The 56,748-nt window shown below is 45.8% G+C and overlaps 1 protein-coding gene across 2 annotated transcripts; it reads right to left on the bottom strand.

Moving 5' to 3' along the window:
• Positions 1–282: 282 nt before the first annotated feature.
• col1a1b (collagen, type I, alpha 1b) lies at positions 283–22,379 on the bottom strand. Of its 2 annotated transcripts, XM_072667716.1 has the most exons (51): positions 19,436–19,658; positions 17,839–18,027; positions 17,270–17,286; positions 17,095–17,133; positions 16,315–16,407; positions 15,602–15,667; positions 15,075–15,119; positions 14,768–14,821; positions 14,496–14,549; positions 14,337–14,390; positions 13,362–13,415; positions 13,211–13,264; positions 13,062–13,106; positions 12,878–12,931; positions 12,656–12,700; positions 12,484–12,537; positions 12,296–12,394; positions 12,086–12,130; positions 11,889–11,987; positions 11,728–11,781; positions 11,509–11,616; positions 11,108–11,161; positions 10,860–10,958; positions 10,707–10,760; positions 10,168–10,266; positions 9,402–9,455; positions 9,229–9,282; positions 9,078–9,131; positions 8,935–8,988; positions 8,691–8,735; positions 8,477–8,575; positions 8,267–8,374; positions 7,190–7,297; positions 7,043–7,096; positions 6,366–6,419; positions 6,167–6,274; positions 5,999–6,052; positions 5,716–5,769; positions 5,466–5,627; positions 5,270–5,377; positions 5,065–5,172; positions 4,302–4,355; positions 4,095–4,202; positions 3,945–3,998; positions 3,742–3,849; positions 3,583–3,636; positions 3,380–3,487; positions 3,013–3,286; positions 2,704–2,894; positions 2,328–2,570; positions 283–1,847 (listed from the first exon to the last, which is right to left on the bottom strand). In XM_072667716.1, the coding sequence occupies exons 1-51, from the start codon at positions 19,515–19,517 to the stop codon at positions 1,701–1,703; spliced, it is 4,329 nt and encodes a 1,442-aa protein (XP_072523817.1). In that variant the 5' UTR covers positions 19,518–19,658; the 3' UTR covers positions 283–1,700. The 2 variants fall into 2 exon arrangements, with proteins under 2 accessions (XP_072523817.1, XP_072523818.1); XM_072667717.1 differs by lacking the exons at positions 15,602–15,667; positions 16,315–16,407; positions 17,095–17,133; ... (1 more) ...; positions 17,839–18,027; positions 19,436–19,658 and adding an exon at positions 22,376–22,379.
• Between the last annotated feature and the right edge of the window lie 34,369 nt (positions 22,380–56,748).

The raw sequence follows: 56,748 nt of genomic DNA, 5'->3' as shown, positions 1-56,748 counted from the left end.
AGCTATTACTGGTGTGGTGGACTCGCCACCCCAAAACTCCCCACTGAAACTGACCACTGACGACGTTCCCATGGGTCAGCTATCGCCCTGCGGGTGGGGCACGTCGGTTCCAGTGCTGATTAGACTGCTGAATGAACACATTCACGCAAGCACGCAAACAAATGTCCACCAGTCGCAACAGTCCTTCAAATAAAGTAGCAGTTAGGATAGCTGAGTGAAAGCAGAACAGATCGTTTAATTTAAAGAAGGGGGGGCGAGAAGATAACATGCCGAACATTCAGGTGACCACTTAAAACATGCTTTATTTCAGCATCCAAAATAATTAAAAACATCTCGAAATATTATACATGTACAAAATAAGTACAGATCCTCTCGTTGGAACCATTAAAGTGTCTCGTTTGTGGGTTTTTGTTTTTCGGTGTGTTTTGTTTTTTTCCTCTTGTGCCGCCTCATTTCATTTTTTTTTTCTTAGAAAATAAACAAACTAAAAAGCAAACAAAAAAAAAAAAGGTGAAAAAATGAAAGGAGGTGCATTGCAGTTTGAGTGAGTGGAAGGAATGAAGGCGGATAGCCGCTGGGTGGGGGGGTAGTAGGGGTGCGCGCAGGGGTGTGGAGTAAAGCCCTGGATAAGAAACTGGCAGTCTGTCCACTTACTTATCTCACATCAGATTAAGCGCAAATCTTAAGTGACCGTCACATTCAGCTTTCCGCTCCCCTCAGCCGACACTTTAATGGGAATCACAGTGACAACAAGACATCGTGTTGACAGTTAGCACCAAACAGGTCCCGAAAGCACGAGTGACAGTAAACAAAGACAGAAAATCAGGAAGAGGAGTGTCAAACACAATATACACCACAGTCAGGACCTGCAGAGGAAATAGCACCTTTTCTTTCTGACTGTTACTTGCTAGCAAGCTGGTTGGCTAGGCTTGCTCAAGTCGGGCTAGTACATGCGGCACGGTATGTGCCCGCCCCCCCCCCCCCCCCGACAAACCCCACAGGTAAGCTGGGTGATTGTTGTTGTTGTTGTTGTTGTTGTTGTTTTTTGGGGGTTGTTCTGAGGTAGCCAGTTACGAGTTTTTCCTTTGGTTTTCTGTCATGTTTTTTTTTCCCCTTTTCTTGGCTAGAAGAACAAGACACTTGACGGTCATTTTTCAGATTTATTCAACACCAGAGAACGGTACATTAGCACGTAGCGTAGTTGTTTTCATTGTCCTTCTGCAGTGGTAAAAAAAAACAAACAAAAAGGTAAAAAACTCACCAGTATTTTCATTACCGTTTGGGTTCTTCTCAGGTTTGCTTTGAGAAGTCGGGGAGGCGTGTGATCTTTACACTCACTTTACAAGTGCAGGTATATATTATTTTCTTGTTGCCAGGTGACCCAAAAAATCATTCTCCCTAAGTGTCCGTGATGTTGACGCTGGTTGGTAGATAGTGGTCCTCAAAAAAAAGAAACGTTTCCAAAAACAAGGAGGAGGGGAAAAAAAAGCAGAATGTCTCTCAAGATCACGAACGAGCACCATCCTCTCGGATGCAAGCGTAAGAAGTGGACCGATTGCAGCCGAATGAGTTGTTTTGGGAGGGTGGGGTGGGTGGATGGATGGATGGGGGATGGGGAGGGATTTTAATGCATAGAAAAAGACTCGGAGATGACCGTTAGAAATAAAACAACATATTTTTTAATGTCCAGATTTTTGTTTTTACAAGAAGCAGACCGAGCCGACTTCTACACCGAATTCCTGATCGGGAGCACCAATGTCCATAGGAGCGATGTCAATGATGGGGAGACGAGTAGTTTTCGTTGTCTGATACTCGATGACTGTCTTGCCCCAAGTGCCAGTGTGTGACTGTGTGGAGACGAAAGAGACAGGGAGAGAGGGAAGTCAGTAACGTAATGTAATGTACATACACCATAATCAAACACAGTGCACCGTTATATATCTCATTCCGGTGCCCTGCAGAACCCTTCGCTCACTAGTCCAGAGAACCAGCTAAGCATCAACAATGGTTCTTATTTCTCCAAGCGCAGAAACCACTACGAATTACGTGGGAACAGTTAAGCATGTGTTGTGGAGTCCCGCAGGGCTCTATTTTAGGGTCTATGAAATTGCTAAGTACGACTGCAGTAATGCAGTTATGAGGGGTTCCCTACACAACCGTACTACAGCCTTTACTAAAGAACCCCTCCTGTGAGAAGTTTAGGTCCCGAACCTCTAAAAGGTTCCCTCCCAGAAAGCTCTTCCACTTAAATGTCCGACACCTGAGACACTGGCCTTTAGGCCAAAGGGCTGAGATTCAGATAAAGGTAGGGATGTAATGAGGCTCACCGTGCAGCCATCCTCGCTGACTGTGTACGTGGAGCGGCTGTTGCCCTCGGCCCTGATCTCCACATCGTTGGAGCCCTGCAGGAGCAGAGCCTTCTTCAGGTTGCCAGAGGCCTGGTCCATGTAGGCAATGCTGTTCTTGCAGTGGTAGGTGATGTTCTGAGAAGCCTTGTTGGACATCAGGCGCATGAAGGTCATCTGGATGTTCACGTCCTCGGGGTCAGCGCCCTCACTGCCATACTGGAACTGCGTGGAGAGAGAAGGACATGGAGGACTATGTTAGAACCGATCGAGGAACTGTGAGGTACTGGTACTGGTACTGGTACTTTTTCCGCACTCAACATCAAGCATCGACCTGAATGCCTTCTCCTGATCGTACCTGGAAGCCCTCGGGCATGGTCTCTCCGAACCAGACGTGCTTCTTCTCCCTGATGTTCTTGCTGAGGTACCAGTTCTTCAGAGGAGTGCTGCCACGGGTTGGGCTCACGCATGTCTCACCAGTCTCCATGTTGCAGAAGACCTTGATGGCGTCCAGAGGAGAGCCCTGGTTGGGGTCCACCCAGTAGGAGCCTTTAGGAACAGGACAGGGGGACAAAGAGTGAGTTTGCTAAGCTCCTGCGCTACAGTCCAGTCAGTTGGTCTGGTCTTTTGTCTGTGATGGGGATGATGATAACCGCTCAGAACTCACCGCTCTTCCACTCGGGGTGGCACATCCTCAGGTCGCGGCACATGCGGGCTGGGTTCTTCTGGGTTCCCTCGGGGCTGCGGATGTTCTCGATCTTCTGGCTCAGGGACTTGAGGGTGGTGTCCACCTCGGCGTCACGGTCACGCACGCTGGCGTCATCAGCCCGGTAGCTGCGCAGGGGATCATGGGCCTTCTCCTGCTGAGGGATGATGGGGAAGGGCTCGCCAACGCCAGGAGGTCCGGGAGGGCCTGGAGGTCCGGGAAGACCAGGAGCACCCTGGAGAAAACGGAAGAGAGGTCGGTCAGGGGAGTCCGGACAAGAACGGAGCACAAGTCAAAGGGTCAATTGCAAAGGTTATCTGGCACTTACAGCAGATCCCATCTCTCCAGCACGTCCACGAGGTCCAGGGGGTCCAACAGGTCCAGGCAGGCCGCTAATACCATCCTTACCAGGGGGGCCGCTGGAGCCAGAGGGTCCCTATAAGAACAGGCAGAAGCGTTCAGCACTGAACATCAAGGATATACGTTTGGCGGCACAGGATTGTAGTACTGCCCTGGACTGAAGTTACTTACGCGAGGTCCAGCGGGGCCGTTGGGTCCAGCAGGTCCGTGCTCACCAGGGGGGCCCTACAGGTCCAAAGAAACGTATTGGTGAGCTCAGCCACACAGAACAAGTCAATCAAGTCAGGTCAGTTCACACTCCAATAGTGCTATGACTGTGGGGGCACTCACAGGGGGTCCGGGCAGTCCAGCCATGCCACTGAGGCCACGGTGTCCCTTCATGCCTCTCTCTCCAGTCTCTCCAGCCTCACCTCTGTCTCCACGAGCACCAGCAGGGCCCTACACAAACAGGAGTTGGGGTTCAGCATCATGGCTACACTGAAAGCGTTATTCTTTGACTCAAAATATGAATACACAAATTAAACGACACGTACAGCAGCACCACGAGCACCAGCAGGACCAGCAGGGCCGGCGGGACCAGCAGGACCCTAGAGAAAGAAGTCAGGACACAAAGAAGTCAGTGGATGCACGTCAGGGCTGGAAGACGTTTGCAGGAAAACCTCAAAAGGTTTTTAGGAACTCACAGCCTCTCCGCGATCACCAGTCTTTCCAGATGGACCCAAGGCGCCGGGAGGTCCAGGGGGTCCAGGAGCTCCAGGAGAACCAGCATGTCCAGCCTCACCACGGTCTCCCTTTTGGAAGACAGAGAGTTGTGAGAACATTCAGATTTCGATCTCCACCATTGCAATGTAAAGCAAAGGCTAGACGTATGAAGAGACAGTGTAGATCACCTTGGGTCCGGGAGCGCCATCGCGACCAGGGGCACCATCGTGACCAGCGCTACCCTGTGGAGACACACGGGAGGAATGGAAATGTCCATTAGATAAATGGAACCCCTTTGAGGACCTGTATGTTGGCTCACTTAACTTCTATCCATAAACCATGAGGGTTCTAAATAATATGCCTGCAGTGTGACGGGAGATTGACATACACTATACGAACAAAAGTATTGGGACAGCTGCATGATTCTTCTGAAATCAAGGGTATTAAAAAGAGCTGATCCTGCTTTTGTGGGAGTAACTGTCTCTACTGTCCAGGGATAAAGGCGTTCTACTAGATTTTGGAGCTGGGGCATTGCTGTGAATTTGAGGATTTGATTGCATTCAGTGATGAGAGCATTAGTGAGGTCAGGATGTTGGATGGTCATGGCTCCAGCTCATCACCAACTAAACAGTACTGGATGGAGGGGGGAAACAGTTCCTCCACTGCTCTGCAACTCAATACTCTACTAGCCCACACCTGGCATCAGGCAGCATGGTGCCAACAGGTTCATGTTTATTTATCTGCTCCAGAGAGTCCTATTCTACTGGCAGTACTGTAGTGTGTGTGTGTGCATTTGCACATCTGTGTCAGCAGTGGATGCAACTTAAAGGAATGCATTTGTTTGTGGGGTGGGGTGTCCACAAACATTTGGACATACAGTGTACATATTAGCTGGTACTGATGATACAGAAACGAATACCGAGTAAGAACGCATTCGAGTGATTTCCTCACCTCACGGCCAGCCTCACCAGGAGCTCCACTCAGACCAGGGGGTCCCATTGGGCCGGGAGGTCCACGCTCACCAACGAGGCCGGAAGGTCCCTGCTTTCCTGGCTCTCCCTGAGCAGAAAGTGAAGAAGAGGGCACGGATATGAGCAGCAATTCGAGGCAGTCCATAATCACGACATGGGAGTTCTGTCCAAATCCTGCAACTTACGCCTGGTCCTTGAAGACCTGGGAAGCCTCTCTCTCCTCTTTGTCCGGGCAGACCCACAAGACCATTAGCTCCAGTCATACCAGCAGGTCCAGCAAGACCAGCGGGGCCCTATCGAAGTATAAAAACAAAAAGGCACGTCAGTATCGCGTACAGGCTGAAGCCGCAAACAGGTTCCAACTAAGAAGCAGCTGCTTACAGGAGAACCATCTGCACCAGGGGAACCCTTGTCTCCAGGGGGTCCTGGAGGTCCAGAACCTCCGATCTCACCGGGACGGCCAGGGGCACCCTTCTCACCGCGAGCTCCTCTTGGTCCTTCTTTGCCAGCAGGGCCAGTGGGTCCAGGGGGTCCAGAAACGCCCTGAGAAGCAGAGAGAGAGGTACTGTCAATGAAAGGACTACATTGGTGGTATCCATGGTGATGAAGACGATGGTGTGAAGTGACTCACAGAAGGGCCAGGGGGTCCAACTCTACCAGCAGCACCAGGGAAACCAGCAGCACCCTATGGGGAAATAAAGATACACACCGTAAACAATCATTTGGATACAGCCTGTGCTGTTCCTAATGTTTTAGCTAGCACCTGTAACCATGGCGACCACTGAAACTGTTGGATTATGAACCTACTTGGCTTAAAAAAAGCTTAAAAAAATGCTTATAAATGTACATTTGTTTCCTTTAGGTTCATAATGCACCAAGATTACAAGGAGAAGTCAAAAGGAGAAGGTTCTTACAGGAGGTCCAGCACCACCACGGGCACCCTTGGGTCCGGTAGCACCGGAAGGTCCCTGGGTAAAACAAGTAAAACATCAATTTCAATGTTTTCAGTTTCACAAGATTCGTATGTATGTACGTATTTACATGTCTATTCATTCTTAGACACCAGAAACCGGGTCCAGTACCTGAGGTCCGGAAGCTCCGACGGGTCCAGGAGGTCCAGGAGGTCCGGCATCACCCTTAGGTCCACTGTCACCAGTCTCACCCTTACCTCCGGGCTGACCAGCTGCACCCTTTATCAGAACGACACACACTTTACTTTACCTCAGTTCCCCATAAACTGAATATATCCACATACAGGTGACAGAAGACTACGGTACTTACAGGAGGTCCAGCGAATCCAGCAGGTCCAGGAGGACCAACCTCACCACGCTCGCCCTGGGTGGGTCAGAGAATCGTCACATTGTCACAAGAACGCTATGCAGAGCCGAATCGCCATTCGCAGTTCACAGTTACATCAGTTTCATAGGCCCTAAAATAGAGCCCTGTGGGACTCCACACAATATGCTAAGTCTAATATTCATAGCAGTTTCTGCCTTATGAGCAGTAGCGGAGTAATAAGCCCAGGGTTCAAAGGGTTTAAAGGGCCCGTATCCTCCATGTGTCTGCATCTCCCCTGAGGTCTGCTTTTGACTTCTGTGTGACTTTATGTCCTAAAACAGTCGCAGCCTGTTTCTATTGCTGTGCCTTCAAAACAACTATATGTAAATGAGCTTTGTTTTGATTGGAAGCCTTGTTTAGTAGCAGACCAGGCTGAAACACTTCTTTTAGGTCAACAGTGGATTAGCATTTGGGGTTCAGTTTATTGAAAATACACCAAACTGTTTTATTATTTTTTTTTTTTTTACATATGGACCCTTTCATCTCCTTTAAAGAGAGGTCCCCTCAATTCTGGCCCATTCTATTAGCTTCTGTTCGTGTATTGTGTGTCCAGTGCTATATACCGCCTCACTGGATCAGATCTGGAGGTTAACTAGTGTACTGCTGTATGTTTTACTCACAGAGGAACCACGAGGTCCAGTTATTCCTGCAGGTCCAGCGGCACCGGGCTCTCCCTGTGGAGGACAGAGCAGACAGAGTTAAACACTGCAGTGTAGTTCCTCATGTGTTTTTTTTTACTATAAACAATGATATGTTTTTAATCTGACCTTTTCACCAGGGGCACCAGAGGGTCCAGCAGATCCGATGGGGCCAGCAGGACCACGGACACCATCCTTACCAGGACCACCATCAGGGCCCTTGGGTCCACCATCACCCTGTTGAATAAAAGGCAGCGATAGTAAACACAGCGTGCTCGGCACTGAGCAGGTAAACCTCAACGATTATCTTATCTTCATGTAGACTGAAGTGAAGACTGAGCTGGAGACTGAGCTGGAGACAGAGAAAGAGACTAGGCTGAAGACTGAGAAAGAGACAGAGAAAGAGACTAGGCTGAAGACTGAGCTGGAGACTGGGCTGGAGACTGAGCTGAAGACTGAGAAAGAGACTGAGCTGAAGACTTACAAAGACACTGAGCTGGAGACTGAGAAAGAGACTGAGCTGAAGACTGAGATGGAGACTGACAAAGAGACTGAGCTGAAGACTGACAAAGAGACTGAGCTGGAGACTGAGAAAGAGACTAAGCTGAAGACTGAGCTGGAGATTGAGAAAGAGACTGAGCTGAAGACTGAGCTGGAGATTGAGAAAGAGACTGAGCTGAAGACTGAGCTGGAGACTGAGAAAGAGACTGAGCTGAAGACTGAGAAAGAGACCGAGCTGAAGACTGAGCTGGAGACTGAGAAAGAGACTGATCTGAAGACTGAGATTATGACTGTTCCTAAGACTAGGCTAAAGACTGAGCTGAAGACCGAGCTGAAGACTGAGCTAGAGACTGAGCTGAAGACTAAACTAAAGGATAAGTTGGAGACTTACATGAAGACTGGAGATTGTAATGAAGACTGAACTGGAGACTGAGATTAAGACTGAACTGGAGACTGAGCTAAAGACTGAGTTGGAGACTGAGATTAAGACTTGGCTGGAGACTGAGATTTAGACTGAATTGGAGACTGAGATTTAGACTGAATTGGAGACTGAGATTAAGACAGGGCTGGAGACTGAGATTAAGACTGGACTGGAGACTGAGATTAAGACTGGACTGGAGACTGAGATTAAGACTGGGCTGGAGACGAATCCTAATGGTCATCTCAGATGGGATTTTTTAGGGTGTGTCTGGTTTGGTCACTCACTCTGTCTCCTCTGGCTCCAGGCAAACCAGCAGCACCACGCTCTCCGGGCATTCCCTGCATACCAGCGGGACCCACACCACCGGGAGCTCCGGCAACACCAGGCTCTCCCTAAACACACAAACGATTTTCAATATGAAATAATAATGATGACATGATTGATGTTATAGGAAATCAGTCCTTGATTATTACTGGTGATCATCTGAAACTCACTCTAGCACCGTCGTTACCAGCAGGACCAGCAGAACCACGAGGGCCAGTGGGGCCAACAGGGCCGGGGGCACCGCGCTCACCGGGGAGGCCTCTGTCACCCTGTAGGGAACAATGTGTCGATCATTAAAGGTGCGTATTTTACATCCTGTCACATCCGTTCGTTCAGACGGGTTCTTCTCATGTTCTCATATGCAGGAACCAGCAGGATACTCACTCTGGGTCCAGAAGGTCCAAAAATACCAGCTTCACCAGGCAGACCCTGTTCAGAAAAACAGACGACAGCGGTCAGCTCCAAGGTTCCTGATAGGTTTCTGACGTTTACTTAATACCACAGGTGAGGAAAAGCATGTGTGGAACCTCAGGAGGTTATTAACCAATCGTGGGCTAACTGGCTGGGCAATATGAACGTTCTAGATATTTCATTTCTGTGGCTGACGTGATGCTGCGGGAGCACCCACCTGTTCACCAGGCTTGCCAGCCTCACCAGTAGCACCTTGAGGTCCAGGCAGACCCTGTGAAAGAAATAAAGGCATTGATTGACAGCTCCTAAAGGTATGGTAGATGAAACTGTCCTCATTCGGGTGCACAGGTGAAAGTGTACCTGGAATCCAGAAGGTCCAGCAGGTCCCTGCTCACCCTTATCTCCAGCAGGTCCCTGTTGATGAAGAACACCAGAGGACATCAGAACACAGGAGTGCTTTACCTATAATAAGGGCATGCTTTGGTGTTTAGGAGCAGTGGACTGAACGTACAGCAGGTCCAGGAGCACCGGGGGCACCAACATCACCGTCTTTGCCGGGGGCACCCTTAAAGTTTAGAAACACAGTCAGGGATCACTGAGGGTTCCTCAGGCCTTCAGAATAATGCAGCTTTACGCATCAAATGACAGCAAGGACTGTTTTTTAAGGGAAGACAGGATACGTACAACAGCACCAGTGGGTCCAGTGACGCCTCTCTCACCGGGCTTACCGCTCTCGCCCTACAGGAGAGAGAATGCAGAACAGATGAGTACGGTGTTTGGCTGCAGATGACTCTGTAGGCTGAATGGGTGGGGCTAAACTGCTGTAGGTTGAATGGGTGGGGCTTAATTACAGTGGGCTGAATGGGTCAGGCTAAACTGATGTATACTAATGGGGTGGTGCTAAACTGCTATACACTGAATGGATGGAGCTAAAGTGCTACAACCTCAATGGGTGGGGCTAAAATGCAGTAAACTGAAGGGGGGAGACTTAAACTGCTGTAGGCTAAAGGAGTGGGGCTAAACTGCTGTAGGCTGAATGGGTGGGGCTAAACTGTTGTAGGCTAAATGGGTGGGGCTAGACTGATGTATGCTGAATAGGTGGGGCTAGACTGATGTAGGCTGATTGGATGGGGCTAAAGTGCTATAACCTCAATGGGCGGGGCTAAAATGCAGTAAACTAAAGGGGTGGGGCCCAAACTGCTGTAGGCTGAATGAATGGGGCTAAACTGCTGTAGGCTGTAGGTGTGGGGCTTAATAGCTGTGGGCTGAATGGGTGGGGCTTAAGGGCTGTAGCCTGAATGGGTGGGGCTAAATTGCTGCAACCTCAATGTTTGGGGCCATTGAACGGGTATAGGTCTATGTGTCGACCATGTTTACGGGTTTTTACAGGTGGATGTGTATGTATGTATGACGTATGTAGCTTGAACGTTAATGGACAAGCATTACTTACATCAGCTCCCTTAGGTCCGGGGAATCCCATCACTCCGGGGGCACCACGAGATCCAGAAGATCCTGGGGGTCCACTAGCACCATCCTGACCAGGAGCACCCTGTAGAGGAGCGCCGAAGCAGACCACTGAATTCCATGCCAACATCATTCATTATTTTTCATAAGTGTATTGTATGTTTGAGACCCATGGCCACACATTATGTGGCCAAAAGTTTGTGGACCTGGATTCGATTGTATTCAATCCAGAGAGCGAGAGCATAAGTGAGCATAAGTGATCTCACTGTAGATGCCGGATGATTCGTTTCCGACACTCCTGCTCATCCCTGAGATATTACACGGGGCTCCACTGCTCTACCCAAAGCTACCCAAGGCTTTACACCCCTCTGGCCTATACTTTGGATACTGCATTGGGCGCAGTATCCACAGGCTCATGTGGGTGTCCACAAACTTTTGGACACATAGTGTAGTGCTAAATCCTCGGCCAATGTTGAAATACGTTGTAGAATCTGCACTGATGGCTTTGTGTGTGTGGTTACTTACAGTAGGTCCGGCTTTGCCGTCAGGTCCGGGAGCACCAGGGGCACCGGTCATTCCCTAGAGGGGAGCCATGAAAGAACAGGTAAGGCTGGAAACGAAGAAAGGGCCACATGGACCAAGCTGATCAAAGTGAGGTTAAACAGACAGCTATCGAACCTTAGATCCAGGCAGTCCAGGCTCGCCAGGGCGGCCGGGCTCTCCGGTGGCTCCCTGAGATCCAGCAGGTCCGTTGGCTCCGCGCTCACCAGGGGAACCCTATAATCCGAGCACAGACAGCAGGTTTAGACGGATGACTATCTCAAGCTCTGTGGATCTGTCCAGCTGCTGCCGGTCCCCAGCACCACGGACAGCTCCGCAGAGCAAGGGCTACCTGCTGAGAGCAATAGAGAGACTGACGGACTTGCCTTGGGGCCTGGAGCACCATCGCTACCGGGGAAACCACGGTTACCGGGGGCACCCTGCATGGAGAGAAGAATACACATCATTCCTTCATTGCTGTACGAGCAAAAGATATTAACTTTAATAACTGCAATGTTTAGATATGTAAATTTAAATAACTGCAAAATCTAAAAAAAAAAAAAAAAGTGCAATTAATGGATTTAAGGATATTTGGACTTAAATAATAAAAGCAATGTATGATATTATATATTATTATATTATGATATCATGTGCAATTTATAAATAATTAAATTTTAATAAGTGCCTATTTAAACTCCAGATCATCTGCCTGTTGTGTTTTTTTATTATTATATTTTTCTAATTATACTCGTTGGACAGAGGTCTCAAATGTGGGTGTTCAACCTACACGGGCTCCGGGAGGTCCAACAGGTCCAGCACCACCAGGCTCACCACGGGCACCTCTCTTGCCCTCCTCACCAGAAGGTCCAGCAAGACCCTGAGGTCCAGCGGGGCCCTATACAGAAGAGAGAGATGGAGAGAGGCAGTCAGTGACATGTACTGCGGTAAACATCAACATGGTGTGTGTTCTTGCTGAGAAAAATAAACAAAAAAAGCAAAAACTCACAGGCTCTCCCTTGGGACCGGGCTCTCCTTTGGGTCCTTGGGGTCCAGCATCACCCTGTGATCGGCAAATTGAAAGGGACGATGAGGGACGATGAGGACGATTTCGAGTCGCTACAGAAGTGTGTGTGCACGTATTATTATTATTATTATTATTATACTTACAGTGTTACCCTTAGGTCCGGGGGCACCTGCAGGTCCAGAACCTCCAGCGGGTCCACGAGCACCAGGGAAACCAGGAGCACCAGCGATACCAGCGGCACCCTGTGTATTAAAACAACAACAACGGTCATCTTTATTAATGCGCCACTTTATTAATGCACGAAAGAACAGAAGTGTGCTCAGACAATGAGAATACTTACAGGAGATCCCTTAGCACCAGGAGAACCATCAGCACCAGGGGGGCCCTGAGAATGGAGCGAATAAGAGAGCGGTAAGCCCAAACTGCTTAAACAGTCTAATGACTTTTAATAACTATCAATTAAAAATTAGCCCCGCCCCCTTTAGATTGATCACTGATCACTAATCACTTCTGATCTGTTCTAGATGCAAATCAACGACAATTGACTCACAGCAACACCACCAGCTCCAGCAGGTCCGGGGTTACCGGGCTCTCCGCGGGCTCCCTGGGGTCCCTCTGAGCCACGGCCTCCAGCAGGGCCAGTCTCTCCCTAAAGGGGCAGAAAAGCTCTTCGTTGGAAACACGCTGGGAATGGAGGTCAATGGGCAGCGAGCCTGTAAGAAGTGCTGAGATACTGACCTTAGCTCCAGCACCACCAGGGAATCCGGGGGGACCAGCAGGGCCGGTGGGTCCCTAAGGCAGGCGGAAACGAGAGAGGGGAGGGTCAGAGTGGCGTGAGTGATTTTGGCGAGATACGTCGAGATACGGATTTAAGGTTTTAATAAGGATGGGCCGTGCGGGTTATACTCACAGGGGATCCAGCAGGTCCAGAGTTTCCATCGTTACCACGAGCGCCCTGCAGCAGAAGAGAGGTAGGTTCACTGATGGCAATATTTAAAGGCTAAAATATTTCACTATATGACATATAATTAAGAATCAGCAGCACTGTATTGCATTGTTGCTTATCAGTGTTCAGGACTCAGGACTCAGGACAGGTTTCTGGAATGACTGCAGCTGCAGTGAGGTCACTTACAGCAGGGCCGGGAGGTCCGGGGCGGCCTCTCTCACCGGGCAGACCACGAGGGCCCTGAAGGATGGAGAAAAGAGAGCTGATGTCTAAATGCTCTTACGGTATATCCGTAATGGTATGCTATAGCAACAGAAATGGGTCATCAATTATGGGTCATTTTAGGCTTTTTGAGAGCAGAGAGACTCACCATAGCACCAGCAACGCCGTTCTCACCAGGTGAACCACCCTCTCCCTGCACACCAACAACACACAACACAGTTCACCTCCATTCACAGCTCAGATATTGCAACATGTGACAGCATCTTGACTCTAATCTCATCAGACAGAGACTCGTACCTTGGGTCCAGCAGGGCCGCTGTCACCCTTGGCTCCATCTAGACCGGAGAAACCCTAAGAGAGAGAGAGCGAGAGAGAGAGCGAGGGGTTAAGAAGGATGCCGAAGGTCAGGAATAAGGAGGTAAGGACTTCTCACGCTGAGGATACTCACTCTGTGTCCCTTGATGCCGGGCAGTCCAGGGGTTCCAGGGAATCCACGAGCTCCCTGTGAGAGGGAGAGAGAGAGAGAGGTCAGCACGGGTTATTCCCTGACTCCATCACGTCGCCGGGGGTTGAGCTGACCGCCAGTGAGTGTATGTCTTCAGAGCAGTGTGTGAGCTGCAGGTCCATGCTGGTCAGTAATGGGTCAGTATGTGGTAGCTAGAGCTGTATTATGTGAGCTGCAGTGTTTCTACGGCTATGGAAGAAGCTCTGCGCTTCCTTTACTGGACTGACCGCTGACTCTATTGACTGTACTGACTCTATTGACTGCACTGACTGTAGTCAGTGTATTCTGTGTATTAACGCTACTGACTCTACTGACTCTATAGGCTATACTGACTCTATTGACTTTGACTGTACTGATTCAATAGGCTGTATTGACTCTACTGACTGCACTGACTGTAGTCACTGTATTCTGTGTACTAACTCTACTGACTCTACAGGCTGCATTGACTCTATTGACTTTGACTGTACTGACTTTATAGGCTGTATTGACTCTTACTGTATTGACTTTATTGACTGCACTGACTACATTGCCTGTATTGACTATATGGACTGTGGTCACTGTATTCTGTGTATTAATGCTACTGACTCTACAGGCTGCATTGACTCTATTGACTTTGACTGTACTGATTCAATAGGCTGTATTAACTATTGACTGTACTGACTCTACTGACTGCATTGCCTGTATTGACTACACTGACTGTAGTCACTATATTCTGTGTATTAACTCCACTGACTCTACAGACTGTACTGACCACTGCCTTTACTGACTGTGTTCACTGTATTGACTTTGTTGATCGGGTCAAAGGCGGGTCAGAGGCCTAATTCCATCTGTGTCCATCACAAACGGGGAATTCGGGTTGTCTGTGACTGGACTGATGCCGCAGGGAGGGTGAAGTGCAACTCAGGCCTGGCGACTCACCTGAGGGCCAGCGGCTCCGCGCTCACCAGGGCGACCAGCTTTACCAGCCTCACCCTGTGGAAGAGGAAGAGGAGGAGGAGGAGAGACAGAGGTCAGAAAAAGAAAACTCCACTGTTACATTAAACTGCACCATTAAATAGCACGGCAGTCTGGACTTACATCATCTCCGTTCTTTCCATGAGGACCATCGGGGCCACGAGGACCCATGGGACCCTGCAGATGACAAGATCAGGGAAGCAACTGTGAGTGATGTGATATTTGTTTTTGTATATTATTACATATAGAATACATATGGGCCACTGTGATTACATACAGGGGTTATTATTTAATATAATGTTATTATTACATATATAAAATACATATTATTACATAAAGGCCCGGTTATAAACCACAGGAAATCAGATGTGGAAAAGAAGTGAAGTTCTACTCACAGGGGCACCAGGCTCACCAGGCTCACCGGCAGGACCAGTGAATCCTTGAGGACCCTGTGAGAGGACAGAACAGACAGAAGGGTCACTAACTTCGCTCTGGTGGGTTAAATCCGCTCTTTGAGTCCTAGTTGTGTGGTTGGCCACATATAAACAGATACACGATCATCTGTTGATGATAATTGACCACTAGGGGGAGACCTAGACTGCAGGTGGCCCCAGCAGGAGACGATAACAGGTTCAACATTTTAGTCCCATATAAGGTCACATATAATCATAGGAATGCTTTACAGACTGTGTGAACACTTACAGGAGAACCTGCAGATCCAGGAGGTCCGCGGGGACCCATTGGGCCCTATGGGAGAGAAGGAAAGAGATACAATTAGCCCTAGTTGTTCACTCAGCGTGAGGAGTAATGCTGGAGATGACAGAAGCGAAAGGAAGGTAGATGTGTCCTGGTGTTGTATTTTAGCATTAGAGAGATTCTGAGAAGAGTCTGGATGTTGAGATGTTTTAAAGAGAGTCTGGATGTTAAGATTATTTGAGAAGAGTCTGGATGTTGAGATTATTTGAGAAGAGTCTGAATGTTGAGATGTTTTAAGGAGAGTCTGGATGTTGAGATGTTTTAAGGAGAGTCTGAATGTTGAGATATTTTGAGAAAAGCCTGGATGTTGAGATGTTTTGAGAAGAGTCTGAATGTTGAGATGGTTTAAGGAGAGTCTGAATGTTGAGATGGTTTAAGGAGAGTCTGAATGTTGAGATGAGGTGTTTTAAGGAGAGTCTGAAAGGGTGGCATTTTTTTGGGGTAAAAAAGGGTGAATGTGAAAGTTGACATACGGGTGGTCCGGGGACAGGTGGGCCGCTGGACTTCTCACTGCCATAAGAGATCTGGGGCAAGTAACCCTGCAAAGGAATAAAGAAGACGATGATGCAAAGTGAGTGTGACCGTACAAGCCCATTCAGCCCAGTCAGAAATGCTGAGGATGACTCCCCACATTCAACAACTCCTTTCCTGGCTGGTGAGATGATTCACTGATCTCAGGTAGGAATAAACTAATAGATTCTCACACATCCTGCTCACACACTGTTTACTAACCATCTAACTCAGAATCAGCCCTTCGGCTCTAAAAAGAAGAGGAGGAGAGTCCCTGGTGCTGTCCACCTCACTAGTGCTGATTTTACAGGGACATTTGGGCCCTTTTTTATTCGCCTTTAGCTGATTCTCTAAGAATAATGCCCTAATGTTCATCCCTAAAATCAAGATGATTCTGCTCAGACAGCCCCTCAGGAGACCAATTCGATTCCTAATAAGCATTAAACTAATATAGCATCACTGGGTTCAGGCCAGATCTTTAATAATCCACTGGCATTCAAAACAACCTTAAATACACACTGGGGATCTGGACTGGGTCTGATTCCCAAAAGCCTATTCAGTGGCTCCCCAGGTTACATAGGTCATATGCAGGTCATATAGGTCAATAGGCCTTGGTGCCTTTAGGCTTCAACGTGGCAAATGTGACTGTGACTGTGCTGTCGGTTCATTTACTCACTCCACCAAGGCCAGGGGGTCCAGGAGGGCCGGGAGGTCCGGGAAGTCCAGGCTGTCCGGGGATGCCGTCGTTACCAGGAGGACCTTCAGGACCCTGCCAGAGCAACCACAGATGGTTATGAGATGCAAACGCCTTGCCAAAACCAGACACGGGGTAAGTCGGGGTGGGGGGAGGGGGTCTTTAACAAAGAAGTTTTGGAAATGATGATTATTATTATTGAAGATTATAACCGAGCAGTAATCTTTAATAATAATAATAATAATAATAATAATAATAGAACAGCCTATGTCAAACATACCAGATGTCAAAGGTCAGTTGGGTCACAAGGTCAATAGGTTACAAAATTAAGACCTCTGAAGCCATAACAACCGTATGACATCACTGTCCAAGTGATAATAACTGACATTTGATGCAGTTAGGTTGTCTATATGTATCATACTGTATATTTTTTTTATTTTGTCACAAAGTCAGAACCCACCAACAGTCCCACTTTGTGCTCAAATTTCATGACGAATGGACCAATAAAAAAGCTCCGTAATGCTCCGTAAAAACATCTTGTGTAAAGCTGCTGTTTTGGAGATGCGATACATTCTGATATATATATATATATATATACACACTCATATAAACTTATAAAAACACAGAGCAGCACAACATCAAAGCCTTGAGGAGCTTAAAGTGAAGGTAAATGAAGACGCTGTAAACAAACAGACCGGATTAGGCCCAGGCCAGCTAACGGCAGGCGAGCGCAGACGTAAAGGTTTGGGAGAGAACACTCACCCGGTCGCCGTTAGGTCCTGTAGGTCCTACGGGTCCAACCTAAAAAAACAGAAACACGGGTTCAAACCGTCATGCTTTAGACGCTGGGCCTTGCTATAGACCCATTATCCAAAAACACACAGACTGATTGGACAGAAGCTAGATGTGATGGATGTGAGCTGGTGGTCTTACTAACCGGAATCTGGCGGTCTTCTGTGTAAAACCAAAACAAACAAAAAAAGGGGAGTGTTAGAGCTTTGCTGGGGTCGTTTACAGAGAAACAAAAGCAAGGCAAGCTAAACAATCTGGCATGTTGTGACTGCTTAGGATATCAGACGACACACTCGACACTCACACACACACACACTTACAAAACACAGGAGCTATGAAGGGTTCTTTGAAAGTTCTGTATAGAACCAAAAGTGCTCTCGCTAAGAACCATTTATTTTTGTAAGAGTGAATCAGCACCCCCCCTCCCCTTATTGGTGATTGGCTGAAGACAGAAAAATAAGCTGTCGTCTGATTGGTCAAAACCTTGACCATTCCAAAACTGAATCTCGATCCAAAGCAAGATCCCAATACATCCACCGCGCAACAGCGCCCTCCCACACCACGACGGGCCGGGATGGGACGATCGGCAGCGGTCGGTCTGATATTTCCTAGGCGGGCCCAGTGGCAGGGGCAGCTAGAGGGCGACATTAAAGGCTAGGGCTGCCACAAGGAGGCGAGTATGAGTGGTGGTGGTGGTGATGGTGCTGAGAGTACCGTCGGGGCAGATAGGGCAGCATTCTCCTTCAGGGATCTCTGGATTGGCACAGTCGGATATGTCCTCGCAGATCACCTCGTCGCACATGACCGTCCCGCTGTCACAGACGCAAATCCGGCAGGGCTCGGGTTTCCATACATCCTTGTCATTGTACGACGTGCCATCTAGCGTACAGCTGCTGAACAGGCCTGGAAGAGGGGAGGGAGGGAGGCAGGGGGGAGGTAAGAGTTGTAGGGTTAACAGCTATGATGATGGGGTTCTCCAGCAGGGCCAACCTGGTGGACCCAAGTCTTAACTGTCAAAACGTCAGAATGCCAGCATGGAGCATTGGAACACTGGAAGACCACCTCACCAGGTGTGTGTAAGTACCACCCCCCTTATTATTATTATTATTTTATTTTTATATTTTTATCAATTTTTATTTTATATTATTAGCCACACATCAAAGCAGCAACCCTACACTGGGGTGCTAAAGCCATTATTTTCATTATTGGAAGTGCACTATTCTACTGTGCGTCATAGTAATCCACCTTAATCCTTAAGCATTTCTAGAGCCATAACTCTACAAATGACATTTTTAGGCATTAAAAAGTTCAACAAATGGTGAAATTGTGGAGAACAAAAAAATGGGCGTGGTTTAATGTGAGGGTTGGCCTTCCAGCACCCCTCAGGATTGAAGTAAAACGTCTTGCAATGCAGCGCCCGGCCACTAGATGCCACTAGTGGACCATGAACGCCACACCAAGCTCACGCCCTGGCAACATCACTGAACATTGTTTCTTAATTAGTGACTTTTACGTTTAAAAACAATTTGAAACATTAATTTTACCTCTAATTTAAGTGTTTACTAATAAAAAAAAATACAAATAAAGTTAAACCTTCAACGCTAACATTCTCTCCAGATGTTTTACGCATCTGGCTAACTGCTCCTCACCGTCGAACCCTCGTAAAGTTTTGTTGTGGTGCTCTTTCTTTTATGATTTCTTTTATATTATTATTAAATTAACGCTCAATTTAGTCTATTTAGGCCAATTTTCTTTTCAAGAACCCCGTGCGTAAAAACGCAGCTGCGCCTTGAGTCCAAGGATGAAAGAAAGTGGGTTGCCAAGTTTGTTCCGGAACTTTTAACAGGGGTTTAAGATGAAAGGGTTGCTTTTCTAAGATGATCTTATAAGCTAAGTTGTCTTTCTTGGAGTGAGAGGGTCGTTAACGGTGCCAGAAGCCGTGCGTAAAAACGCAGCTGCGCCTTCAGTCCAGGGATGGAGGTGGGTTGCCAGGTTTTCGCCACAGGTCTTGTTAGAGGTTGTGAGGCTTGCAAAGGGCTGGGAAGGTGCAAAGGATTTGATGGAGGCTATGAAAAACGTCTAACAACGTTTGCTGTTTTTGGAACTCTCCGTTCCACCTTAAATGGTGCAGCAGTTACATTCAGGCGCCTGAGGCGCCTGAATGTAACTGCTGCACCATTTAAGGTGGAACGGAGAGTTCCAAAAACAAGCCAAGTTCTGCTGCATTTTCGCACGTGCATCTTCTCAGAAGTGCACCAGAGACCCCAAAACACCACACACACACCCCACCACACACACCAGTGATACTCACCATCCTCCTCGCCTTGTCCTCTGACCAGGAGGGCTGTAGCTGCGAGCAGCAGCCCTAACCGAATATCCACAAAGCTGAACATGTCTAAACGTTAGACATGTAGACTCTTTGAGGCAAGGGGGCAGCCCGGGTTAGCTCCACTCATGCACGCTGGGTCCGGCCTGTGTGTGTGTGTGTGTGCGGCAAAATCCAGACCCGAGCGGATACGTCCCTACTGCCTAAACGCACGGCTCGCCCTGGCTTTTATATAGCAGCCAGTTTTTTTGGGGAGGCGCCGAGAGCCCTAAATAACACATCTGCATGTTCGAGGCTCTCGGACCCTCCTTCGGCTCCGCCCATCGCAGCATCTGCCTCCTCATTACAGCCTTACGACGTGGACGGTTTTCAAACATGTCAGCAGGCCTTGCAGCATCTCTGAGAACTGGGGAGGGCCTCGCGAGCATTTTCTGAATGGTTTTAATGGTTAGAGTGGTTATATACCCTCAGAAATGCAGCATGCACGTGGGGTATATAGTGTATGTGCATATGTAACATTATGTATTCTAATAAATATTGAATTGTTAGTTAAGTACATTAAACACTAGTTTAAGTAATTTTTTTTGCTTAAATATATATATATATATATATATATATATATATAAGCATGTATATATATAATACAATATATATGCTTAAATACTAAAAGAAAAACATAGTAAAAGTAAGCAAACCTGGCTTCGGAACAGGCTAAACTAATCATAAGCAAATATGAATACATAGAAATATTAGTTTACGTACTACTTAATTTAAATCATTATTTCAAAGAATTTGTTAATTTACTTGGTAAAAGTAAGCAAACCTGGCTTAAAATATATAAAAAAATTCATCATATTAAATATTTGGGGATTTTTTTATATTTACTTAGTAAAAGTAAGCAAACCTGGCTTAAAATATATTTAAAAAATTCATCATATTAAATATTTTTGGATTATATTTTTTATTTACTTAGTAAAAGTAAGCAAACCTGGCTTAAAATATATTTAAAAAATTCATCATATAAAATTTATTTGGATTTTTTTATATTTACTTAGTAAAAGTAAGCAAACCTGGCTTAAAATATATTTTTAAAATTAATTATATAAAATAAGTGGTAATTTTTTTTTTTTATTTACTTAGTACAAATAAGCAAACCCGGCTTCGGAAAATGCTAAACTAATAATAAGCAAATATTCATACATAGAAATATAAGTTTATTTACTAATTTATTTAAATCATTATTTCAAAACATTTGATTTATATAAAAATATATTTAAAAAATAATTATATAAAATATTTTGGATTCATTTGTTAATTTACTTAGTAAAAGTAAGCAAACCTGTTTTAAAATATATTTTAAAAAATCATTAGATAAAATATTTTTGGATTATTTGTTTAATTTACTTAAATTTTATTAGAAGCAAATATTACATAAATATAAAAACTAAAAAAAAAACACTTAAAGTACATTAAGTACAATTTATGTATTTATTTAATTCCATCTAAACTTTAAATTAACTTTTTAAATTAGTGAGCTGGTTCTTATATTATTAAGTAAATATTACTTAAATTACTTAATTACTTGTGTGAACTTTTCTGTACTTAGAGTACTTTTAGTACAATTTAAAGACTGATTTATTTACCTAAAAGCTTTTACATCTTTTTAAATCAGTTTGTACATTTACTTATCAAAGAAAACTAGTTTTGGAAGAGAAATGTAACCTTAATCATGTAATCATAAGCAAATGTTACTTAAATCTCAGAAATAGTAACTTTCATTCAGTATGAATTGTAAGTACAATTTTACATACATTATAGCTTTGTCAAATAAAATAATGATTTTTATATCTTTTCATATAAGTACTACTTTAAATACTTAAGTATTGTAATAACAAAATTTTATGATGTTTTACTTATTTTATGTACACCCTAAATAAGTAATTTAACAAATAAATCAACAAATATTTTATATAATTAATTGTATTATTTTATTACAATTTACTACTATGTATGTAATAGCTTATGTCTTATGAATTCATTAACGTGGTGTTTATATACATTATGAATGTAAGTTATGAAAAGGTAGTGAATGCAGTGGGTGTTTCTGATATAAATAAGTGAAGTACTTGTGTTTTGTATAAATGTTATTGATATAAATGTTATTAATATAAATGTTATTAATGACACACTCATTTTAAAAAGGTGTAGGAGTGCTGGGGGGTGGGGGTGTATTTCAGGTTTCAGGTTGAACCTTTTTATTCTGATTATTATTTGTAGGTAAAACTCTCGGACCGTTTCTACATCGAGGGCTGGTGGTATTGCTGGTTGAGCCAGGTGAGCTGCTCAGCGCTGACCGGGACATCCAGGAGAACCCTGACTCTGGACCAAACTGTCCTCATCAAACCAGCTGACGAGGTATCGCCACTTTTTCTTCTGAAACCAACAGCATTAACAGCATTCTCACAAAGGATTGCTGTGAGAATTTGATTGCATTCAGCAAAAATAGTGTTAGTGAGTTGAGGAACTCCCCATAATGCATAGTAGTACTGCTCCACAGCTCCAAGCTGGGGGGCTTTATACCCCTCCTCTAGCCCACGCCTGGCATTAGGCTGCATGGAGCCCATAGCTTCATGATGATGATCTGCTCTAGAGGGTCCTATTCTTTTGGCAGTACTTTTTCTCTACAAAGACCAGACAAGCTGTGTGTGTGTGCATTTGCACATCAGCGTCAGCAGCAATGGGTGCAACGTAAAGTAGCTGAATGCACTCATTAAAAGGGGTGTCCACAAGTATTTGGACATGTGGTGTACTGCAGAGCGTTAGGGTGGGTGTTTGATGTGAATCCGGGCCGTTGGCACTCTGTTATTTTGCTGAAGACGGCTGCTGAACCCTCTATTTGCTCGCTAATGAGTGTTTTCACTGAAGGGGTGGTCCAGCTAACGCGAGAGCGGTGGGTGATGCAGGCAGTGGGCCGTTCGTTCTTCCGGCAGGAATGCGTGCACCGTGAGCAGATTCCAGATTCCAGTGAGGTAAGAAACTCCCACCCTTCACTTTTACCCGGAGTGATGGATACTGTGTGGCCTTAGGGCCTCAGGGTCACATATATACATTAGAATATTTAATAGAGTCATTTTGGAGCATTTCTATTGGTCCATTCATCATGAAACGCTGATACAGATTAAAGAACAACTGCCACATCAGCTGTCACATCACATCAGTTGCACTCGGCATCGCATGCATTAACCCAGGTGCTAAATATGCATTCAATTTCAATGCATAATGCGCCAGATGGAGAGAGAGAGAGAGAGACAGAGAGAGAGAGAGAGACAGAGAGAGAGAGAGAGACAGTGAGAGAGAGAGAGACAGTGAGAGAGAGAGAGACAGTGAGAGAGAGACAGTGAGAGAGAGAGAGAGTGAGGGAGTGAGAGACAGTGAGGGAGAGAAGAAAATTTGGCGGCCTTTCAAAGCACTCATTGCATCGTGGACACGTTGCAGCTTCAAGAGCCACGGCACAATCCGGCAGCCTCCTCCATCCTCACACACCCCGCTCTGTCTGATTACCCGCTCTCAGCCTCGCTGAACGAGCAGCGGTGAGGTCCCACGAGAGCCGAAGTGCAGAGCAGTCCGAATGCAGGAGGTTTGTAGAGGACTGTAGAGGAGCGTGATCAGAGGCTCCTGCTGAAGCTTCTCAGCACTGACCAGTGAGCCTCTCCACACCCCCGACCCCTCAGCGCGCCACACCACCTCCCAGCTTTGTCCTCTTTTACGAGGTTGCCCGAAACAGGGGACGAGGTTCCTTGGCTGAGCTGTTTATGGGAGCTGGTTTGATACACAGGCGAGGAGCAGCTGCTGGAGAGGAGGGAGGGGCGAGCACTGGTGCCGAGGAGCTGAACCTGACCGATCCTGAAGTTCGCTTTTTTTCACGTCTGACTTTTCACGTGTGACCTCCCTGACTGGAACTAAGAGGCCCAAAACAAGTGGACGAGAACTGTCCCCTTCTGCTGAGAGGTTGCGGTGGGTTCAGGTGTAGGTGTTGCAAAAGCCTGATCCGCTTCAGCTCCCCGAGGCAGAATTTGCTTTACAAAATGTCCAAAGACGTAATGAATTATCCAGTGTCCACTATGAATTATCCAGTGTCCACTATGAATTATCCAGTATTCTATGTAAAATATCCAGTGTCCACTATGAATTATCCAGTGTCCACTATGAATTATCCAGTATTCTATGTAAAATATCCAGTGTCCACTATGAATTATCCAGTGTCCACTATGAATTATCCAGTATTCTATGTAAAATATCCAGTGTCCACTATGAATTATCCAGTATTCTATGTAAAATATCCAGTGTCCACTATGAATTATCCAGTGTCCACTATGAATTATCCAGTATTCTATGTAAAATATCCAGTGTCCACTATGAATTATCCAGTGTCCACTATCAATTATCCAGTATTCTATGTAAAATATCCAGTGTCCACTATGAATTATCCAGTGTCCACTATGAATTATCCAGTATTCTATGTAAAATATCCAGTGTCCACTATGAATTATCCAGTGTCCGCTATGAATTATCCAGTATTCTATATAAAATATCCAGTGTCCGCTATGAATTATCCAGTGTCCACTATGAATTATCCAGTATTCTATGTAAAATATCCAGTGTCCACTATGAATTATCCAGTGTCCACTATGAATTATCCATAATTCTATATAAAATATCCAGTGTCCGCTATGAATTATCCAGTGTCCACTATGAATTATCCAGTATTCTATATAAAATATCCAGTGTCCGCTATGAATTATCCAGTGTCCGCTATGAATTATCCAGTGTCCGCTATGAATTATCCAGTATTCTATATAAAATATCCAGTGTCCACTAGGAATTATCCAGTGTCCGCTATGAATTATCCAGTATTCTATATCAAATATCCAGTGTCCGCTATGAATTATCCAGTGTCCGCTATGAATTATCCAGTATTCTATATAAAATATCCAGTGTCCGCTATGAATTATCCAGTGTCCACTATGAATTATCCAATGTCCACTATGAATTATTCAGTGTCCATTAGGAATGATTTAGTATGTACTGTGTATTCTTCAGTGTCCACTGTGAGCTACAGTAAATATACACCTCCTTAGGGCACTCAGGACCTCAGTGTGCAGAAAGGGCAGTGTCTAAATCTGAGGCTGACCGGCAGGTCTTTTCTACGGCTGGAGGAGATGGGGAGTGGTGGAGGGGTGGAGGGGTGGAGGGACAGTACAGTAGGAGCTCGTCTGCCTTTAAATAGAAGTTGCAATTTTCTGTGTTTTTGTTTGACAGCAGTCACAGTAATGCGTGGCTCTGTGGTCAGTGTGTGCCAGAGTTCAGACTGGTGGTTAGGGTGGAAGCGCACTGGACCAGGTTACCAACCGAAAGAGGTCTCACTGGGTTTGAGGGCCAGTGAGATGGATAAGGCACAGCGTAATGACCAGCAGGCGCTAATGACCAATTATCCAGTCAAATGCAGCTCTTCCTAGGTCCCTGATTGGTCCTAATCATCGCCTTGTTTGTTCTGATACCTCCCCCTGTTGGCGATTGGTCCTAATCACTTCCTCGTTTGTTCAGAAACTCCTCCCCATGACTGTGATTGGTCCTAATACCTGCCTAATTTGTTCTAAAACTCCCCCCCTTGATTGTGATTGGTCTTAATCACCATGTGTTTTGTTCTGAGACCTTCCTCTGTTGGCAACTTGTCCAAACCACTGCCTTATTTGTTTTGTGACTCCTCCCCCTGTTTGTAATTGGTCCTAATTTCTTCCTAGTTTCTTCTGAGACTCCACCCCCTGACTGTGATTTATCCTAATCACCACTGACACCACTCCTGCTCGGCCCAAGAGATCTTTAGAACTTCAAGAACCCTTTAGAACAGTCGCTTCAACGGAACCCTCTAAGCTGTGATGTAGAGACATCTCCAGCCCGGGAAGTGTCCCAGAGTCACGCCGTGGAAACACCCAGGCCGCGGCGTAGAGTCACTCTGGTGGCAGGCCTGGGAAGCCTCGGGTCAGGGCTGCTGGTGTTGTTCTTGTCTTTCCGGGCAGAATTTGGGTGACATGACCGCCTGGGTTCTCTGATCAGTGTTTCTGGAGGTTCTTTGGTTCCGTCTTTCCTCTACCAGGGAGAGTAGAGTAGAGTTTGAGTAGCATTAATGAGTCAATTACAGTCATCTGCTGAGCGAGTGATTTACCCTGGAGATGGCTCTTGCATTTCGATACCCGGGTTAGACGACGAGCCCAGATCCTGCGACTTCTCGTCTCGGTTTCACGGGATTCCCTGTCAGCTCCACCAATCTGTCCTAAATCTCTTAACATCTGTGTTGGAGCTGCTACCTGCTAGCAAGGAGGATAAATGGAAAGACTTAGCTGTCGCTGCAGACTGAGGTAAATGAGGCATCGGAGCTAGCCAGGAACAATGTGTCACCATTCGGGACGTCTGGATACCGTCTTCAGAAAGCCAGCGCAGAACGAAATGCATTACAGACCCAGACCCATATTTAAGACCACTGGTCTGAGATCAGATGTCTCATCGGTTTGATGTTGGACCAATGTCCGATCTTGCTTTTTTGGGAAGCTGGGTAAATGTGTTGGAGCTGCTGTTGCAGTTTCTAATGCTAATGCAGTGTCCTCAGAGCATTGTCTTCTAAAATTTGTTGGCCTCCCAGTAGTGCCCCCTACTGGGAGGGTAAGTCAGCCACCGCCTCTTTTTTAAAATGCCGCCGATGCGGCATCGCCAGGCAGCCGACACGCTAATGAGTGGAGAGAGCGCCATCTACCCATCGGGAGAGAGTAGAGTTTGAATCAATCAGGCTGCTGATGGCAAAGTGGCAACGTGCTCGTACATGCTTTGTACATGTTGGGTGTCCCAAATGAGCCCCATCGCTACAGCCCACCTTAATCTCACACTGGTCCCATCTAGACCTTGTGTACACTGCACATCCCAGTTAGGGCCCATTTTTAAACCACCTCCCCTGATCCCATCACTGGCAGCCGTGTGTAGGGAACAACGTGGAACCCGTGGACAACGCTTTCTGGTTCCCAGTTGGGTGGGAATCTCTTAGCCAGGGATGGGGAATCAAGGACAGATTCAGGGTTTCTAAAACCATGGTTTCAAAGGTGTGCAGGAATCCGGGGTTCGATTCCCAGCCTGGGTGGCTATAGTGCACTATACCAATAAGAGTCCTTGAGCAAGATATTTATATATATATAAATAATGTGGTCATGTATTCCATATATGTTATTTGAACAAAAGTATTGGGACACCTACTCATTCATTGTTTCTTTTGAAATCAAGGGTACTAAGAAGAGTTTATCCTGCTTTTGTTGGAGTTACCGTCTCTACTGTCTGCAGCATTGCTGTGAGGATTTGATTGCGTTCAGCGACACGAGTGAGTTAGACTGGATGTTGGATGATGATCAGCACCCCAACTCATCCCATCCAGAAGTATTGAATGGAGCATTGAGCTGTGTAGGCTTTATAGGTCTCTGTCTAGCCCACGCCTGACATAGGCTCATGTTTATCTGCACCAGTGAGTCCTATTTTATTGGCTGTACTTCTCTACAGGGAGCAGAAATCTGAGGCACTAATGGGGTGTCCACATACATGTGGATGTAGTCTATATAGATTTAACTGTGGTGTTGCTATCAGCTAATGCTTACTCTGAGATTGTGCTGATTGGGCAGGAAGATCCGAGGGAACTGAGCCTAAGGCGAAGGAGCACAGTCACTGAGCATCTGGCCTTCTTCACACGTGTTCCTACTTGCAGAGATGTAAGCGAACGCTACACTAGCACTGGAGAAAATCCCTGCACCCCCCCTCACCACCACCACCACCAACTCCAAACTCTTTTTGTCCACTCCCTGCTTCTTTGCCTCTACTTCACTCCCTGTTCCTTGGATACTATCAATCAATCACCTTGTGAGGGCTCCACATAGATCTGCAAGCCACGCCTTGAAGAGCTCGACTAGTGCTAGACTAGCCGCTTTGGTAACTTTTTACGTGGCCTTTTGGGGAGGTATACTATCTCTGAAATGATGTAGGTGGAGGTCTGTAGGTGTTTAGATGTTGATACTTCCCATGTTTTTAAGCCTACATACCTCCATAATTTCATATATATCTAAAATGTGGTCATGTATTCCATATACGCTATTTGGACAAAAGTATTGGGACACCTACTCCTTTACAGACGAAGTGCAGACTCTATGAAAGGATAGAGGTCTGTAGGTGTTTAGATGTTGATACATTCCCATGTTTTGAAGCTGGAGAGCTGAGTCCGAAGGTCTGCACTCCGTCTGAGAGTTTTCTTTGCTAGTATGAAAAAAAGAAAAGAATAAAGAATCCATGTCTGACTAATGCTTTCCTGACCTCACTCCAGCTTTTCCTGCAGATTGTCCGACTCACCACAGAGTTAAGAGGCATTCCGTGCATGTGTTTTTCCGAGCTACCCGTGCAGATATGCTATCGCTCTCGACATTTTAAAGGCCTTCCTAAATGAAATTCTCACCCTGGCGTGATTCAGATTCTGTAGACAATGACCACGGCCAGTTTGGGCACCTGACCATCGTCTGGGCTTGGGTTTTCTACCTTGGTCATCTCCAAACGATTCTTCTCTCCTCGCCCTGACCAATTCTCCCCGCTTTCACCCTCCCATCCCCCCCCCTCCTCTGTGCTCCTTGAGACGTGGTTGGGTTCCTCAGGCCATCCAGACTTGCAAAGAGGGGCTAAAGGTTATACTGCCACATTGCAGCCTGGAATCTAGAAGATCAGATTCCAGCAGATGCTCTGAAGTCTCCTGCTTGGTGGTGATCCAGACCTGCAGTGCGTGTTTGGACAAAGACGGTTGGGACGTACTCAGCAAGAAGGGTTTACATGATTAGAGGAACCACTTCCCTAAAGAACATCCATGTTTGTAAATGAGACAAGTAAAGAACCTCCACCTAATGTATAAATTCTAAGAACATATCCTCAAGTTCTTCAAGTCTTTAAAAGGTTCTTTACTGTAGATGTGATGGTGGGTCAGTCAAGAGTGTACTGTAGATGTGATGGTGGTCAGGAGTGTACTGTAGATGTGATTGTGGGTCAGGAGTGTACTGTAGATGTGATGGTAATAAGGTCAGTTAGGAGCCTACTGTAGATGTGATGGTGGGTCAGGAACATACTGTAGATGTGATGGTGGGTCAGGAACATACTGTAGATGTGATGGTGGTCAGGAGTGTACTGTAGATGTGATGGTGGTCAGGAGTGTACTGTAGATTTGATGGTAGTTCAGGGACATACTGTAGATGTGATGGTGGGATAGGAGCATACTGTAGATGTGATGGTGGGTTAGGAGAGTACTTTAGATGTGATGGTAGGTCAGGAGCGTACTGTAGATGTGATGGTGGGTCAGGAGTGTACTGTAAATGTGATGGTGGGTCAGGAGTGTACTGTAGATGTGATGGTAGGTCAGGGACGTACTGTAGATGTGACGGTGGGTCAGTCAGGAGTGTACTGTAGGTGTGATGGTGGGTCAGGAGTGTACTGTAGATGTGATGGTGGGTCAGGAGTGTACTGTAGATGTGATGGTGGGTCAGGAGTGTACTGTAGATGTGATGGTAGGTCAGGAGCATACTGTAGATGTGATGGTAGGTCAGGAGTGTACTGTAGATGTGATGGTGGGTCAGTCAGGAGTGTACTGTAGATGTGATGGTGGGTCAGGAGTGTACTGTAGATGTGATGGTGGGTCAGTCAGGAGTGTACTGTAGATGTGATGGTGGGTCAGGAGCATACTGTAGTTGTGATGGTAATAAGGTCTAGTTGGGTTTGATGTGATCTGATATCTGCTGTTGTAATTTGTGGTGTAAAATAAATGGACAGTGCCATTTGGACGCAGTTATTATAATGTGTTTAGGAGGGAAAGCTGGTCTGCTTTAAACTGTACTGAATAAATGGACTTTGTATGGTTAAACCCAAGCTTATGGGGGAAGGTTTGCACTTGCTACAGTATGTTTACATTTATCAAACCATAAGCGGGTTGGGTTAGGTTGTGCCCCGCTCTCCTCCACTGCACTCTTACTTTCGAAGAGGATTTTGCTGCAAGCAATCTGCAAGCGTGTCCCAAACAGTGCCCTGCAAGAGAAAGGCCTGGCTCCTCCCCTCTGGATTTGTGTGGGAGGACTCAATTACAGGGTGGAAGGCCGTCTTCCGAGTGCTTGGCTGCTGTGCACCTTGGAGTCTTTGTGAGCTGCAGTGATTTGGTAATGACATGGCTTACCCTGCCTCCGTCTTTAGACTGGCTCATTGTCCAACTCTCTCCTCCAGACCTGTAATTTTCACTAACAGGAAAGTGTTTACTGTCTTAGCGCTAAGGTTCGAGCGTGGGGATATAGCGGTGCCTTAGTGTTGGTAGCAGGGCTGTGAGGATCAGCCAGCAAAGTTGACGTTACTGTACATTTTTACTGTAGACACATTCTTTACTTATGAAAAGGATATCTGCAGTCCCCAGTGATGCCCCAGCCATACGTAAATGGGAGTCCCAGAGGTCATTACTGTCCTTTCTTTCTCTCGCTCTTTCTTTTTCTCTGGACGGGTAGGGTGACCCTGTCCCTCCCCCCATCACTCAGTGCCGGCATCTGTTAGCTGATGTGACAGAATTAGCAGTTAGCATTCTCCTCCAAGTGTGTGGAGCTCTGGCGGTGTTGTGTTAGCTCATGCCATTAAACCAGTCAGTTCTTGAAGTTGATGAAGGTGTTGAAGCAGAAAAAATGGACAAGCATAAGAATCTGAGACACTTTGACAAGAACCAAACTGTTATGTTCTAGACAGTGATTGGGTCGGAACATCTTAAGAACATCAGGCAGGTTTTGTGGGTCTTCCTGGTATTCGGTGGTCTCTACATGAAGTCTACGAGAAGCTACAAAAAAGGGCAACCGGTGAACCGGTGACAGGGTCATGATGTTCATAGAGGTCCCAACTACCATCTTACAGGACTTTCAGGATCTGCTGCTAACGCTAGTCTTGAAGCGTCAGATATCACCAGGCCTCCTGAGGTCTTGTACAGTCCATGCCTACCTACCCAATATGAGACAGGTGGTTGTATTGTTATGGCTGATTGATTGTTCTATGAGCTACAGGGTGACTGTAGTTGTGGGAATGTGGAGCTGATGCTCGGTGGGATGTGGAAGCTCCTCATGAGCAGGCTCAGAAACCACGTCACCAGTGGGGGCACTGGATTGTGGAGGAAGCTGAAACATGATGCTCAGCAGGACCTTCCCTTCAGGACAGGCTCCGCCCATCTGAGCACTGAAAGCTTGGCCAAGAAAAGCTGTGGAGATGCTGAAGCATGAAAGCTCTGTTAATGTTCTAGATATCTCCACGCAACTCTATTGCTCAACTATATTTAATACTGTATCTGTCCAAAAAGGGGTTCATCCAGGGTTTTGTTGTCTAAAGAACTGCCTTGCCTGGTTGAATTCATTCAGCTACAGGAACGTTAGTGAGGTCAGGATAATGGACGGATGATCACCACCCCAACACTTCATCCCCAACTCATCCCAACCAAAAGTACTGGATGGAGCTCCACCGCCATCATTCTAGAGAACACAGTTCTTCCACTGCTCCGCAGCTCAATGCTGCTGGGGGGGCTTTATACCCCTCTATAGCCCACGCCTGGCAGTATTAGGCAGCATGGTGCCAATAGGTTCATGATGTTGATCTGCTCCAGACAGTCCTATTCTATTGGCAGTACTTCTTCTCTACAGGGACTAGACAAGCTGTGTGTGTGTGCATTTGCACATCTGTGTCAGCAATGGGTGTAACTTAAAATGGCCAAATGCACTCATTAGAAGGGGTGTCCACACACTTTTTTTTGGACATATATAGTGTAAATAGAAGCCTGAACAGTGACTCCTGAGTCCATATTAGCTGAAGATGAGGAGCCCGTCCTCCTCACTCCTCTGAAGCTCTGCATGTTTTTGGAGTTGAACTCGTCCATTTGGTTCAGATTGTGACATCGCTTCCTTCCTTCGTCCGGGTGCTGTCTCCACAGACCCACCCCCTCCATAACCCTCCGCCTCCAGCTCCAGCTTCCCTCCCTCATACCCAGACACCCAGGCTAAGGGTAAGAGAGAGAGAGAGAGAGAGAGAGAGAGAATGGAAAATATGACCAAATTCTTCCCAGACTGCAGATAATGTGCACATGGTGGATGGAGGCTAGTCACCACAGTCCCAGTGAACAAACAGAGAGACCCGACTCTACCATCCTCTACTTCACCAAGGCACATTGAGTTTAGACGTTTGGACGTCTGTCCTTTGAAGTTGATATCATAGAGGAACCTCTTTCGGGTTCCCTAACGAACCTTTTCCATTCAGTCCAAGGTTTTATGAAGAGAGCCCAGAGTGGTTCTTCTATGCCCCACCCCCCTCCATAACACCTCTGGACACTTTGTTGAAGAGGCCTGTGTTGCTCAGTTTTTCCAGAAATGTGAGGATGGATTCTGGAGCTGTGACTTGTCTGCAATGAAGGGGACTGCGGTGAAAGCGTGGAAGAAGGAGGGCTGTGGAAATCAAAAGATGATCCACGCCCATCCACGTGTGTCTGCAGTGAATTTTACTGCCCTGAAGGTTTTTTTTTTTTTGCAAAGGAGCCCAGATGTGCCTTGCAGATGGCGGTGTGTTAAAACAGCAAACATCTTAAAGCAACAGCTCCTAATGTTCCTCGCTACCTGGACCCGTACCTGTACCTCACCTGTACCAAGAGAAGCAGACTCTGCACTCTTAAATGTAAGAAGGTGCCACAAAGGTTCTTTGCGTGATAACCGTGAAGTCCTGGAGATCCAAACACACCTGATCCACATGGCTCCATGTAGGGGGGGCTCTGAGTGGTCTTATGGACTAAGACGCCAGGACAAGTCAAGACACCCATATTTACTATCTGTGACCCATCTGTGCAGTGAACACACACATATACACACCAACAATGGACAGTGGCAACAGTGACAGCTTGCTGAGCCTGGGTTTGGAACCCACAACCCTGTCATCACTAGCCTGGAGCTCTAACCGCTGAGCCACCACTGCCCCAAAACCACCACTGCCCCTGATGATCCAAGGATCCAAGGGTCGCTGGTTCGAATCCATGGTCGTGCTGCTTGCCATCAGCAGCCGGAGTCAGGGAGAGCACAGTAGGCCTCGCTCTCTCAGGAGTGGGTCGATGGTCGATGGCACTTCCTTCCCACATCACTCCCATCCCATCAACTCCCATGAGATGGGGTCCCATAAACCCCATCTTAAGGTAAAGGCCTACAGCGAGAGCTGAACTCTCCTGAACTACAGTCGATTTAGCACTGTGGGTTCCCTAAAACCCTTCGAGTGGACGGTTCTTTAATGCAGCTGTTCTCAAACCGGGCCTTACCTCCAACTGGGGGGGGGGGCCCTAAGGACTGTTTTGAGATCCACTGCTCATATCATAAGTTTCTTATCCACAGTCTTAGTAATACATGTTCTGTGCTGGAAACGTTTCTTTTCTTCGACTCTTCGCTCTGGTGCTAATTAAAGAACCCATTTTAATATGGGTTTCTATACAGAACCATCTACAAGAAGATTTCCTTCTATTTGAAGGAACCTTTTAGGCATTCAAATGGCCCTTGGGTGGCCAAGGTTCTGTATAGAACTGATACCTTTACTGGAGAACCCAGAATCACTTTTTAAAGGGAAGAACGAACCCTTAATTTGGTATGGAAACTTTACGTTTTTTTAAGGATCCAGGAGATCAAAGCCTTTTCTACTTTCAGCTCTTTTTTCAAATCTGGTTCTCCAGGGAACTGATAGCGGTTCTTGTTTGTTCGCACCTCTTAATGCTCTCGTAACCACCAGTTTCCTGGTGTTGAGCACTATCTGAGAACTCATTCAAGCAGGGTTCTGTTGGTCTGTTCATGGCACGGCACGTCAGGGAGAACACACACAAACACACTGGTGAGGACCTTTGTTTCAGGCACTGGAGCACAGTGCAGTCATCATTTTAATCTAGACATAATTTCCAGTCTCCCTGGCAGACGTGCAACACCGAAACCTCTGCCCAGGGAAACATCTGGAAAAGGGTCTCCACAGCCTCTGCGTCTCCTACATCGTCCTTCGTTCTGTTGCTCGGTTCTGCCTGTTTGTTCTCATTCGTTTATTTTTGTTTGTGATGGCTCTTGATGTTGTTGGTATTAAGAGGAGTAAAGAACCATGTAATTTAACTACAATGATAAAACAGGCTTACGAGCAGAACAGCATGAAGCGCTAGGTTGGGTTGGGCCCCAGCGGCTTCTTTGAGCGATGCTATAGAAGAACCACTTTTGGTTCCCCAAGAAACACGTTTAAAAAAGAGATATAAGTTATAAGTTATGAATAAGATAACGTTCAAGGTTGGCAGGAAGAAAATACGGTTCAGGTTTTGACTCCCAGTTGAGGTTCCTTAAAAAGAGAACCGTTTATGAGATATGTGAGCTTCCTTCCTTCTGAACCCCAATCCAGCCCACCCGATCCAACTCATTACTGCCTTTAGACGTTCTTGATTGGCTAAATGGAGAAGTAAGACAATATGGACAGAAGTATTGGGACACCTCATTCATTGTTTCTTCTGAAATCAAGGGTATTAAAAATAGTCTCTCCTGTTTTTGTTGGAGTAACTGTCTCTACTGTCCAGAGAAAAAGACTAGATTTTGGATGAGTTACTGAGGTCAGGACTTGCCATCTCATTCCATTTTAGATGGAGCACCATCCTTCATTCCAGAGAACACAGTTCTTCCACTCCTCCACAGCTCAATGCTGGGGGACTTTATACCCCTCTAGCCCATTGTACATGGTGCCAGTAGGTTCAAGCTCATTTATCTGCCCCAGAGAGTCCTATTCTATTGGCAGGACTTCTCTACAGAGACTATACAAGCTGTGTGTGTGCATTTGCACATCTGTGTCAGCAGCAATGGGTGCAACTTAAAGTAGCTGAATGCATTCATTGGAAGGGGTCTCCACAAATATCCAGAGGAAGGTTGAGGACCACTGGTCTATGCTAACGTAACACTTTCTAAAACATTCTTTCTTAAAGTTCTTAGTCATTGAATGTTCTTTAGATCTTCAGATATTTCATACCACTCATCTCTCTTACAAGAAAGGTTCTCTAAAGAACCATCCACTGGAAATTAAACAGGCTCTTCTGTGGCGGGAGTTTCCTTTAAGATTGAAATCTGCCTCACGTCAAAGGTTCTCCAAACAGAAAGTCAGTAAAGCTTGACCTGATGGTTTAGCTTGTCTGCTGCCATGGTAAAGAGGTAGCATATGGTATTTAGGTGTGTGGGAGGTGTAATTATGGTTTCTCTACAGGAAGCCTTCTCTGTGCATTCATTAAAGCCTTTGCCTTGGTACAGTAGTGAAACTGCTGTTTGGTCCCATTTACGAATTATTCTTTTTTAGAATCTTGTACAAGAACCATTTCACCAGGCTAACCATCTAAGCATCCATATGTTTAGCCTGGTTACCATCATATATATATTTTTAAAACTGTCAGATGTAATGCCTTTATGGAGAACAGAGGCTCCAACAGGAATAAATTTCAAAGTTTGCACAAGAATCAGCAAGTATGTAGGTTTAGGCTAGGCTGTAGGGTTCCAGCCAACAGGCCTGAAAGACAACAGCAGCAGCCAGCTAAATAATGCTGCAGTACACTCAATTATTCTACGCTTTAGTGAACATACAGCACAAATGAACATGCAGTAAAGCTCGGCAAAGCAAACAACAGACTACCTCGTTTAGCAGCATCATCATCATACAAAACAGTTCATCTTAATGGCAATACGCTACCGCTAAACCAAACCAAGCTGCTAGAGGCTAAATAGTGGCAAGATATAATTTGCTGCACAGAAATGATAGTGATGGCACGCTGAGTATGTTTGCCAGATCCAGCTGGACCAGATCTCACAGCAAATTATGACAGACAGTGAAACTACTGGTTTATTAGAAAAATACACTGTTTAACCTTTCAAACCCGGACCTGAGACCTGAACTCTTCATTAGCCTTCATTCACAACTGAAGGATGACTGTACACTGTGAGCATGTTCTAAAGACCAAACTCTAACGTTAGATGATCAAACAAGCTGGAAATATTACTGTACCGTTTTCTGAGCTCAGCTCAGCATATGAGAAGACCTTTGCATCTAGAAGAGCCAATGACATACAAAAGTTAAGCTAAATCTGGCATTGCCAGCAATCACGTGTCAGAAATGTTGAACTTGCAGTGAATTCTGATCGATTAAAAAGACCCTTTATTTTAGAAGAGACAGTAAATGAGCAGGTGTCCCAATACGTCTGTCCATATAGTCTACCTTCTCCATTTAGCCAATCAAAACCGTCTTAAAAAGAGTTGTCTTTACTGTCCAGAGATGAAGGCTTACTACTAGATTCTGAAGGAGCTTTGCTGTGAGGATTTGATTGCATTCAGCGACAAGAGTGAGTTAGTGAGGCCAGTGAACGCACCTCATTCTTGAGCACATTATTCAATAACAAATCCAAATGACTTGTGCACTTGTGTCACAATTCTTTTTTCAAGATATAGTGCTTTAAAAAATTGGTGGTGCAGATAGGACCACGGCTGTCGGCACCAGTGGTGTAGAAACCCTTGGCATTTTTGCAGCAAGTATTTAAAATGATATTCAGCCAAGGGCCACGGTGGAAATCAGCCTTTGAAGGGTATATCCTCAAAAGTTCAGCTTTTTCTTAGTTTCTTAGTTTCTAAATTTGCCTCCCATTCCAAAACCACCAGAACTTCTTTGGCTGCGCTGATCCAAAAGGCTGACTGGTTATAGTTAATACATTGAAGAGGGGCAGTTTGTGTGGTTTGCAGGGTATTTGGCAGAGCTGTCTTTACTTCTATGCTTTTACTGTTTGTCGTTGGTGACTTGGTGAGTCTGGCTAACTGCACCAAACTGCAGGAATTGGTTTTGTCACTAATGCTCCCATGCAGCCTTGGCTGCGCCTATTTCTTAAAGCATTGCAACTCCACTTTTTCTTAAGCCAGCCTCGCTGGAGGTTGCTGTGTGAGAGTGAGGGAAATTAGCTCTGCACTGGGGTCTGGAAACCTCATCAGTGCTCCCCTGACGCCACCGTGCAAGCACTCATAAATACAGCTGCAGGCCTGCACTCAGACAGACAGACAGAACAAGGGGCAGGCAGTGGAAAAAGGGAGCAAACGGGGAAGAAAGACTCAAAACAAGGGATCTGGAGGTGAAACTCTCTCTATAAGAAGGTTTAGAAAGTTTGGATGAGAGCTACAGGTAGAGACTAGACCGGTGATGGAACTATGGAAAGGGAACTATGGGACAAATAGTCTTTATCTGATGAGAAAAGGAGAGTGTTACAGAAGTTCCAGCACAGTTACAGAGGTAACTGGAGATGAGAGAGTCTGTAGAAGCCTTAAGGGACAAGCCTACTTGAATAACTTAGGACTGACTCAGCTGACGACGCTGCAGGCCAATGCTTTGCAAAACCGGGGGAGGGCCAAAATGCACTAAACTAACTGCAGCTAAGCCAGAAAGAGGTCAGCTGGCCAACTAGCTCTAATGGGGTGAAAACACAGATTGAGAAATAGCCATGCTTTGGAAATGCTGTATTAATTTGATATACAAAGATACCCAGAAGACTGGCATGCTATTAAAAGTAGAACCTTTCAAACTAAAGGTTCTCACAAAAGAACCTTTTGCTTGGTGTAGATCAGAGCTCACCAGCTGTGGTCCTAGAGGGCCGGTGTCTGGTACCATTTGGTGATTTCACTGCTTAAACAGACTTGCCAATTAATAGAAGTTCTTAACACCAGCCCTCTAGTACCGGAATTAAAGAACCCATGTGGAAGTTCTTTAAACTTTGACTTTTAAACTTTAAGGAAGCATCCATTAAAAGTAGTTCTTCAGTCGCTCCAAATAACCTTTCTGGGCAGCTTTACACTATATGTCCAAATGTTTGTGAACACCCTTTCTAATGGATGCATTCAGCTGCATTAAGTTGCACCCTTTGCTGACACCGATATGCAAATGCACACACACAGTTTAGTAATCCTACAGATAAACATGAACCCATTGGCACCATGCCTAATTCCAGACATGGGCGTGGGGGGGGGGGGGGGGGGGTTAAAGCCCCACTCTGGAAGGATAGTGCTCCAACCAATACTTTTGGATTGGATAAGTTAAGGTGGTGATTATCCAATAACTTGATCTCACTATCGCTCGTATCACTGAACACAATCAAATCCCCACAGCAATTTACCCCCAGATCCTAGGAAAAAGCCTTCTTCCCTGGACAGTAGAGACAGTTACTTCAACAAAAGAGAGAAAGAAGCAAAGCAAGAAGCAAAGAAACAATGAATAATCAGGTGTCCCAATACTTTTGTCCATTACGTGTATTTTAAAGAATGAGGTTTGCAAACAAGATGGACTTGATACCCATTGGGATATCTGTGCTCTCTTCATACTTTCTCTCAGCCACTGTACAAGCCTCGGCTGTTCCTGTTTCAGCATATTTGGCAGGGGTTAGCGGCTCTCTTCATGCTCCTCCTCCCCCTCTCTCTAAGCCACGCCTCTCGCTTTCCTCTTCTGTTTTCCCCTTTCTTTTTTTAATCAAAGGAATTTTACTTCAGGACTGCACCTGAAATGTTCTACCAGTCGTCTTGAAGCAGCTACTGCAGGTGTATTCGAGCTGCTTCCGGTGCTTGTAACACCTAAGACAAGTGTCTGCAGACGATGTCAACAGAACTTGCTGGGCCAAAGCGATTTGGCAGCCATCTCCCCTGACTGTGTAAGTAATACCTTACACCAGGAGAAATATTCCCTCAGCACGGCCAAATCCTGTCGCTGTGTTGATGCTCTCTAAAACAGAGAGGCAAATCCCTGAAAGGAAAGCCAACAGCAACATTTTCCTCTCTTATGTGCGGGGGCTGCCAGAGAACATCGCTGAAAGTAATCTATGTTTCCTTCCCTCCCTCCACCCCTGTCTCACTCCAGCCTCCTGCTCTATCTGTTCTGTTTGAGCGCATCAGGTAGGCCCATCTAGGCTCCTGGCAGATTTTTGCTCTGCATGACAGCGCTGCTGAACAGCCAGTAGCGAGCCAGAGGTTAGCGTGGCTGTGGAGAGGAGGCCAATGAAAACTTGAGGCGAACCGGAGCCATCCCGCCTACTGAGAATTCAACAACTGAAGACACATTTTCAAAATGATTAAAAACCCTTATTTATATATCTTTTTTTTATCTCCTGAGAACATCCCGGGTTGCGGCCGTGGTCGAGTCTGACTAGGGCTGGAAGAGTGTTCAGATAAAACAACTTTGAGCAATTGAACAATCTGAAACACAATCTGGAACTTGGCTGCAGACCTCAATACAGTGAAATCAGGAAACGATAATAAGTAAATTGCCTTGGTATCTCTATAGCAGGTTAACTGTAACCAGCTGCAACCTTCTAGCCTTCTTTCTCAGGTAAGAAAGAAGATCTAACAATGGGAAGGACTTGATAACTTGTCAAACTTAGACCCCCCCCAGGCTCGTCTTCTGAAGCTGTTCCTTTTCTCCTATGTTCCCATATTCCGACAGCCAAAACAAAACATGGGAGGTGGTAACTGAGTGAGCCCCCCACACCTGATTGGACCACCCTGCACCCCACTGGGAAAGAAATGGACATGGCAGCAATAAATCACTTGATGGGACAAGGTGAACAAACAAGGAGGTATAGAAGTAATTCCCTGCAGTTGCTTACTGATGTGGCACTCTGAACGCCATGTAGCTTTGGCAGTTGTGTTCACACACTAAACAGACATTTTGGCAGGCCTTTGTCTCTGTGGGAGTGTCACGAAGGAATGGACATTTGCAGTCCATGTTCTCCCAGTCTACTCTTTTAGCCTTTTGTCTCAAAGTGTATGGGCCGCACCGAGGTCCGTATTGTTGGTTTTTTATCTGCAAATCTCAATGCCTCACTTAAGACAACAGTGCCTAGCATGACTCAGGGAAATGCTGTACAATTACACAGTCTGAGTACCACTATTAAGGCTTTTTCGCTCTACACGCTGCTGTTGTGTTGAAGGCACTCGACAGTGTTTCAGATTCAGACGTTTTCCTGCGTCTGCTCTGGCCTCCCTGAGCACTTGAGAGCAGAGCAGTAATGATGACTTCAATGGAAAAGAATGCACAGCGGTCTTCTCTCCCTCCCTAACATTGAAACTCAGGCAATATGTGCTCTTTCTCTCTCTCTCTCTCTCTCTCTCTCTCTCTCTCTCTCTCTCTGCCTCTGTCTCTCTCTCAAACCCACGCTCCAGCCTGAAATACGAGGGAGAATGTGCTGTTTTTTTTTTCTTTCCCAAACCGAGAAACCACAGCTCTCCTTTAACTTTTCCTCTCTCTTGCCGTTTCTCCTCATCCTTTTCTCTTTCCCTCACTGGAGGAAATGTGATGTTGCCACGTCAGATTCTGAGCAAACGCTTGAAAAAAAAAAGTTTACGAAGCTTTCAGGTTCTCCAGAATCCTGCTCGTTGATTATTAACAGAACATGCTTCCAATACAACGGCCTGAGCGTTTTTCACTTTTGTTGATTCCTGAGAACATTGTCTGGGGCTGGGGCTGTTCAGCCCGAGCCTGCTATGCTTCAGATGCTTTCCCTGTCCCTCGGCAGCCCTCTCATCAGGAATGATGACTAGTTTTCTGTTTTCTTTCGGGCTGGGTAACTGGTTGTTAGCCCAGACTGAGGTGGCCACCACATCCATCTCTCTTAGGGATGGTGAGCTCGGGCAGAGTCTGTGTCCTGAGCTTTTTTCTGAGAGGATTCCTTATTGTCCCGTATCAGATTTGGTTCGGCGTAGTTTCAGGAGGTCGAGTTATAGTTTTTGCGATGGACACAGGGTTTGGTGACTGCTTTCAGATGGAAATTGCGTACGCACCGAAATATCTTCCCTCTACTACCTATGAACCCATGTGGTTCTGATTGAAAGAGGAATCTGCTCTTCAGACAGAATTTCTCCACTTGTTTGAGTGAGCTACAAGTGACGGGCTGCAGATGATATCTGCAGATGATTGCTTTAAGATCTTGAGAAATCAATGATGTTTCCAACCAACATTTTATGGTATACGTTCTTAATCTGGAAGAGTGGAACACTCTTACTTTACTGTAAGAGGATTACTGTACTGTACACTGTCTCATACTGGGGGTGGGCGATGTGGTAGAGACGGTTTTACTCTATATGATATTTATCACAGATTCCTGAAGACTGCTCCTCAAATACTCTACATTTCTGATTTCTATTCATAATCTGCTGACCTTCATCTAATTAACAGCACTAATTATACTCGCTGTAATGAAGTCTGCAGTTGGTCCTTGTTCTTTAAGCACCGACCATATCTACGATACGCTCGCTTGAATCACAATAACAGAATTAATCACAATTTCCATAAAATATCTTCATATTCCTCATGAATGTGTGTTTTTACTGCATTTACAGTTGTATAGTAATAAACATTACTGCATATTTCTCTGTAAGGCTGATGCAGGTCGATTTAGTCCCAGTGTCTACATTTTTTGAGAATTTTGAATCTTTTGTTGCTTGAATTTCCCCCTTTTTTCCCAATTCCAAAATTACCCAACCATTCATAGAGTCCTATTCTATTCACAATACATTTCTACAGGAGCTCCACAGCTGTTTGTGTGCATTTGCACATATGTGTCACCAGTGGGTGCAGCTTAAAGTAGCTGAATGCATTCATTAGAAGTGGTGTCCGCAAACTTTTTTTTTAATGGTTTGCAAGCCACGGTCAGGCAACTTAAAGGGGTACTCCGACCCAAATGAGAAATGTAACTGTATGTAATCTGGTTCAAGACCATAAAAACCGCCTTCATGATGTATTGTGAAGATGGGCGGGGCTTGCTTCTGATATCTGAGGGTGGGCTATTGGGCGCTTTTTTTTGGCTGAACAGTGCAAAAGGAATTCAGCTAGCCTCTACAGAGTCTATGCTACCAGTCAGGGTTCTAGGGTTCTAGATTTTTTATACCACTTTAAGGAACCACCCATTGAAGGTTCTTTATGAAACCAAGGCTTAGGAATACAGTACTGATCTATCTGTGTTATATGACCCCCCCCCCTTTAGGTAAGCTTGCATGGTCTCAATCGGGGGGGTTGTTCTGGAGGTGAAGTGCTATCGGGCCGTGAGAACCAAGGATGTTCCTGTGTAAAGAACGTGTCGAGCCAGTAGAATAAAAGAGAACCCTGTGTGCGCACTATAATACTATAAAACCAGCACCATTTAAATTATAGAGTACACATGGCTAGCATGACTCACACACACTCACACACACACTCTTACACACACACACAAACCAAGTATCACACAGGCAGTGAAAGGAACTGCAGAAACACCCGTCTGGAGTCCTGCTCTTTTCACCGGGCATCGGCAGAAGGCACAATAAAGTGTCCTGAAATAAAACCCTGAAATTAAAGCCTATAAAAAAAACAGCTCTAGAAAATAAAGAGTGGCAGCCGCAGTCCGTCCACCCTGCACACAGCCGGCAGGGCCCAGGGTCACTCTGGAGCCTTTTACTGCGGGAGAGCCGTTTATTTTCACATTAGAACTTCCTGCAAAAGCAAGTCGTTTGTAGGTTCACAACTCCGCCACTCCAAAGAAGTTGTGCAGTTTTCCAAGAAATATGACATCATTAATATGACATCATAAATATGACGAAGAGATCCATGCTGGTCTGCTGCCCCTCTCTACTGGTGGTGTGGACATGTACTGGTGTAACTGTACTGGTTGAGTGTGTGTGTACTGGGGTAACTGTACTGGTTGGGTGTGTGTGTACTGGGGTAACTGTGGTTCCAGAGGAGTGAGGGTGGGGCATGTTTACACTGCAAGGCCATTATAAGCTGTGGAGGAAAAACTTCCAAAATATTTGGAGTGACAAATTTAAGACACTTACAAACCCCATTACCCCACTGAATATACCCAATGTGAAGAAGCTAGCAAAGAGGCTAAAGCTAAGAAAACATAGAGCCAGCCACAGACTAGCAGCCTCTGCTTTCTGTCTTCAGAAAAAAGCCATTATGAGGAAAGTGGTGAATCGCACATGGACAAAATTGTTGGTACCCCTCGGTTAATGAAAGAAAAACCCACAATGGTCACAGAAATAACTTGAATCTGACAATTAGTAATAATAAGTAAAAATGCTATGAAAATCCGGCAAAGTTGATGACAAATCAAAGAGATGGATAATACGAATGGTAACAAAAGAGCCCAGAGAACTTCTAAAGAGATTAAAGGTGAACTTCAAACTCAAGGAACATCAGTGTCAGATCACACCATCCGTCGTTGTTTGAGCCAAAGTGGACTTCATGGGAGACGACCAAGGAGGACACCATTGTTGAAAATAAATCATAAAAAAGCCAGACTAGAATTTGCCAAACTACATGTTGTCAAGCCCCAAAGCTTCTGGGAGAACATCCTATGGACAGATGAGACAATAATGGAACTTTTTGCCAAGGCACATCAGCTCTATGTTTACAGATGGAAAAATGAAGCATATCAAGAAAAGAACACTGTCCCTACTGTGAAACATGGAGGAGGCTCTGTTATGTTCTGGGGCTGCTTTGCTGCATCTGGAACAGGGTGTCTTGAATCTGTGCAGTTTGCTCATGAGGAGTGGGCCAAAATACCTGCTGAGAGGTGCAGAAGTCTCATTGACAGTTACAGGAATCGTTTGATTGCAGAGATTGCCTCAAAAGGTTGTGCAACAAAATATTAAGTTAAGGGTACCATGATTTCTGTCCAGGCCTGTTTCATAAGTTTATTTTTTAAACGAATTCTGTTGAAGCATGGTTGAAAAGCAATGTCTGACTTTCATTGGTTAAGTTTCATAGCATTTTTATTTATTATTACTTTTGTCAGATTCAAGTTATTTCTGTGACCATTGTGGATTTTTCTTTCATTATCCAAGGGGTACCAACAATTTTGTGTGTAGCTCTGGATATCCAGACCATTTATGTAGTCAAGGACAAATAATAGGGGGAAAACGTTACAAAAATTGTCTGTATCTATTTTGCATGACGATGGGGTTGGGTTGAGCTTGACAGACCTAACAAGAAAAAAAAGCAAATGTAAAATTAATGTAGAATGTTTTACTGCTGTGTAAAATATGGACGAGGCTTTGGTTCTTGTTGGATGCGCTATGTTTTTCTCTCTCTGACTGAATGCAAGTGTGAGCGCATTCAGAGCACATTTCAATCATTAAGAGTTGTTTTTTTTATCCAATCAGAGACAGGATAAGGGCAGTGATGTATGGCTGATTCTCCCATTCCTGTGTTTGCGGTTCAGAGTGAGAGTTTCTGACTCTCAGAATACACATCTGTAAAGGTCGGGCTCAAGTAAATGCAGAAGATGATGGCCGATCAGGGTGAACAGGTGGGGTTCTTCAGGGGTTCTTCAGTAGAGTCAGAGGTTCTATATAGTACAGTAGCAACACAAATAATTACATGAGTGCTTATATATGCATATATATACTCATATCACAGAGGTGATCCAGTGTAGCATTAGGAGTCATGCCCAGGGACTCTTATTGGTGTTCCGCAGCCTAGTCACCCAGACAAGGATCTCAGACCTTGAGCCCCAGTCTCCCACATGGTATGGTAGCTCACTGGTGTGTGTGTGTGTGTGTAGCTGTTGATTGTTGTTGAATGCATAAACATACACTTCACTGACTGGTTGAAGGGTTTGGGTTGTTGATGCTGAGAGAAGATGTTGGATTCAACATTAAATGGGGTTTCATTTACGCTGTTTGGATTTACTTATTGAATTCATTTAACTTGGTGGTTGCCATGGTATCTCAGGCTGTTGCTATGTGACTAATCAGCATGCCAAGTAAATGACAAATCAAAGTTTTTGCAAGGTTGTTAGAAAAGGCCATGTTCTGTAGGAAGACTTCTTAAAATCAGCAAGGCCTTCAGGATTTATTTGGGGTATACAAAGGGCTCCTCCGAGTGATGCAATGGACAAGTAGATTTGATGGATTTGCTTATAGAGCCTCTGAATGTTCTACACTTCTACAGTTGTCTAAAGCAACAAAATGGCTTATGCCCAAGGAACCAAGGTGGAGTAGTGTCAACATTTAGTGAGAAAAGCTCAGGACGTCTGTAAAGTCAGAGACAAAGGAAACCATGCTGAGCTCCATATTTTCAGATGGTGACGGGTGGGGGGAGGTCTTTGGAAAGAGAGAGAGAGAGAGAGAGAGAGACAGAGCATAAATCATGAACCCTTGGACCCCACAAGGAAGAAAAACACACAGCATAAGTTGAGGAAGAACAGCAGAAAGAACGAGGTAGATGTTCAGGGCTCTGCTGATGTTCCTCACTCTAGATGTTTCATCAGATTACGCAGAACAAAGTCCACAGAACACAGGGTTCAGGTTCTGTGTCTCCCAAGTTTCAGAGCTACACTGCCAAATGCCTTTAGCAGGCCACCGTCTCTCAAGGCTAATTCCCTGACCTGGAGCCGTGTGGTAAAACAGCCACGAAACCAGATGCTACTGGACTGGAGCAGTAAAACCAGCATCAGCTCTGTCAGTGGAGCAGAGTCCAGCTTCAGTATCGGCCTCCAGCTGAACCAGTACCGGCCTTCATACCTGAGCAAGATACTTTGGCAAGTCTGTCGTCTGAGTTCATCAAAGGACCATCCTTTCAGAAGTTCCTAAAGGGAACGAGAAGTGGTTCTTCTACGGCATTGCTCCAATCAGAAGGTTCTTCAAATAAAACAAATGTGGTTCTCTTGTAAAGGAGAATAGATTTCCAACTTTCTTAACTTCTGCTGCAGTTAGAAAGTTCTAAAGGGAACCAAAAGTGGTTATTCTATGGCATTGCTCCAATTAGATGATTCTTCCAAAAATGCTTGGGAAAGGGGAATAAATGCCTTACATTGCTCCAATTTAAAAGTTCTTAAAAAGAACCAATATTGGTTCTCCTATGTCATTGCATTAACTGAAAAGCTCTTAAAGGAAACCAAAAGTGGTTCTTCTGTGGCATTGCTCAAATTAAAAGGTTCTTAAAGGGAACCAGAGGCGGTTCTTTTATGATATAAGCTTTAACTGAAAGGTTCTTAAGGAAACCAAAAAAATGGTTCTCCTATGCCACTGCTTTAATTGAAAAACTCTAATTGTGAGACAAAGGTAGCTCTTCTATGGCATTGCTCAAATTGAAAGGTTCTTAAAGGGAAGCAATATTGGTTCCTCTGTGCCATTAATGTTAGTTGAAAGGTTCTTAAAAGAGAACCAGAGGTGGTTCTTCTGTGATGTAGGCTTTAAATGAAAAAATGGTTCTCCTATGCCACTGCTTCAACTGAAAACTCTAAATGTGAACCAGATGTGGTTCTTTTATGGCATTGTTTCAATTGAAAGGTTCTTTAAAGGAACCAAACACGGTTAATATATATGTCATTGGTTTGAATTGAAATGTTCTTAAAGAGAACCCACAGTGGTTTCTCTATGGCATTGCGCCAATCAGAGGGTTCCTAGGAAGCCTAAAAGTGGTTTGTCTATGATATTGCTAAAGCTTAGGTTCTGAAAGGTTCTTAACGGGAACCAAATGTGGCTTTGTGGGTTCCTTACAACACTAATGTTGCAGAGAACCCACTGTGGATAGCATCGCTCCAGAGAATAGAAGAGTTTTCTATGGTTAAGATTGCACCGTCCTCTGAAGATAAGTCTAACTACAATGACTTTTAGAACCCTCCGAAGTGTGGTGTGAAGGGGGGGGTACAACAGGGTGGTTTACAGGGTTTGCAGGGAGGTTTCCATGGGACGTCCCTCTAGAGCGACCGGCCGTTATGGTGTTAGGAAATGTGGGAATTGCTAGAAGTCACATAAGCTTAGTTAGGCTATCTGTGAAGAAAAGGTCAAGGTGTAATGTAGAACAGGGGCCCACTGGAGAGAGAACCATTCTCATTATGGCCCAGTAAGGTGTGTAGTCAGAAGCATTTGTCAGAAAGCCACTACAGTGCGGAGCATTTGCTAGGCCTCCATGCCCAGCATACCCTGCATCACTGCCAAGATTCATTCCCCCTTAGGCTCCCTGTAACCACCCTGCATGTAGACAGTAGTCTATAAAGATGCCTGTGCAAATTGGGCGGTAATCAGGACCGCACAGCAGGTAAGGAATCCTGTGGAGAACCTGCTCTTAGACTAATCAAGCAGACTTCTCCACTTCCCTTACCGTGTCCCGTAGACTGAGCAAGCCTCAGGTTGTTTAGGTCTTATCTCCACAGGACCTCTGAAGGTATCTGGTACCAAAACATTAGCATTAGCAAAACTGTGGATTCTTGGTTGTCAGTTATGTCGAATACCAGGCATGGCCTAGAGGGGTACAAAGCATTAAACTGTGGAGCAGTGGAATAACTGTGTTGTGCTTTTGATTTCAGAGGAGACAATGACTGAATGAGCAGGTGTCTCAATACTTTTGTCTATATAGTGTAGGTCAACTGCTTCCCTGATCCCTGTGAAACCCTGTGTAGGAATTCCTGATAATGTGGTAGGTGTGGCTCTGAGCTGGAGTGGGGGGCAAGCCTTTTCTTGAAGCTGACCAGAACATGCAAGTCTCATTACTGGTGTTTACAGACGCCTTCTGTTGGCCAGAGAGGGAACCGCAACCACGTCTAAGGGCAAGGGTGGGGAGAGGGTTACCAAGTCTAAACAGGGCTTAAAAAATGCTGCTTGCTGTTGGTTGCAATGGTGAACACGTATGCAGGAATATCGGTGAGGACTTGTTGGGATGTTGAGGAACAAGGACAGTCCAGAATCTCAGAATGCCTTCGTAACTAACCTCCGTTCTCCAACGTTTTCGCTAACATCACAGATGCTCCTTAGCCATTGAGGCTCTTAAGGCACTGTGCCAAGCTACATCAGTCGAACCCTGCACGTCCAGATGGGAAGCAGAAGTGTGTTTCGGCAGGAAATGCCAGGGAAGACACACAGAAGAATCTGGACGGGAGAAGAGCTGCCTCATGCTAACATGCTAAGGTGGAGCAACTTGTTTCATAGAACATGAGGAGGACCTCTGGCCATCATTCGTCCATGCTGTACACAAACACATGGCCTGCCCCGAATGGTCACCTTTGAACCCTTCTGGAGGACCTCCAGCTTGGTGGGGAGATAAGTGACGTGGTTCCTTTTTGAAAGCTTCTCCCTCCAGCTGAGGTCCGAAATGGATCCTAAGGTCACGTGTTTGTCTGGAAAAAGAATAACAGAAAAAACGAGGGTGGGGGTGGGGGTGGCAGCAGAGGTGGAGCTAATGTGGTGTGGGCGAGACCTATGCAAATGAGCCTTTTCTGGTTGGCCAGGAGGTGATGACCACATCTAGATGAGTAATTTCTCAGCTCCAGGGCCCTGTTTTCAGTTTCCTCCCTCTCAGAACATTGTAAAAACCCTGTCCAAGTCATGGGCCCGCCTCTGCTGCAGCAATCTGGGTCACTGTTTTGCTCATTCTGCCTAAAACATTGGGTTCGGGAGCTGGGTGGGTAGTAATTCTTGCAGGACAGACAAAAGACAGCACACACAACTCTCTCCTAGGTGCTTCTTTTCTGAAGGCCTTTCCCCGAAACCTAGAACCTGCAGGACAGCAGGCACACGTTCTCATCTGCCGCTGAGACGACCTGGCCTGGTCGTCTTGTCAGATGGTGTAATTCCGTCGTTGATCAGATTTTCCAGTCTTCATCAATAAGCTGATACCAAACCTCTATGTTCTGCTTGAACCCGTTCTTTAGCCAGCATGTCAGCTTTCACAGGAATGAATCTGCTAAACAGGGTTCTTTGGAGCAAGAACCATCAATTGAAAGATTATTTGCAGAACCGAAAGTGTTTCTTTTATGGCAGGGGAATTTAAATCCTGGTGCTGAGGCACCACTGCTCTGGTTCTTTTAGGCAGTGGTTCCCAAATTCTGGTCCTAGAGAGCCACTTCTCTGGTTCTTTTAAGCAGTGGTTCCCAAATTGTGGTCCTGGAGAGCCTCTGCTCTGGTTCTTTTAAGCAGTTGGGTTTCTATTCTGGTTCTTTTGTGGCAGTTGGTTCATAAGTCTGGTCTTGGTTTATGATTCTGGTACTGGAACACCACTGGTGTGGTTCTTTTAGGCAGTGGTTCCAACTAGAGTCCAACTGCCCAAAACCCTTGAAGAACCCCCTGCCTCTCTCTCTCTCTCTCTGTATATATATATATATATATATATATATATATATATATATATATATATAATGTGAAGGTCCTATACCATTATTTTACACCCTAGAACCCAATACCCAAGCCAAGAACCATCTGGAAACCAGTGTTTAGCAGAGTGCAGTGAGAGAGTGCCCTGTACATGTGCTGCACGTCACCTAGATGTCTACACAGTGCTTCAGATGGGTGGTGTGTGTGTATGGGGGAGTTTGTGGTGGAGAAAGGGTGGAGGGGCTTATTCTCCATTGTTCTGAAGTTTGCAAACTCTGAAGCTCCACAGTGTCATTTAGCAAAACCCTGCCACATCAACACAGGGAGGGAGCTCCGAAAAATATGAAGGATTAAAAAAGAGAGAGAGAGAGCGAGAGAGAGAGAGAGAGAGCGAGAGCGAGGGAGAGAGAGAGAGAGCGCGAGAGAGGGAGAGAGAGAGGGAGCGCGAGAGAGAGAGAGAGAGAGAGAGAGAGAGAGAGAGAGAGCGAGGGAGAGAGAGAGAGAGCGCGAGAGAGGGAGAGAGGGAGAGAGAGAGAGAGAGAGAGGGAGCGCGAGAGTGAGGTGACTGGGTGAGAGCAGTGAGAGAATGGGTGGAGCTGAGCCCACAGCTGAACTTTGTATGTTGAATGGATAAACACATGCACCCTCCTCCCCCCAACGACACACTTAATGCTCCTCATGAGGAACCAAGGGGGTTCTACACAGTACTGAAAAGGGGGCTGACTGGGAACCTTGTTTTGTGGTGTCTAGAACCATTTTTTCTTTAAAACCGTTCCACATAGAAACACCTCCAGTAGGTTCTCCACCAGTGTGATGAACTTTTTAACCAGGCCCATTTGGGACCACTTTGGAGGTTCTAGATTGTGTCTTTAGGTTCTGTCCAGTTGATTCAGTGCTTGTTGGAGATTGGTGCAGACTTAAGGTTCCAGCAGTTGCTCTGGTCGCTCAGCCCGTCCGTTTCCTCCTCCTTTGGATTCTTTCCCTGAGCTGCGCAGACGCCGTCCGTCCGACCGTGGTCATTTTTTCCCCTCCGCTCCGAGACGTTTGGAGAATGTGGGTCGTGATTCAGGCCGTGTAATGACTTTCAGACGGAGGAGGTCTCGGCCTGCATGAGAAGGGAAGGGAAGGAAAAATCGCAAGGGTTTAAAACTTCAGCCACATGAAGGTTTGCCCCCCTCCCCCCTCCCCCGATGAATATTCTGATATTAAAGGTGAACGTCGCCATTAAAACCTCTGTAAACATCTCCAGCCCAGAAAGGTGGACACGGTTGTAGACTTGTAGACTTGGCAGATGATGACGGCCCCTCCTCCTCCTCCTCCTGCTCCCCCTCACCCCACCTTCACTGCTGAACATGTTCAGACACTGAGCAGCTAGCATTCCTCTATCCTCCTCCGAGGGGAAGGAATCTATATGATTTCTTTAGGCTACTTTTCCATGACCGCCGGCCTCATTTTCCTCCAGTTTATAGCTTGTTTCTGGGGTGAATTCTGAGCGCAAGAAGAACTGGTTCCGCTTTCCAGAACCTTCTCATAATGGAAAGGTTCTAGGAGGAGCTTAACATGGTTCTGCAGGGAGCCACAGTTCAGATTTGGACACTTTCTGCTCTTTTGCGGCACCGGTGCTGGTTGGTGGTTTTGGGACATGTGGGTCATATGAGTGCTGATTAACCCACCAGTTCGTAGCCGTAGATCCTCCTAGCACTAATACTACACTACAATTTTAGGACAAAAGTATTGGGACAGTATCTCTTTATCACTGAATTACTGTGTCTGATTCAGTCCTGTTGCCTCTAGTCCTGCAGTCTGCCTTTCCTCCACACATCAGTGAAAGAACGGGAGGTTCTGAAGAGCTCACTGAGCGTGGTTCTGTATGTAATAGGAGACACCGCTGCACCAACAACAAGAAGTCAGCTGGTGAAATTTCCTCCCTCCTAGATCTTCCTCCATCAGCTGTGAGTGGTGTTATTATTGAACAGTGGAAGAGTTTAGGAGGAACAGCTCACAGAGAGCAGCTCAGCCACCGAGTGTCTGTCAGACCACGTAAAGTTACAGAGCAGTGTCAGGGCCGAGTGCTGAGCTCAGAGCAGAGTGCAGAAAAGCCTCCAACTGACTCAGTAACTGCAGCAGAGCTCCAGACCTGCTGCTGCTGCTGGTAGAGCTTAGAGCAAAGGAGGACCAGCTCCTTATTAATATTAATGCCTATGGGTTTAGAAGTGGAGGCCAGAAAAGCTGCTGTAGGTGGAATAGTGTGGAGGTGTCCCAATACTTTTTTTTTTTAATCCAAGAGTGATTGTTAGACCCCTGTGAAGACTGGGGAACATAGCTACCCTGACAGGTAGTGAGTGCTCAGGGCTTGCTACCCTTTGGGACTTGAACGTGGGCTGACTTGATATCTGGGTCTGGAAGCAAAAAGGCATATACAGGTTTATGGTGCTTTCGGGTCTTAGAGGAGCACCTCCGGAGGGTGATGATGACTGTCGTGATACTGAGTAGTAACACTGTTTGTCACTTGAGGTTAAAGCTTGAGGAGGGCTCGCTTTCTCAGAGCTGCTTCTCTGTTTGCCTGCCGCTCTTTCTCGTTCGGCTTGTCCGTACCTGTCCACACCTGCTTGAAAAGGAGAGAGAGAAAAAATAATACCTCTAGCACTTAGTTTGAGTGTACTTTTTACTCCCCACCCCCACCCCTTCTCTCCAGGCCTGTGCTGCCCCATCGTCACCCCCTGGCAGTAGACAAATAAAAGATAAAGATATAGGCCTCCTCTCAACCCTTCCCAACCCCACCCAGAACCACGGTCTCACCCTTCACTGGCTGGATTCCAAAGAACAGGCAGGTGAAATTGGCTTACTTCTGGGTCACAGCTCTGCAGAGCACTTTCCAGGAGCCTTGTCACATGCTGTAGAAGAAGAACCGTGGAAGAACCTGTGGTGAGGGTGGTTCTCAAACCTATACGTATGCCGTATTCCGGATACCTGCTTCAGGCCTACCTTCAGATGGATGGATGATGCTCCATCCAGTACTTTTGGGATGAGTTGGGGTTAGGTGAGGATGCTCTTGTCGCTGAATGCAATCAACTCCTCACAGCAATGCTTCTCCTAGACAGTAGATACAGTCACCCCAGCAAAAGCAGGATCAACACCCTTGATTTCAGAAGAAACTATAAATGCAGTATTGGGAGCAGGTGTCCCAATACTTTTGCCCATAGGTTCCTGAATGGTTCTTAGCTTGGATGTAAGGTTCTAGGAGACCTTGTGGGATCATCTGTCATAAGGTTCCTCACAGGTTCTGGAGATCTGCCACCCTTGACCTGTTCAGATCCAACACACCTGGCACCTCTGGATCAGTTGGATCAGGATTACTAGAATACTAGATACTAGATAAACTAGAACCCCCCCCCCCCCCCCCCCCCGTTCTATGGCATAGTTTCAAGGAACCCCAGGCACCCTTATTTCTAGGAGTTACGGCCTGCCCTGGGGGACATGACTACCTCCACCATTCATTCCACATGGCAGTGGGCTTAGCACGCCTCCTTGAGGTACTCCTCACAGGGCATTTTATAGTATCCGCCATTACTTTTGATTAAGCGGTTGTGTCCGTTCATATCCCAGGATTTCTGGGAGGGGGGGTTTCCACACTCGCCCGACTCTGAAGCATGTCTTATATTTTCCATCTTCTTTTGCAGAAACCGGAGTCCTCCATTTTCCAGACTTCCTCAGCCATGCCGAGCCACACTTAAACATTTGGATAACTGTCGCCTGGATTACAGGCTCATTTAAACACACAGCCCGTCCCACATCTGCTCGACTGCAGCCTCAGCTTTCTGCTTCTCTTTCGAGATGTGTGGTGAAGACAAGTCCCGAAGAGGCTCACACTCTTATACCGTTAAACTCGCCACATTAGAAAAAGGGAAAAACTCATCGTTCATTCGGGTTCATTCTCCTGCCTAGCTTGTTCTCCCCCTCCCTTCCTATCTGTGATAAGGCCCTTCCCAATGGTTCAGTCCATGTGTTCTCTGTTTACAGCATCTGGAAGCGCTTAAACAGCTGGGTCTCGCTATTCTACGGTGCGGAGGCAACAAAACAGTTCGGCAAGGAAAAAAGAGAGGGAGAGAGAGAGAGAGACACCCCTAAACCCCTCGTCTCGAGCGAGAGACTTGTCGAGTTGAGTCAAACGTGGGTTAGCAGCGTTTCGCAAATTACCGAACTGTACTTCATACATTGCAGAGTCATAAAAGTAAGCCCAAATATACGTCCACTTTAAACATCTTTATTAATTATAACATTTTAATTTGATTTATTTCATTATTTACTAATGTATTTTAATACATATTTTTTGCTATTTTAATTTACTAATGTATTTTAATACTTATATTTTAATTATTATAAATATAATAGCTAGCTCAACATCTCTGCTTCTTGCCATAGATAACCTGGTATTTTTTCCCCAACCTGTAAAGAGCAGATCACAAAAATGAGAAAATAAACAACAAAAAACAACAAAATCACAACTATTTTACTTTTATAAAAAACATAAACTTAGACTTAATAATATGTCAGAAATGTGTAAAAAAAAAAACTAAATAAAGCGTAGTTAAACCTGGTTTTGTTTGGCAAACTATTTAGCTAGGTCAGCTAAATAACTTAGTGAGCAGGCTAATGTTAGCCAATTACAATCAAATTGCTACACGAGTAACGTTAATGTAAAAAAAATTAAGGAGGATGCTAAAATGGGATAGAGCTACCAGTGACCTTACAGTAAAAAAGAGAAAGAAACAACCAATACTTAGCAAGCTAACATTAGCTATTTATTTATTTATTTGTTTGTTTGTTTGTTTGTCATGGACAATATGGTAAAATTGGAACTTCCAACATACAGCTAAGCATAAGAACCTAATGGATGGTGTTTAGTGTTTATAGCAAAATGCTAATTTACAACACCCGTCCATAGGAGGCTTTAAAAATATTAGAAATAATAATAATACTAAATAAATATTAAGCGTGAGGGCAGTGTTGTTTCTCTCTGAAAATTCTGTCTGAAAATGTTTTTTTTTTTTTTGAGAGGCTGAGGATTGACCCATCGGCTGGGTTGTTGCTATGACACACTGCACACAACCCACCCAGCCAAGTGACCCAACAGGCTTAGTCCAGCGCTGTTCCGATAACTGCCGAGACTCTCTAAGAAAATTTGGCTTTATTATGTAAAAGATTTTGGATATGATAGGCTACGTTTAAATTCCCACACGCTAATTCCACATGGCTCTGTAGGGACTCCCCTTTTCCCCTGCTTCTCTATCGCCCCCTGATGTTTACAATGTGCCACATCAGTCAAACACACGTTTTTAGATATCGTACATCGTTAGTCTTACTATTCAGCTAGCTAGCTAAAGTGTGGTTTTACGTTAGCAGCTAGTTTACAAAGACATAGAGAAAGAATCTGAGGCTAGCTATGCTAGTTATCAGCTAGTTACGGGGTAGAAGTTCAGCCCAGCACTGGGTGGAGAATCGGTCGTACTGGTGGAGCGTAATTTTAGCTTATGTTTTGGAATCAGCTCACCGGCTTCTGCCGTAGAGCGCTCGAGTCGGCGGTTTACACCGAAAATACCACAGCGTGACGGTGTGGTAACTGACCGCACGGCGTGGAGGCAGCGGGCCGAGGTGGAGGAGCTCCGGAGGGTCGCTTTAATGCGCTGTTCTGTCCGACAGCTCCAGAGATGTCTGCCGTGTAACGTGTCACTCTGTACGCGGCCTCGGCTGTTTCCTTTCAGAGCCTGGATCGGGAGGTTTTGGCACCAGAACCTGTGATAAACTTGTGGTTCAGCAAGCATGGACTAAACACAGCTCTCTCTCGCTCTCTCTCGCTCTCTCTCTCGCTCTCTCTCTCGCTCACTGGCTTATCTCCAACACGTTCGCACACATTTCTGAAGCATGTCCATGTGGCCTTTTCTCTTGTCTGTGCTGTAAAGAAAGGAAGCTCACGCTAATGTGATGCTCAGTTATCCTGCAGAACTCCAGGCCTAATATCCCATAAATGAACCCGTAGTGAGGAGCTGTTACTGATGTGATCAACCATCGCACCGTAGAAACAGCTGCTGTTCTTTCGAAAAATGTTCAGATAGTAGATTAGTCTCACTGGAGAAATATGCTAGTTAGCTAAAGTGTGGTTTTACGTTAGCAGCTAGCTAGCAGAGATGTAGTGGAGGGTGAACACAGGTAACCTTTGTAAATCAGAAATTTTGAGTTTACCTACTTATTTTTAAGTGTTCCTAAGAAATCTAATTTAGTTCATTGAGTTAATGTTTCTCTTAAAAACCAAACCCCAAACCCAAAACTACTAAAACCAAGCTCAGCTCTTTTGTTAAAGAGTCTCAGCAGCTTGTTTGTCTGCTGAAGTCTGTATTCTTTTTTTCTGTTCAGCGCAAAAATCAGACAAGCAATAATAAGAGAGCAACCAGGGGCTGACTGGACGTTACCACCAGGCGCCATGCTCAGGCAGGTGAAAGTGAAGGCCTGTTAATACACGCCTGCGGGGCCTGAGCTTCACAAAATCTGGCCACTGCTCAGCTGTTGTGGCATGTAGACGCTTCTTCTCACCTCCAGCGTTTCTGCTGCAGTAACAGCCTCTAGTCTTCTGAATGGGTTCAGGGAGAGAAGCAGGAGGACCATACTGGCTACAGACCGAGCCAGCATAAGCTGACATGCCGGTATCCTGCAGACACAGCGAGGTCGAATCACTGTAGACGCGTGAGATCCGTATTTACGAAGTGCAGGCAGGGCAGTGATCCTCGGTGAAACACGGAGAGCATTTTCCTCGTCTCGGAGGAAATAAGAAAGGTATACGGGAGACGGGTTTCTGGAAGGACGGAGTGAATCATGGTGGAGGAGAAGCAGCCAGCCTTACTGCCTTTAAAATGTTTCAGTTGGAGGCCTGAAAGATCTCCAGCTTTGTCTTCTAAGCTATCTGCCCATGGCCTCCTTCAGACAGAGTCTGTATCCCTGATGTGTGCTCACACTGGAGTCGACCTATTCTTGGTTTTCGCTCCCTATAGACGGACGTTCGTTCACAGTGTCCTCTGTTGCAGAAACCATCTCTACTGTCCAGAGACCAGGCTTTCTACTAGACTTTGGAGGAGCTAACTATGGGACATTTAACCATATACCGGGTCTGCTGTTCAGATATTTTTGACCCTGTATGTATACATTTGACCCTGGGATGATTTCGGAAGCCACCCCCACATTCCACTCCCCTGACTGGGAACCGCAAAGTTGTGTCTATGTTGGTCCCATGTATGGATGCCCACCAGGGGCAGTGATGGAACCAGGAAGGGTTAGACAATTGGTCACATCTGGGTTGCACACTGCACTGCATATGGGGGCTAGATGGGACCAGAGCTCAACTCAGAGCTCGAACCCACCTTGAACCCAACTAGCCCATGTTGGCTGGGCTATTTCCATGGAATCCCTTCCTTAGCTTATTATAGCTTGCCTTTTTAATCCAGAGCTAAAACCAGCTTTTGAGAATTATGAGAAAGTTCTAGCCTCACAATTCGTCAAAGTGGTGAAGTGAAGCGCGTTGACAGGACATCACAAGCACCGTGCAGTTTATTTGTAGATTACACGAGGATGAAAAACCTACCTCAGTAGGAAATCGCTTCCTACATCCCATTAGCCCTGTTATTCCACGGCTAGCCAGAGAGATTCATCACTGCTCGAGTCGCACCAGAGTTCGCTAATACTTGTTTTGGCAGTGCGTGGTCCCTACTGGAACATGGAAGAATTTGGGAGTGGCAACAGCACATCCAGCACACTGTTATACACACACAATATGATAGGATGCCCCTATTCCACCATAACCCTATTCCACATGTAAACACACACACACACAGAGGCCATCACCAGAGCCACTAGGGTAAACATGTGGGCTTGACCCCCTCCAGGGCACAAGCTGCAAGGCCTCCAGGCATTTGAAGTCTGGCCAGGGTAAACTCCTCAGGCAGACCCACTCACCACCACTTCCCCACTGGGACAGCAAGTTGAGCGCTAGACGGAAAAGAAGCCCCA

Source organism: Salminus brasiliensis, chromosome 22 (assembly GCF_030463535.1).
Source record: "Salminus brasiliensis chromosome 22, fSalBra1.hap2, whole genome shotgun sequence".
Taxonomy (NCBI): domain Eukaryota; kingdom Metazoa; phylum Chordata; class Actinopteri; order Characiformes; family Bryconidae; genus Salminus; species Salminus brasiliensis.
Note: the sequence above shows the minus strand (reverse complement) of the source record. Positions and strands in the feature narration are given on the sequence as shown.

Coding starts and splice junctions, on each gene's coding strand:
- col1a1b (XM_072667716.1), bottom strand. CDS start 19,517: ATGTTCAGCTTTGTGGATATTCGGTTAGGGCTGCTGCTCGCAGCTACA. Junction 18,028..19,435: donor AGGACAAGGCGAGGAGGATG/GTGAGTATCACT, acceptor CCCCTCTTCCAG/GCCTGTTCAGCAGCTGTACG. Junction 11,617..11,727: donor CCGGTCCCAAGGGAGAGCCT/GTGAGTTTTTGC, acceptor TCTTCTGTATAG/GGCCCCGCTGGACCTCAGGG.